Here is a 72,089-nt window from a genome sequence, read left to right as displayed (position 1 = left end):
TCTGACCAAATTTCGACCTAAAACAACTCTTATGTATAGTTCAGGTCTTCGTAAGTCTTTTGACACCATTTTTGGACATCCGAAAATTTTGGCCAAATTACTCAAACATTTGGTACTAATGTCGGTATGCCGACATGTCGGCAAATTTTCAACATTGTCGGATATCTTAACTATGTGAGATATGGACCTAAAAATCAATTTTGCACACGTTTCAGACCATTCCGCGTCGATTGATACCATTGCCGACATGCCGACATTTGGGTCGTCGACATCGTCGGAAATCGTAACTATAGCAGATTTTGCTGTAAAAGTTGGTTTGCATACGTTTTATCCTCCTCCGCAACGATTGGCACTAATGTCGGCATGCCGACATGTCGGCAAATTTTCAACCTCGTCGGAAATCTTAACTATGTGAGATATGGACCTAAGAATCAATTTTGCACACGTTTCAGACCATTCCGCGTCGATTGATACCATTGCCGACATGCCGACATTTGGGTCGTCGACATCGTCGGAAATCGTAACCATTGCAGATTTTGCTGTAAAGGTTGGTTTGTATACGTTTTATCCTCCTCCGCAACGATTGGCACTAATGTCGGCATGCCGACATGTCGGCAAATTTTCAACCTCTTCGGAAATCTTAATTATGTGAGATATGGACCTAAAAATCAATTTTGCACACGTTTCAGACCATTCCGCGTCGATTGATACCATTGCCGACATGCCGACATTTGGGTCGTCGACATCGTCGGAAATCGTAACCATAGCAGATTTTGCTGTAAAAGTTGGTTTGTATACGTTTTATCCTCCTCCGCAACGATTGGCACTAATGTCGGCATGCCGACATGTCGGCAAATTTTCAACCTCGTCGGAAATCTTAACTATGTGAGATATGGACTTAAAAATCAATTTTGCACACGTTTCAGACCATTCCGCGTCGATTGATACCATTGCCGACATGCCGACATTTGGGTCGTCGACATCGTCGGAAATCGTAACCATTGCAGATTTTGCTGTAAAGGTTGGTTTGTATACGTTTTATCCTCCTCCGCAACGATTGGCACTAATGTCGGCATGCCGACATGTCGGCAAATTTTCAACCTCGTCGGAAATCTTAATTATGTGAGATATGGACCTAAAAATCAATTTTGCACACGTTTCAGACCATTCCGCGTCGATTGATACCATTGCCGACATGCCGACATTTGGGTCGTCGACATCGTCGGAAATCGTAACCATAGCAGATTTTGCTGTAAAAGTTGGTTTGTATACGTTTTATCCTCCTCCGCAACGATTGGCACTAATGTCGGCATGCCGACATGTCGGCAAATTTTCAACCTCGTCGGAAATCTTAACTATGTGAGATATGGACCTAAAAATTAATTTTGCACACGTTTCAGACCACCCCGCGTCGATTGATACCATTGCCGACATGCCGACATTTGGACTGTCGACATCGTCGGAAATCGTAACCATAGCAGATTTTACTCTAAAAGTTGGTTTGTATACGTTTTATCCTCCTCCGCAGCGATTGGCACTAATGTCGGTATGCCGACATGTCGGCAAATTTTCAACATTGTCGGATATCTTAACTATGTGAGATATGGACCTAAAAATCAATTTTGCACACGTTTCAGACCATTCCGCGTCGATTGATACCATTGCCGACATGCCGACATTTGGGTCGTCGACATCGTCGGAAATCGTAACTATAGCAGATTTTGCTGTAAAAGTTGGTTTGCATACGTTTTATCCTCCTCCGCAACGATTGGCACTAATGTCGGCATGCCGACATGTCGGCAAATTTTCAACCTCGTCGGAAATCTTAACTATGTGAGATATGGACCTAAAAATCAATTTTGCACACGTTTCAGACCATTCCGCGTCGATTGATACCATTGCCGACATGCCGACATTTGGGTCGTCGACATCGTCGGAAATCGTAACCATTGCAGATTTTGCTGTAAAGGTTGGTTTGTATACGTTTTATCCTCCTCCGCAACGATTGGCACTAATGTCGGCATGCCGACATGTCGGCAAATTTTCAACCTCTTCGGAAATCTTAATTATGTGAGATATGGACTTAAAAATCAATTTTGCACACGTTTCAGACCATTCCGCGTCGATTGATACCATTGCCGACATGCCGACATTTGGGTCGTCGACATCGTCGGAAATCGTAACCATAGCAGATTTTGCTGTAAAAGTTGGTTTGTATACGTTTTATCCTCCTCCGCAACGATTGGCACTAATGTCGGCATGCCGACATGTCGGCAAATTTTCAACCTCGTCGGAAATCTTAACTATGTGAGATATGGACTTAAAATCAATTTTGCACGTTTCAGACCATTCCGCGTCGATTGATACCATTGCCGACATGCCGACATTTGGGTCGTCGACATCGTTGAAATAACCATATTTTGCTGCCATACATGCATACAATTGGTTGAATGTCGAGTTGGTTTGTATACGTTTTATCCTCCTCCGCAACGATGAACTAATGTCGGCATGCCGACATGTCGAAATTTTACAACCTCGTCGGAAATCTTAACTATGAATGGACTAAAAATCAATTTTGCAACGTTTCAGAAATTCCGCGGCAGATTGATTACCATTGCCGACATGCCGACGCTGTGGGGCGTCGACATCGTCGGAAATCGTAACCATAAGGGGCGGCTTTTGCTCTAAAGTTGGTTTTGTAACGTTTTATCCTTCTCCGCAGCGACTGGAACTAATGTCGACACAAACGGCTTTCCGTACACGGAAAGCCGTTTAGAACCCCCCGCCCCCAACCGAAATTCCTCACTGAAAATAATTGCCGACCCGTATAATTTTTTTTCACATACAATGCGACTTTTAGCCGCCCCTTAACGATTAATTGCCGACCTGACTTTATGACTGCCGCCCCCATTAGCGATGAATCAAGGCATTGGTAAATTTTGCCGCCCCAATTCCCCCCTCAATTTCATGCGCCCCCCCCCATTCATCCCCCATATTGTCAAATGCATTGCGGTGGTCGATTTTATTTAGTATTCATTACTATGATTATTTTAATGGATGTAATTAGTTCGGCAATCACTAAAATGCACGTAACAAAGTCTGATGTAAGAAGTAATGTGTAGGGTCATTTATTGTTAAATGATAATTTCACTAACGAAACTAATCGCATTAAAAAAATTGCCGCCATGTCGACGTGTCGACATTAGTTCCAGTCGCTGCGGAGAAGGATAAAACGTATAAAAACCAACTTTTAGAGCAAAATCTGCTATGGTTACGATTTCCGACGATGTCGACGACCCAAATGTCGGCAATGGTATCAATCGACGCGGAATGGTCTGAAACGTGTGCAGAATTGATTTTTAAGTCCATATCTCACATAGTTAAGATTTCCGACGAGGTTGAAAATTTGCCGACATGTCGGCATGCCGACATTAGTGCCAATTGCTGCGGAGGAGGATAAAACGTATACAAACCAACTTTTAGAGTAAAATCTGCTATGGTTACGATTTCCGACGATGTCGACGACCCAAATGTCGGCATGTCGGCAATGGTATCAATCGACGCGGAATGGTCTGAAACGTGTGCAAAATTGATTTTTAGGTCCATATCTCACACAGTTAAGATTTCCGACGAGGTTGAAAATTTGCCGACATGTCGGCATGCCGACATTAGTGCCAATCGCTGCGGAGGAGGATAAAACGTATAGGGGAGAGCGGGGAGTGTTCGCCCTAGGGGCAGGTTCGCCCACCCCTTGTTTCTCAGCACTACGGCTATCAGGGAATTTGGTGATGGCAAAATTAGGTGACATAGGTCATTATAAACTTCTCATATTAGCTACACGACATATAGGGACGTGTTCATCGAACTGCAGCCAAAACAAAAAAATTACACCAAAACGTAATTTTTTCTTGCATTCATAATGTTGTATTATCATTGATACATAAATACAGATGGTTTTAATGGAAATCTGTATTGGGAACATATGGGATTTGTCAAAGATTTAATGCAGTTATAAACTCCTTATTCGATTTGTGTTTTGCATACCCCGAAGAAAATACAAAAAAATGTGCACAAGGGGCTCGTTCGCCCTTTTGAGGATGGGGCATGTTCGCCCTATATCTTCCCCGGGCGGACTTACCCCAAACTGGAGGGCGGACCTGCCCCATCAGCGTATTATGCAAAATATTGATAATTAAACCATTAAACAAGGTAAAACTACTGAAAACATGTTTTTTTTAAAGTTATTTGATATCGGTATTACTCATACCACCGTTTATGTCCTAATCCATTTCTCCCCGAAGTTGTAAACATGATACGTTTCAGTTCACTTTGGACCCCTACATTTTACCCTGACCCGACCCCTGCAACAAATTTAGTGACTCCCCAGAAGAGAATGAATGCCCTGTATACTCTTGCTAAATGTTTGCATTAAATATGTTATTGTTATGCAATGTTTAAACCTTTTTTGTGATTAGGGTGAACTTACCCCACCATATGGGCGAACCTGCCCCAATATGGGGCAAGTTCGCCACTTTGCAAAACTTTTTTGTTTGCTCTATCCTGTTGCTATTGCAAGGCCTATAGTTCTGGGATTGTGGCCGTATATAGCTAAGACATAGGGCTTTCACATGGGCTAATCAGGTCATCCCTAACCTTAAAATTGACATCGCTAGGCTGGTCAGAAAAAATAGGGCGAACACTCCCCGCTCTCCCCTACAAACCAACTTTTAGAGCAAAATCTGCTATGGTTACGGTTTCCGACGATGTCGACGACCCAAATGTCGGCATGTCGGCAATGGTATCAATCGACGCGGAATGGTCTGAAACGTGTGTAAAATTGATATTTAGGTCCATATCTCACATAGTTAAGATTTCCGACGAGATTGAAAATTTGCCGACATGTCGGCATGCCGACATTAGTGCCAATCGCTGCGGAGGAGGATAAAACGTATACAAACCAACTTTTAGAGCAAAATCTGCTATGGTTACGGTTTCCGACGATGTCGACGTCCCAAATGTCGGCATGTCGGCAATGGTATCAATCGAAGCGGAATGGTTTGAAACGTGTGCAAAATTGATTTCTAGGTCCATATCTCACATAGTTAAGATTTCCGACGAGGTTGAAAATTTGCCGACATGTCGGCATGCCGACATTAGTGCCAATAGCTGCGGAGGAGGATAAAACGTATACAAACCAACTTTTAGAGCAAAATCTGCTATGGTTACGGTTTCCGACGATGTCGACGTCCCAAATGTCGGCATGTCGGCAATGGTATCAATCGACGCGGAATGGTCTGAAACGTGTGCAAAATTGATTTTTAGGTCCATATCTCACATATTTACGATTATCCGACGAGGTCGAAAATTTGCCGACATGTCGGCATGCCGACATTAGTGCCAATCGCTGCGGAGGAGGATAAAACGTATACAAACTAAATTTTAGAGCAAAATCTGCTATGGTTACGATTTCCGACGATGTCGACGACCCAAATGTCGGCATGTCGGCAACGGTATCAATCGACGCGGAATGGTCTGAAACGTGTGCAAAATTGATTTTTAGGTCCATATCTCACATATTTACGATTTCCGACGAGGTCGAAAATTTGCCGACATGTCGGCATGCCGACATTAGTGCCAATCGCTGCGGAGGAGGATAAAACGTATACAAACTAAATTTTAGAGCAAAATCTGCTATGGTTACGATTTCCGACGATGTCGACGACCCAAATGTCGGCATGTCGGCAACGGTATCAATCGACGCGGAATGGTCTGAAACGTGTGCAAAATTGATTTTTAGGTCCATATCTCACATACTTACGATTTCCGACGAGGTCGAAAATTTGCCGACATTAGGGGGGCGGCAAAATTTACCAATGCCGCCCCCCAGTCATTTGCACCCGGTCGGCAAATAATCGGCGTAGGGGCGTTAGCATATAGGTAAAAATGCGACCGCGTCAGTATGAAAAATGAAGGGGGCGGTTGAGAAAAAATAGGTTCGGAAAAAAATTGTTCGGGGCGGCATAATCCCGCCCCGGTATCTTAAATGCCGACTTTCCCTATTGATTTGTATGCAAAAAAATATGGGGGGCGGGGGTTCCAAGCGGCTTTACGGAAAGCCGTTTAGAACCCCCGCCCCCCAACCGAAATTCCCGCCCCACTGAAAATAATTGCCGACCCGTATAATTTTTTTCACATACAATGCGACTTTTAGCCGCCCCTTAACGATTAATTGCCGACCCGACTCTTATGACTGCCGCCCCACAGCGATGAATTGGGGGGCGGCATTGGTAAATTTTGCCGCCCCTAATTCCCCCTCAATTTCATGCGCCCCCCCATTCATCCCCCCCATATTGTCAAATGCATTGCGGTGGTCGATTTTATTTAGTATTCATTACTATGATTATTTTAATGGATGTAATTAGTTCGGCAATCACTAAAATGCACGTAACAAAGTCTGATGTAGGAAGTAATGTGTAGGGTCATTTATTGTTAAATGATAATTTCACTAACGAAACTAATCGCATTAAAAAATTTGCCGCCATGTCGACGTGTCGACATTAGTTCCAGTCGCTGCGGAGAAGGATAAAACGTATAAAAACCAACTTTTAGAGCAAAATCTGCTATGGTTACGATTTCCGACGATGTCGACGACCCAAATGTCGGCAATGGTATCAATCGACGCGGAATGGTCTGAAACGTGTGCAGAATTGATTTTTAAGTCCATATCTCACATAGTTAAGATTTCCGACGAGGTTGAAAATTTGCCGACATGTCGGCATGCCGACATTAGTGCCAATTGCTGCGGAGGAGGATAAAACGTATACAAACCAACTTTTAGAGTAAAATCTGCTATGGTTACGATTTCCGACGATGTCGACGACCCAAATGTCGGCATGTCGGCAATGGTATCAATCGACGCGGAATGGTCTGAAACGTGTGCAAAATTGATTTTTAGGTCCATATCTCACACAGTTAAGATTTCCGACGAGGTTGAAAATTTGCCGACATGTCGGCATGCCGACATTAGTGCCAATCGAGTTGTCACGATAATTGACATGATAATTTCGAGTTGTCGAGTTGTCACGATAAATGACGACATAATTGACGACATAATTGCGAGTTGTCACGATAATTGACATGATAATTTCGACTTGTCGAGTTGTCATGATAAATGACGACATAATTGACGACATAATTGCGAGTTGTCACGATAAATGATGACATAATTGACGACATAATTGCGAGTTGTCACGATAATTGACATGATAATTTCGACTTGTCGAGTTGTCATGATAAATGACGACATAATTGACGACATAATTGCGAGTTGTCACGATAAATGATGACATAATTGACGACATAATTGCGAGTTGTCACGATAATTGACATGATAATTTCGAGTTGTTGAGTTGTCACGATAAATGACGACATAATTGACGACATAATTGCGAGTTGTCACGATAATTGACATGATAATTTCGAGTTGTCGAGTTGTCACGATAAATGACGACATAATTGACAACATAATTGCAAGTTGTCACGATAAATGATGACATAATTGACGATATAATTGCGAGTTGTCACGATAATTGACATGATAATTTCGAGTTGTCGAGTTGTCACGATAAATGACGACATAATTGACGACATAATTGCAAGTTGTCACGATAATTGACATGATAATTTCGAGTTGTCGAGTTGTCACGATAAATGACGACATAATTGACGACATAATTGCGAGTTGTCACGATAAATGATGACATAATTGACGACATAATTGCGAGTTGTCACGATAATTGACATGATAATTTCGAGTTGTCGAGTTGTCATGATAAATGACGACATAATTGACGACATAATTGCGAGTTGTCACGATAAATGATGACATAATTGACGACATAATTGCGAGTTGTCACGATAATTGACATGATAATTTCGAGTTGTCAAGTTGTCACGATAAATGACGACATAATTGACGACATAATTGCGAGTTGTCACGATAATTGACATGATAATTTCGAGTTGTCGAGTTGTCATGATAAATGACGACATAATTGACGACATAATTGCGAGTTGTCACGATAAATGATGACATAATTGACGACATAATTGCGAGTTGTCACGATAATTGACATGATAATTTCGAGTTGTCGAGTTGTCACGATAAATGACGACATAATTGACGACATAATTGCGAGTTGTCACGATAATTGACATGATAATTTCGACTTGTCGAGTTGTCATGATAAATGACGACATAATTGACGACATAATTGCGAGTTGTCACGATAAATGATGACATAATTGACGACATAATTGCGAGTTGTCACGATAATTGACATGATAATTTCGAGTTGTCAAGTTGTCACGATAAATGACGACATAATTGACGACATAATTGCGAGTTGTCACGATAAATGATGACATAATTGACGACATAATTGCGAGTTGTCACGATAATTGACATGATAATTTCGAGTTGTCGAGTTGTCACGATACTTGACGATATAATTGCGAGTTGTATGACGAGTTGTCATGATAATTGACGACATAAAGTCATGATAATTTCGTGTTGTCACGATAATTGACATGATAATTTCGAGTTGTCGAGTTGTCACGATACTTGACGATATAATTGCGAGTTGTATGACGAGTTGTCATGATAATTGACGACATAAAGTCATGATAATTTCGTGTTGTCACGATAATTGACATGATAATTTCGAGTTGTCGAGTTGTCACGATACTTGACGATATAATTGCGAGTTGTATGACGTGTTGTCATGATAATTGTCATGATAATTGCGAGTTGTATGACGTGTTGTCATGATACTTGACGACATAAAGTCATGATAATTGACGACATACGCATGATTTATACTACATCGCGAGCGATTTGTATGACCAATGAGGTGGCGCGTTCTTCCCAACGCAACAAAAGGCACTATATCCCATTGGTAACAAGCTAAACACAAATCGCTTTTGCTCAGCGTAGATAAGTATAAGATTTAGATGTATTCAGTGCTATGTTTAGACGACGAACAACGACGAGCTGGAGCTGGTCCATACATTCGATCAGGCTACGGTTTTATGAAATTGCACAATTTAATATTCAAAATATGCTACTGTTTTCAAACTGCTTGAATGAAAACTGCAATCAGAAGAAATATTGATAGCAAATGATAAGTTGAATGTATGCAGTTTGTAAAACAGCGCGACATAAGTAGGTCTACGTGTACGTAGAAGTGCCTTGCCCTTGGTGTATGGGTGCACTACACCAAATCCTTCCGCATTTGGTGTAACCCTTCATAGTTCCGGTAAAAAATAGCACCTATGCGAAATATATCGGCGTCCCGAGGGAACCAAATTTGAGTGACTCTTGGTTGTTTTGATAAAAAGATAGAATAGGAGCTCAACATTACATATCTGTTCAGAACATTTTCTGAATCGAATGTGCATGGGTAATAGGCCCTCGGAACAATATCATGGCCGGAACTGGTAAGGAGGCGAGCGTGTCGGCTGAAATTCGGGATGGCGCTGTTCAGGAGTGCGTATCTTTTAAGTTTGTCTTAACTTGTCCCAAAAAATTAAATTTAAATAAAAGTTTAATCTTTATTTAAGACACTGGTTTGATCAAAATATTAAAAATGTTGTTACATGGGGTAGAAAAACAAACTTACTTTCTTGTATTTTCCCGTGTATTTCAATGGGACGATTATTTAGTGGTGTGTGCCCGTATGCACTGAGAATTCGACAGGTCAGACGCCATGATTAATCAACATGATGATATGCCACCATGGTAAGTTGTTGATATTTACGTCGCATTACACATGTACATGGCCTTCTATTATATTGAAATGACATTTTATTTTAAGATAAAATGTAGGCCCTAAGTCAGTGTTCTTTGCATGTACGTACGCTCAAGTTCAACATACATTACAGACAGTGTGAACAGAACGAATTCCCAGGGCCAGGCTATACCGTAGTATAGAGTCTATAGACCTAAGGCTGTACTACTACACCATTCAGCAAATTACTACAGCGGTGTTTGTCTGCTCTGTCTGATTATCGCGTAAAAGAACTAGGTCATGCGTTTCTACACAGCTTGACCAGCAAATGCCCGATGTGATGATGACGTGATTCAATAAAGCCAATCAGAACCACACATCCGTATGTACGCCATAAACTCGGGCATAAACTGCGCCAAATTGGCAGACTGCTGAAGTTCTATGGTGAAAACCGGGGGGCACTCAACACAAATGACCATACGGATATGCTCCCCGGAAAGACCCCGTTTTGGGGTTTCGCGCAGCTCGAAAGACCCCTATATTTGACCAAAATACAGCTCCGAAAGACCCTTGATTTTGATAATTTCAGCTCTAAAAGACCCAAAATTGCTCATTCCTCATATTTCTTGTTTTTTCAGGCGATTTTCAACCAAAACGCCAAGATAGACCCTTGATTTTGACTTTTCGCATCTCCAAAAGACCCCATTTTACTTGTTCACAGCCGGTTCGCAGCTCCGAAGACCCCTTTTACCGATGCGCCGTCAGCTCCCAAAGACCCACCACCTCAAAATTCGGGGAGCATACTCACCAAAAGTTTTTGATGTGCCCCCCCCCCCCCCCAGGGTGAAAACTATAGATATGATCGATATATGTAGGCCTGTAGTCCGGGGGCTGGCACTAACACAAATGACCATACGGGTATGCTCCCCGGAAAGACCCTCCATTTTGGATTTTGCAGCTCCAAAAGACAGGCCTATAATATTTGACCAAAATAGAGATCTGAAAGACCCTTGATTTTGACATTTCAGCTCTAAAAGACTGGATTTTCGGGCGATTTTCAACCAAAAAGCCAAGAAAGACCCTTGATTTTGACTGTTCGCAGCTCCAAAAGGCCACATTTTACTTGTTCGCAGCCCGGTTCGCAGCTCCAAAACCCCCTTTTACCAGTCGCCGTCAGCTCCCAAAGACCCACCGCCTCAAAATTCGGGAACATACCCACCAAAATTTTTGATGTGCCCCCCACGCGGGTATAGTCCATTTAGCAAGCTGGAGGCAGCAGTGTCTACATGTGTAGTGTACACAGTACACGCACAATTAAAGGCGATGTATTTCTCACGGCACGTTCACTTGTGAAGCGCATGCTACAGATGCGTACCTTTGACGCATATATCACACGCAGGACGCTACTGTCTTGAGGAAATCAAATGGACTTTATTAATATTATAATATGCACAACACGATGCACTCAACTGAAGTCGTACTGATATTAATAAGGGACCGTTCACAAACACTTGTTGGGGGTCTGATGCAAAAAGGGTCCTCAACAGTTTTGAACCTCCTAAGTGGGGGGTGGCTGAAAATAATGACCACAAATTTTCCTGGGAAAATTGAGTTTATACTTTACTATGGGGTTGACCCATAATTTTCATGTCAAAAAGAGGGGGCCCTGAAATTTTGAGGTCTGAAAAGGAGGGCCCAAAAATTTTTCGGGATAAAATTTTTTTGCATTAGGCCCCGGCCCCTCTAACAAGTGTTTGTGAACGGTCCCTAATGCGCTCCACTTGCCAAAAGTCATGTGTTACAGTGTGGCAGTGTGTGAGCAGGAATGTTCACTCAGCATTTGTGCACCTTAATTTGCTTGTAAAAATACACTTTCTGGCAGAGAGGAACGGCACTTGTTTACATTTTTACACACAGCGTAATCACAGAAGTGGGGTTGTGATTGGTATTCAATCATCTGATATTTCATAAAACAGACCAGTAAGGTGATTGGCCGATTACGTGTCAAAGAAACAATCAGTGGAGACCAATTTTTTTGTCAAAAGGGCACCTGAAAGGACCCATTTAAAATTTGAGTGCATTTTGGGTGTTTTTATGGAAATTCGGTATAGTCTCGTGGCAAATCCCTGTAGAAATTTGTTCAAAGAACCCTCGTGGAGTGCTTTACTTCTCTGGAAGCTAGTGTAAATAGCCAAATTTCCTCATAGACATTTTGTATTTGATACTGATACTGGGCAAGAGAGGAACCAATTGGAAATCCATACACCCCATATATGGAAGACATATGACCTTAATCTTCCACACAGGGAATGTGAATTTCAAATGGAGTTACCTGAATGGGTGACTCCATTTGATATATCTACACCCCTGTGTGCGAGATTGAGGTCAGACCTCCATCTAGGGGTGTATGGATTTTAACTGAATAGCCCACTGGCTGCAGGACCGTGGCAGTCAAAATTCACACATCAGCATAATAGGCTATATGTAATCACATTGAATGCACAGTACACTGTGGAGTAACTGCAATTTCGATTTAAATTTGCTGCTTTTTTTTCCAGGGGTTGAAAATATGGGCAATTTTGAACATTTCAATTTTTTCACCCACCCCCTCAACAATTTATTTTCACAAGTTGCACTTACAGCTACCTACTTGCACTGGATTGTACTTAGGTCTAAAATTCATAAATCAAATGTGTACATTTCAACATAGTCCTATGCATAAATCAAAATGTGCGAATTTCAACTTTACTGGATGATACATTTTGAATCATAAAAGCATTCAAATTTCATCATTCTTTTTTACCACAGGTTCTTACAGAGCCCCAGAAGTGACATGGAAAGAAAAAATAATCCCAGGAAACTCAGGGCCTTGACTTACATGTACATGTACGGTAATAACTTTAGGCCTCGATTTAGTAACATAGGGCCCTGACTTAGTTACACAGGCCCTGGCTTAGTAATTTGGGGCACCGACTTAGTAACTCAATGCCCAAATTTAGTAACACAGGTCCCAACTTAGTAACTCTTGGCCCCTAATTACTTAGTCGGGAGCCCGTGCTACTCTATTAAGTCAGGGGCCTGTGCTACTCTACTAAATTGGGGCCCAAGTTACTATCTCGGGCCCGAGGTACTAAGTCAGGGCCCAAACTACTAAGTCAGGACCGAAGTATATTTCTTTCTTTCCATGCACTTTGTGGGCTCTGTAGGTTGTTCAATTTAATCTTGGTAAGAAAAATGTATTAAATTTAAATATTTTTAATTGATATTTTGGTTTATTTTACAGATGAAATTTGAACTTGTACTGGAACTGGAAGGAACCACCTGCAGCAACAAGCTAAAAGCAAGATAAAGATCGAGATGATGATAGTGATGACGATGTGTAAATCAAGTTTGAATTTGAGGGAAAAGCAATTGATAGAAAAAGGCAACTTGTCAACAACATGGCAAGTAGGGCCTACATGTGGGCCTACCTTATACCTATCAATTAGGTTTGGAACACTAGTAGACAATAGACATCACCTGCAGAATTTGATCTTTTATCCCGGCTGGGATTCTTGAAACATTTTGTACAGGGATGTGCCACTGCCAGTGCCACAGACTTGGATGCTGACTTTCTCTATAGTCTACTTTTTTTTTTTTCTTTATTTTTCACAAAAATCACCCAAATTTGCCTAAATTAGGTGTTTTTAAGACATTTTAGCCTAAATGCGCCAATTGTGCACATTTGTCTCCATTAAAAACTACCGTGGTACATCCATGTATACCTTCAATCAGGAAGAACCCCCCTCCCACAGATATTACCACAAAATAAAGTCAACAAATACTCCACACCTGTGCCACACCCTTACCCTTATTAACTATATACATGTATGTACCTATTACAAACTCTAATTATACCCTCTATTATAGCTCTAGCAGAGATGTAAGTGTTATTGGTCAGGTATGATGTGCCTATTATGAAGAGTGTACACCATAGGCGTAGATCCCGGGATGTGGGTATTTGCCAGTGGGGATGGTACATACAATCATCCCCCCAATGTTTACTGGCTGGTGTATGTGGGTTTCTGACCAAATTAACCTCATTTGTGGCCATTTTAGGCCCGAACGTGCAAATATTGGGCGTTCTGCGCAAATTTCGTCCCCTTTTGCACCATATTTCAACAGTTTAGCTTCAAAATGGCAAATTTTTTCATACACATTTGTAACATACACTTATTCTGTTGCTAAAAGTGCTGGATTCACTATACTTCAAGAAATGTTTTCAAACCCCCTCCCCCCAATGTCAAAAAGAAATCTACGCCACTGGTGTACACTGTTAATGGTAAATCAGCACGGTATTGGGCAATTTAATGAAAATGTGCTCAGAATTGTAGATTGTGAAAATGAAATCAAAATTTATAGTAATTGGAAATTAAGAACACACTTTTTAAGAAATAGGTTTTAAACTAGTACCAATGCTTTTCACCTTTGTATAGTGGTCAAAAAATTAATATGGTTTAATTTTTTAAATCTTCATTTGTTCCTTTAGTCCTTGAAATTAAAGGAGGATGGTATGATCAACAGCATCATCTCCACTTTTCTCCATCAAAATGGAGATTTATTTATCAGTAGCATCAGTGGAAAGTCCATATTTTTCTTACTGACCCTGTCAAATATTAGTCAAGAAAAATAATAAATTTTGTTTAGAATTTATATTTCCTAAATTGGCTAGTAATAGGTTTGTCTACCTTTGCTGAATTTAAGAATGTGAAATGTACTTGGCATATTCCATTTGTGAGTGGTCCAATAATTTGGGACATGCATTTTGTGGGTCTTTTGGGCCTGATTTCATAAATTGTCTTTACTGTTTAAACTATATTTATTTGAGCTCAATTTAGATGCTTATTTTCAAACTCTTTACATTTTGAAACTTTTAACACAAAAAATAACTACACACATATGCAAAATATTGTGAATATTGCTATATTTAATTTAAAAAGCAGTTTTAAGTCAATTTTATTATTTCAGGTGACCAGGCCACTTTCTCATCTAGATACCCAAATAAATCATGAATCAGTTGTTTCAACTGAATTTTATTCTAAGAAAGTTATATTTACTGTGTGAACAACGTAAAGGGGACACCAAGCTCATTTTGTGCATTTTCTCAAATTCTGAAAGAACTTGACCAAATTTTATAAAGTAACTGTTACAACCCCTGCTCCAGCAATACAGTGAGCTTTAATTTGGAAATATATACATTTGTTTTCACAATGTAAATATTTTTTTGGGACACCAAAGCACTTCAACAATTTTCAAACCAATGCATTTTTTAATTCTTCACATTTTTGTAATCTATTTTATTTTCCTTTAAATCATGCAAAGCCCAAACATATTAACAAACAAATAACAATAAAACAACCAATTTTATAGAAAATATATTCAATTGAAATTTCACATGGTAAATGAAAATGGGGGACACCAAAGTTGACAGGTGAAACCTATTTTTGATGAAGTCGGTATGAAGGGAACATACAATTTGAATGTAAGAAGTAAGTTTATTATGGAAGATCTATCTTTAGTACACATGAAAATTGAGGCAAAAAACAAGTACATAATGAAAATGTTGGAGGAATGAGCATTTATTTTTTTATAAACACATATTTTATATGTCTTAAAAAGCGCCTGAAAATTATGATTTTTTACTCATTTTGTGCAAAATTCATAATATTGCAAGGTCATGAACCAAATTTCAGGTATTTTAATTTGTTTATAGTAATGTTAGTCAGAGATTTAAACAATATAATTGGTAGTTTATTATAGAAAATTGCCAAAATGGCACATGAACGCACTTTTACACTGCTGTAATTTGCCATTGGACCCCTCAAAAATGATGCCACATGTGCAATTCTTTGAATGTTGCCATTTCCTGCTTTAGCTGGCTGCTTTATTATAATTCTTGTAATTTGAAAGACAGCAGGGGCGTGGCAATACAATCCATAGCAAATCCATGGGCCCTGGGGGTTCAGGGGCCCAAGCAAATGTGAAAATGTTTTACTAGGTTGGTGTTACTGTGACATACAACTTATTGTATTTTTTGTTTGAATCATATGCTGACCACATGTTGGAATACACTGTGTGTGTTTTGACACCCTGTCATGTGTTAGAAAAATAAAATGACAATGAATAAAAATACAAATTTACATATAATCTATGTGTTTGTTTTTGTGATGACTGGTGCATCATGTCATCAGCCATGTGTTAGAAAAAATAAAGTGGTAATGAATAAGAATTAAAATGTATCTATACGTTTGTTTTTATGGTGACTGGTGTAAGGACTGATCAAAATTAATGGGTGAGCTTTTTTAATTGAAAGGGTTGAGCGAGCATGTTTTTGAGCTAAAAACAATTGAATTAATAAATTGCCTCCAAAATTTAATTGGTTCCTTTTGTGATGTTTTTTTTATCTTTCACATTCACCCAGCCCTTGCACTAACAATGGGTGTAAAATTTAGCATAAAAATAGTTTGGTTTTCAGTGAAAGTTTTGTTCAAGTTCTGATGAGGGGAGGGGCAAGTTGTTGGAAAAAATGTCCAAATCTATGAATGCCTGCTGAATTATCAATTTTTAAATAAGACTCATCCACAATGATATACCGACTTGGGTATGGGGTGGCGTGGACCCTGAGTGATATCATGCATCAGTATAGCTGCTAAGCTGAATCATTGTGCTCTTTGTGATAAAAGCATGAGAGTGTCCACACATGGAAGTACATGGCCCAAAGTTTATTTTAAGATGTATAGTCATTTCAGATTTGGCACCTAGTGACCTCTAGAGGTCACATAGGGGTAAAAATATGAAACTGCTCCAATTTTGTCAACATCACCAAATTATTCGCCTGATCACATTTTTGAGTAAAAATGTCACGTTTTGGATGTATATAGAGGTAAAAATAAAATTTCAACTTGCTCCGATTTTGACAGAAATGGCAAATTGTCCATGTAGCTGACATGAATCATAAAAATAATAGTTTTGCATATCGTACTGTGTTAACCTACTGCGATAGAGGTTAAAAATGTCAAATGCCATTGCCAAGGGCCCTGTTGATTGTTGAATTCCATTGCAAATAACAAGTTAAGAGTACATTTTAGATGGTTTCAAGTACTATACTGTTTAGTACTTACCATCTAAAATGAACTGAAATGGCTCCACATCTTAAAATAAACTTTGGACCATGTACTTCATGTGTGGAAACTCCCATGCTTTTATCACAAAGTGCACAATTGTACCAAATTTGGGAGCTTGGCAGTTAAACTATATGGACAAATGTGATAATAATTAATAAATGCACAGGCCCATTTCATACTGAATTTATTATACATTTCCCCCAATCTTCTCCTTTGCTTTCCATGCCACCCAGTCAAATGATAAAATTCAAACTTTTTAGGCCCAACTGAGATTTAGGACATCTCGACCCTGAGCAGGTTGTACTGAGCAGGTTGTACTGGATACAGGTTTCCAGTAGCAGGTTTCCAGACCTGACCTGACAGACGGAGCACCCATTGGGAAAAATACCCATGGGAAACCCAGCACCAAAAGGTGCTGGTAAGGGTAACTTTCAGCTCCTCGGCAGTGCTAGGCACTGCCTTCCCCATTTTTTGGCTATTGGGCTATTTTCCTACAAAAATGAGAAAATCTTGAACTCACAAGACTCATCCAAATAATACCGAAATTGGCTTTGAAAAAAGGGGTCATTGATATACTAAAAGGCCTAAAATGCTACCCAAGGTTAATAACATTCAGAAAACTTGATGAAAAACATTCTAACATAACATTGTTAAGTGATTAAACTATTTTGCCATTTATATTTTCAATTATTTTCACCAAATTTTTCAAATGTTGTAGTGTTTTTATCATATTGTAAAACATTTTAAAAAATGAAATGTTTTCATGAGCTCTGTATAACCCGACAATTAAATGTTATTTTAATAACATTTAAAGGAGTATTTCGTGATCCTAGGATTTTTCAGTACATATCGACCAAAAAAGCATATTCCCAAAATTTAAGTTGATTCCGATTTTGCGTTTGCGAGTTATGCATGATTATGTGTATTACACTGCTCCATAGACAATACTTTGCTAAACGAATTAATCTGCAAGAAATATATCATACATAAACATTATGTAGCAAGAGTATTCCAGTGATATAAAAATCTCAACTTTTTTGAGAAAAGTGGAGGGATGAGGCTGTGGATCACGAAATGCCCTTTTAATTGTCGGGTTATACAGAGCTCATGAAAACATTATTTTTTTTTAAAAACGTTAAAACGCGTTTACATCTTTTAATAAAAATTCCTTTAAAAAGGAATGTGGCGCCCAATGTGAACTTGGACGTGATATAATGGCGAATTCCATGGTGTGTAGATTTGGTATTATAATGATTTTTCTAGGGAAGAGTAGAAGATGATCAAATGCAAGAGAAATGTGTTTGATTGGGGAAGGTGTTCTGACAATCCAAATATAAACTTAGTCCACCTCAAATGACCTGTAACAATTTGTGATTGACATTACTTAATTCACCTCGGATGACTTTGATCTGACATTCAACATTTTCGCGCTTACACCAATCATATCCATAACAATTTAACTCTTACAACTTCCTGTCAACTCTCTAGTTTAAAACTCTAAATTTCTGTCTGTTTGCCTTTTCTGTCTTATACCATTTAGTACAATACAGTTTGTTACAATTATTAAGATAAGCAAACATTGCTGGGTAGATAACAGGATTTAGTTATTTACTTAATCCAATCATGGAAGTAAAAGCTAGTCAATTTTGGTCTTCAGTGTTTTAAAATACAACAATGCAGAACATGTATAATTAATATGCCGTGTTGTTTGCATACAGTTTGCCGCCCAATTGTGCCACCATATTGCAACCTTGGCAATAACCGCTATATAGATTCTATCGTATAATTAGCAAACAAAAGCCATCAGTTTAAGAGGCCTCGTTAATTGATCTTATCACTATGGACCACAAGAGTCTCATCCCAATGGCACAGTCCAATAACCTCAATTACATAATCATAGTGCAAAATTTGACCTCAAGTTGCAGAGTATGAGTTTGTGTATCCAAATTTTCAAAGGATGAATGTACAAATGTATTAGGCTTTAAGAACTGTTCCCATGATAGATGAGCATGTTGTGGATCCTAGTGTATGGTCAAATGTCACCGTCTATCGGGTTCTAAGGCACACGGTAAACTGGTTGAACGCATACAAAGGTCAGGATTTATTTGGTGTTTTTATAAATCCTAATTTTGTATTTTAAACAAAACACCATTTTATCGCGTGCATATCAGAAAACAATAATAAAATAAAATCCAAGCAAATTGTGGTTTTATTTCTGAGCTGGGCATAATTTTAGCAAAACAATTGCGAAGTCAATCTAGCAAGAGTGAAATTAGAAGCTTTTCACAAAGTCATGCCTATAATGTGGCGCGCCTCCGTAGAGGGCGCCACAAAAACATTTTTGTGTTGCTAGGTAGGCCTACTCATAATTTGAACAAGGTCACAGTCTTTCCTTTATGTTTTATTTTATTTTGACATGACCTTCATCACACATCACAATAAGGTGGCTCAATGAGGGCTCGGGTAGCGACGTTTTCACCCGTTTTCACGTGTTTTTGTGGGACTAACCTGAGAGCACATCAGACATTGTGAATAGCATTCTTAATACGAAGAATGTCCTGATATAAAATAATTATTCGCGATATAATACAAATTTTATGACAAATTATTAAAATTTATATTTTTAAAATTTTTGATATATAACAGTCGGGTATTAGTATTATAGCCGAGTAAAATCTGGTGGGGCAAAATGGGACATTAGGTGGACTAATTTGCCCCATTTCACCCTACTGTGTTATGCTTGACGAATGAGGGCAGCAGTCTAGTGAACACCAGGGTGAACACGGGGGTGAACACCACTCCTCGCTCGTCACTCCATACATAAATTCTCCCAGCCACATTTTCCTAATATGAAATTTTAAAAAAAGAAAAATTAAGTTTGGCAGAGGTGGGGTTCGAACTCACGGCGCGCCGCTATCAATGGATACTCTATGAGCCTAGCGCCCTAGACCGCTCGGCTATACCTGTATAAACCTGACTTGTTGGTCCCGGTTGTTGGTATCCATCTTGACACTTATTTGAACATATAGGCCTATCATCGCAACTTCAACATAGGCCTACCACATAACAAGCAAAGACAGAAAACGTACCATATTTTGGAATTTTATTTGTTTAAAAACATTAATGTGTGGGGTTAATAGCGCTCAATTGTTGTTAACAGCGTGTTCTACATACAGATATCCGACAATAAATGTTAATGCCGGGCTCTACATGGACAATACATTATATCGATTTTGACTCGGCAGGCTGCACTGACGTGCTCGTATATGTATGTGGCCATGTGAGTCAGTGTAATAGTGGAGCCTTCCAATTTTTCTTGTATAAATGTTCGATGTTTTTATCATTTATATGAAAAATCCACATTAGACCTCAATTATTTTTCCAGGAAAAAAAAGATAAGATCGGAGATAAGATTATCATAAAAACGAAACAGTAATCTTTGGCGGGGTCTAATGTATTTTTTACATAGAATTTTCAATGTTTTTTCTATCCTTATTCTCGCTCAATTAAAAAAATATTTTGGCGTATATAAAATTGAAATAAAATTCTCTGCCTCGTTAAATGACATCAAATGTGTCACAATTGGGTATCACGAATCGTTGTAGGCCTAGGCCCTATATGATGTGCAGTAAATATTAATATATATTATTTGTACATAGGATGCTTCAATTTTGACACAAAAAATATTTCATTGAAAAACCTCTCACTCAGCTATTTAAAAAAAGGTAGGCCTACCGGTAACCACGCTTCCCTAGAATGTGCAATAAATTAGCATTAAAATTTTTCTTATTTTAGCAGCATTCCAGAAACACTTGGCGTTTGGCGAAAAGAGGAGTAGGTGAACACGTGGTGAAACCCAGGCCTGGTGAAACCCTATAGTGAAACCCCGCGAAACCCTTACAACTTTTATAGTCGCAGCAGGGAATATAATAGATTGGGAAATGTCACTCTATATAAAAGTGGTAAAACTGTGGAAGCCGCCATTTATCTTGTGATCTCGCAGGCTTGGAACACCGCGCCGCGACTACCCGGCATCGCGTCCGTGCCCGTGCTCCGCGTTCAAGTAAGGGGTGGTGCAATAATTATATGTGTACCCACGGGGTGGTGAATTATAGGGGAGAGATTTATTATTTGGCAGGTCAAAAGGGGCGGGGGCAAACAATTTTTGGCAGGTCGAGACAGATATTTTGGGCACCGTTTCTATATTATGCCCTAAAAAGGTAGGTCCTATATAGGAACACGTATGCAAAATTCCCTGCTTGCTGCGCTCGCATTATATGATGAGACAATTTCAGGTTTTAAATTCATGTTCCTAAGGAGTGTAAGGGGGGGGCAAAGATTTTTGGCACATCAAAAAAAAAGGGGGGCAAAGGTTTTTGGCACGTCAAGTGGTGGGGGGGGGGGGCAATTTTTTTGTACGGCCAAAGGGGGGGCAATTTTCAGTGGCAGACTATTTTGATTTTGAAAATTCACCACCCCGGGGGAGGCCTACATATAATTATTGCACCCTAATAAAATTACCCGTATAAATCACGGCTTGCTGCATCCAAGGTTAGACTTTTTCAAGCCTACTAGGCTACTTCTAGGCCTATAGTACCTTTATAGTGACCTGACACCTTATTGTTTTCGGTCATTCCATACATAGTTTGTGAGCCTGCCTATGGGGTGTTTGGTACCGGTATCAGTTGGGGTAGGGGGCGAATCTGCTCTCAGCTCAGGCTATACCAGCAAAAAACAAACAAAAAACAAAACAAAAAATATATATATACATAAATATAGGCCTACATTATCTGTTATTCAGATTTTGTTTTATTTTCTGCTGCTTATGCTCCAGTCAATGCAGCTTTTTATCTTCTTTTTTTGATCAGAGCTGGTCTCCACTACGGATTGAGAGCATCAGGTCCCGGCATCAGGTCTCTTTAACCCTTGAGAAAGAAAAGTTTTGTCAGTTTTCGAAACGTCGGGTTTTTAACTTTGTTTATATGTCTTGTGTTATTCCCCCATTGGATGTTGTGTCATATCCTGTTTTTAATTTTACCAGAGATGTTGACATCATGTGTTATACACTAAAATGCCTGAGAGCAGAGTAGCTTTTGGCGGGAAAAGGTCATCGAACTTTACACAGGGCTAAATTTCAAAGTTGCTCAAATTGTGTTAAAAACCATTCCAATGTATTCCTCTTGTCACATAGGCCTAAGGATTCAGAAAAATAAATTGATAAAACAATCAGGATAGGACTAATTGCATCATTTAGGATGTTTCGTTACCTAGGTAGGCCCTAACACATCAAAATAGTTTAAGTCCCATAGGCCCATTGCGTGACCTTTGACCTTTTCGGTTATAGGCCTAAAGGTACGGCACGATATAGGCCTACGTCCTAGATACATGTAGGTCAAACTATAGGCTACATTTTTGAATCCTTGTGTGCCTTGTGACTATATTATGTGGTTAACATGCTTTAGGCCTACACAGTTAACATATGCCTACTTAATACAGCAGTAGGCCTATCACTGAATCATCAAAACTTGAAATCACTGATCAAAAAATTAACGGTCTAATCTATAGATACAAAATTTATACTAAACCATGTATTAAAAGTTAAATAATATCAGTAGGCCTAATCTTGGTATGTTTGATGTGAACTACTGATGCATCTCATCAGCACACCAATTGGTGGTGCGTCTGAATGAAAAGGCGGAATAATCCTCAACTGAACTGAACTGAACTGAACATGGCGGCCTCCATCTATGGGCGGCCGTGAGGGCCAAAAGGGTCTCAAAACCACACAAGGGTCTCAAAAGTACAATAAGGTCTCAAAAATACTCGAAAGGTCTCAGAAATAAACACACAATAAGGTCTCAAAAGTATAATAAGGTCTCAAAAACACAGAAAGCTCTCAGAAACAAACACACAGTAATGTCTCAATAGCACAATACAGTCTCAAAAACAGAGAAAGGTCTCAGAAACAAACACACAACAATGTTTCAATAGTATAATAAGGTCTCAAAAACAGGGAAAGGTCTCAAAAACAGAGAAATGTCTCAAAAACAGAGAAAGGTCTCAAAAACAGAGAAAGGTCCCAAACACAGAGAACGGGTCTCAAATACAGAGAAAGGTCTCAAAAACAGAGAAAGGTCTCAAAAGCAGAAAAAGGTCTCAAAAACACAGAGACGTTGACCCTTTCGATCCCGGCGGCTGCGTCGTTTGGATCAAAAGGGTGTCAAAAACACGTTATGGTCTCAAAAACACGTTATGGTGTCAAAAACACGTTATGGTGTCAAAAACACGTTATGGTGTCAAAAACACGTTATGGTGTCAAAAACACGTTATAGTGTCAAAAACACGTTATGGTCTCAAAAACACGTTATGGTCTCAAAAACACATTATGGTCTCAAAAAAAAGGTTATGGTCTCAAACCAGGTATTACAACCGACCGTTATATGTGCTTGCAGTTTCGTATGCGAAACTACACATTCCGTCACGCACTTCCGTATGACGAACTACATATCCCAACTTGCATTTCCGCATGCGGTGATGGTCGGGATGTGCAGTTCCGCATGGGGAACTGCGATATTTTTGGTGCATTTCCGCATGAGGAATTGTAATATTTTTGGTGTATTTCCGCGCATGGTGAACTGCAATATTTTTGGTGTATTTCCGCATGTGGAACTGGAATATTTTTGGTGTATTTTCGCATGGGGAACCGTACAATATTTTTGGTGTATTTCCGTATGGGGAACTGCAATTTGTTTGTGGCACTTCCGCATGCAAAATTAGCTATGCGCATACTTAATATTGCAAATATATGATTGAAAATGCAAAAACTAAAACAGTAAATACTATGTAGGTGGTAGGGTTGAGGAGAAATGACATCCCAAAAATGTCTAATTTTCGCCCTTCCGGCGGCCATATTGGATACCTAAATTACATAATTGAGTGAAATCGCTTAATTTTTGTCAGTCATCTAATTTGGGCCAAGAAAGAAAATAACCAGACTTAAAGCCATATTATAATATTCATAACATTTGCTGAGGAGAACGCCCTCATTTTTTTTCAAATTCTGGTTTTACACGATTGTAAGGGTGGTGCAATAATTATGTGTACCCCGGGGGTGAATTATAGGGGGGCAAAGATTTTTGGCAGGCCAGAAGGGGGGCAAGCATTTTTTGGCAGGTCAAAGGGGGGTCAAGCGATTTTTGGCAGGTCGAAAGGGGGGGCAAGCAATTTTTGGCACAGATATTTTGGGTACCGTTTCTATATTATGCCCTAAAAAGGCGTAGGAAAACGTTAGGAACACATTATGCAAAATTTCCTGCTCGCTGCGCTCGCATTATATGATAAGACAATTTAAGCATTTAAATTTGGGTTCCCCAAAATCTTGCATGTGTAAGGGGGGGGCAAAGATTTTTGGCACGTCAAAGGGGGGGCAAAGGTTTTTGGCACGTCGAAAGGGGGGGCAAATATTTTTGGCATGGCCAAAGGGGGGGCAAGCGTTTTTGGCAGACCATTTTGAGAATTCACCCCCAGGGTACACATAATTATTGCACCACCCCTAATGTACTTTAGTCAATAAAGATTATCTGCAAAAATCAAGACTTTAGGTGCTGTAGTTTTGTCAAAATGCGAGATTTTGAATAAAACGATGGAACCGGCGTTTTATTATTACGATGGAAATATTAGTCGAGCACGTGTAGGCCTACACAGTACGTACACGGCGTGCGGGATACACATACACACAACTCCGAGGATCGTACCGTATTACAACCGCCGGAGTAACATGCATGGGCGCTAGTAGTAAATTCCAATTTTCTATGCTTTACCTCACTTGTTCGGCTCAAAATTAAAAGGGGACAGATCTGACAGTAAAAGCTAACATTTTATGGAAAATAAATACTAATCTATTTTTACAGAAATGTTATAATATGGCTTTAAGATAAAGAAAAAAGTTTTTCAGGTTTTTTTTTTATTACCGGTACTCGTCATAATATATATCATACTTATTGGTTTAGATGGTTTGTTTATTATATTTATAATATGAAGACCGGTGGCTATTGAGATATGCTGACGATTACCACTGATTACCGTAACATCGACCCTTTTCTGATCTCACCGGTGCTATTGATGTGCATCATTTGAGATCTGCGTGAATTGGTAATCGATAATCGTTTGAAATATAATAGAATGTGGTCACAATGTCAAGTAGACAATGCCATAGTCATAGTCATGATGAACCCATTTCGTTGAACTCAAAATTATACTGATGTTTATTAAAATTAAAGTATTCAATAGTAAAATGGTCATAAAGAATTAAGAATATCAGATGATTAGTGACAATAAAAGTAATTGAATGCAACATTATCTTGCATAATTATAATGGCTCACTTTAATACTGAACAATTCTGATTTTGGAATCTACCATGCAGTTTATTGATAGCGAACCACGAAAATCCGACTATGGACTTTGAATTTTAAGCAGAACTTTGCCCCGGGACTTTGCTCTCTAAAAACACACTGTCAAGCATACTTGTTTATCAGTCCATTAACCACAAGTACTAAGCATGGTATCACAGACGCGCTAGATGTTTGATGAGAGATTAACTTTCGCGTCAACACAAAAGCGCCGCAAATACCACAGATAGTTGTGTACGGTGTAGTTAATGGTAATGGCGCTGGCCCGGAAGATTTAAACCATAGCGAGATATGGGCGACCAATCACAAGGCAGATCCATTTAAAGATGCATTACACTATGGTCAATTTTAGTTAGGCCAGAAATTGGCCTAACTCTCCACAGAGTCCCGTGTTAAAAATCTTAACTGCAAGGCAGGTGGTGGCCGCATTGCTTTCTCTAAATTCAGTAAATTTTCATCGTCAACCGTGTAATTGAATGGGATTATTTTGAAATTTTAAAACGCAATAGGCCTATGTTGATAAATAATATAAATACAAGCTAAAACCGTTGGGGTTCGATAATGAACCCCACAAAACTAACCGACTATATTGGAAAATGCCATACGGCCGGGCGGTTTCACAAGTTGCCGGCTCGCGCTCGATCATGTCATCCGCCGCCTGCTGCAAGGCAAAGTCAGTAGTCCACTTGGGAAGCTAACAAACAGAGGGAGTGCGATGACTGAAAAGATCAGATACACAGTGGCGGCGCCACGGGGGGGCATGGTGGGGGGGCAAATTCCCCAGTCAGAACTCTTGCCCCCTGTTGCCCCCAGAAAAAACCCAAAATTACGAAAATTTCCGCTTTTTACGGTAATTTTGCGCAATTGTTGATTTTGCCCCCCCTGAAATTCACTTTCCCCCCTAATGCCCCCCGAAAAAATTTCTGGCGCCGCCACTGCAGATACAGATGTGAAAATCTATCAGTTGCACACAAATCAATATAAATCAGAGTTTTATGCTTAAATGTAATAGCCAGAGTATGCAAAATGGGCAAGTGGACAAATTCTCTGCCTCTTAAACGACATCAAATGCGCCATAATTGGGTATCACGAATCGTTATAGGCCTATATGATCTGCAGTTAATATTCATATTTTCTTTTATACAGAGGATGCTTCAGTTTTGACAGGAAAAATATTTTCTTGAAAACCCTCTCACTAGGTTATTTAAAAAAGGTAACCACGCTTCCCTAGAATGTGCAATAAATTAGCATTAAAATTTTTCTTATTCTAACAGCAAGCGTTTCTAGAATGTATTATGGCGATATGTGTTGTAAATAATAATAGGCTTAATAATAATAATAACACTAATAATAACACTAATAATAATAATAATAATAATAATAATAATAATAATAATAATAATAATAATAATAATAATAATAATAATAATAATAACTCTTTTCTTTGAAAATTATAAGAAAAATTTTCCTTTAGAAATGGGCCAAATTGTGGTAAAATTGATTTAGGCCTACTGTGTGCTAGGCTCGCACTGTCCCATCTGGCCCCAACAAAAAAATCCCATAGGCCTAGTAGGGCCTAAATCAATGGCGTCCCAATTTACCCCAGCTGTCCCATTTTACCCCAGCCTCTTTACAGCAACAATATCGCAGTGGGGTAAAATGGGACGCCTTAAAGACTCCTTGATAAATTAAAGAAGCTGGAGGCCGACGGGCACCATTTTTTTGTGAAACGTAAGTCTACCAGACTCTTGGTGATGTACATTTTGTTTTGTAGTGGTCACTTGTCGCAAGTTGTCGGGTATTAGTATTATAGCGGAGTAAAATCTGCTGGGGCAAAATGGGACATTATTAGGTGGACTAATTTGCCCCACTTCACCCTACTGTGTTATGCTTGACGAATGAGGGCAGCAGTCTAGTGAACACCAGGGTGAACACCACTCCTCGTCACTCCATACATAAATTCTCCCAGCCACATTTCCCTAATATGAAATTTAAAAAAAGAAAAATTAAGTTTGGCAGTGATGGGGTTCGAACTCACGGCGCGCCACTATCAATGGATACTCTATGAGCCTAGCGCCCTAGACCGCTCGGCTACCTGTAACCTGACTTGTTGGAATCCATCTTGAAACTTATTTGAACATATATCATCGCAATTTCAACATAGGCCTACCACATAACAAGCAAAGACAGAAAACGTACCATATTTTGGAATTTTATTTGTTTAAAAACATTAATGTGTGTTAATAGCGCTCAATTGTTGTTAACTACGTATTCTACATACAGAAATCCGACAATAAATCCCGGGCAATAAATGGGCTCTACATTGACAATGCATTATATCGTAGAAAAGCTGCTCTATCATGAGCCTATATGCGATTTGTTTTGCAATTGATGCTTCTAATGTTGGCTGAATGTTTTTGACCCGGGTTTTTGATGATCATGAAAGTCAATCTTTGACAAGATGTAATTTTGCTACGGAAAGTGCTATGACAAAACGGTTTTCAGTTTTGGCTTTCTTTCCAAGGGGTTTAATTTGATATAAAATGATGCGGTGTTTGATGGCAAATTTCAATTCACCTTTTAGGGGGGATGTCATTTTCTTCAGCAGGGGGATCATGAATATGTCGGTGACCGCAGTCAATTTTTTATGACCCCCCCATCGCGGGCTTAAATATTTTACGACCCCCCAATCGTGGGTCAAAAACTTTTATGACCCCCTTCCATCAAAATTTTAGAGCGGAGTGCACGAAACGCGTTAAAAATTTTGACCGTAAGCGTAAAGAAGGCGCACGGAGAGCGCACAAATCTTGCATTGTATAACTAAAGATTGTGTGCACATTTTGTTTAAAAAAAGTGTAAGAAAAGTTTAAAATTTTGAGTCGCCAGCCCTTAATAATTCTATAACCCCCCTTTTTTGATTGTTACAAAATTATAACCCCCCCTATTTTTGGTCTCAAAATTCTATGACCCCCCCCCCCAGTATATTCATGACCCCCTTCCGAAGAAAATGATAGCCCCCTTATACCTATAAGGGGGCTCAGCTGTACAATAATTATGAGCCCTGGAAGGAGGGTAAAATTGGGGGCCGAGGCAAGCAATTTTTGCGAGCCGAGCGGGGGGAGCCAGGAATTTTTGGCACACATATATGGGACGCTCTAAAAAGGCTTAGGAAAACAGTTACGGAAACGCTTTAATATGCAAATTTTCATGCTTGCTGTGCTCGCAACATATCTAGACCTTTTAAGGTTTGCAAATTGGGATCTCCAAAAAGTTGGCATGTGTAGGGGGCAAAGATTTTTGGCAAGCCAAAAGGGAGGAAAGTGATTTTTTTTGCAGGCTGAGGGGGGAGGGGCAAGCGATTTTTGGTGGGTCGTTCGGACATTTTACTACCCCCCCGGCTCATAATTATTGCATAGCCCCACATATGGCATATAAATGAAGCCTGTGGTGTGCGACGGATGGGGGGGCTTGGGGCACCAGTGGCAAAACTAGACTTGCAATCAAGGGAACAGCTAGCTGGGGGTAAATCTGCCACCACTGCCAAGGGAGGGGGGGGGGGTGCTGAGGGGAATACAGATGCATGTGCTCATTTGTGAGAAGGGGGGGTGGGCCAAGAATTTGAAACCAAGCCACTGTAACAGCCCCATGGTGGGGGATTGTGCCACTGTCCCAGCTGTACCCTGACAAATTTTCTAAAATCCTCTTTTTCTTTTTCAGGCCTACTAAAAGATCAGAGCTACACTGTACAAGTAACAACCATCTGCCAGTCACCATTAACCAATGCCACTGTGAGCCAGTTCATGTCACATTTTGCAGCAGAGGCAGATGAAACAAATGAAATAAAAGGACTGAAATAATGACGGGATTAAGAAACACACTTCAACATCACTAATTGAACAATACTTGTGTTGAAAGTCAGGACTTATAAATTAGGTGTAACAGAATGTGTAAAAATTTATTAAGATCTATTAGAAATATTCAATCTAATAGATTAGAATTGAATCTAATTCAATTTTAATATTTAAGGGATTAAAATTGCTTAGATTGATTTTTAAACCCTTCAAATTACCGGTAGATGTGTTTGAATTAGATTTTTTTAAATCCATCCAAGTGTTTTTAGATTAAAATCAAATTAGATTGAATTCTAGATTGAATATTTCTAATAGATTAGAATTCAATCTAATTTGATTAAATGTTTTAATCCAATTTTGGATTTGTCCCAGATCACAATCACTCATTTTTTAATCTTAAAGGAATTTAGAGGGAATATGCTGAATTGTATTTTAAAAATAAAGACTGCACAAAAAGTAACGCAGCTGTTATAAATACGCCTGTAGCGTTTGAACTAATAATTGTGTTCACAAAATTTCAACATAGAAAGACGGCTGATTTATTTGAACGCGCCTTTTGATACCCCATTAGTCCAATCTCGTTCAATAATAACAACACAGCAGTGTTTTTAAAGAAAAATACCCAAATTGAAAAGTTGCAGTTATTTGTATTGATTTGAAGTCAGTGCAAAGATAAATGGACGGTTTTACGTGTCACAGTGCTTGCGTAATAACCATTGATTGCTGTAAATTGCAACTTTTAAATTTGGGGTTTTTTTTCTTTAAAAACACTACTGTGTTATCAGTATTGAACGACATTTGACAAATGGGGTATTCAAATGAGCGTAAATAAATCTTCCTTCTTTCTATGTAGAAATATTGTGGAAACGATTATTAGTTCTGAACCTATAGGCGTATTTAAAACAGCTGCTTATTTTTGTACAGACTTTATATTGGGTATCTTCCATCACACAATAGAGGATACATACATAGTAAAAAAAAATCTCCATCATTTATTCTCTATTAAGTAGGTGTGTTCAACTGTTTTGGTTTGTTGGACTTCCTTCTTCATACTTTTTTAATGAAAAAAATAGTGCTTTTATTTTTTCACTTCCTTACAGATCTCAAAATAAAATAAAACAATGATCAAAGCTACATATTCACCATGCATTCTTGTTTATTTCATGAACTCTTGTCTTTCTAATAATTATGTACCACAGAAATAGGTGTAAAAATACATTTAGTAATGAAGTATGAGATAATGAGTGCAAAAAGACCATTTATTTAGTCTATTGGCAGCCACTAGTCTTTTGAGAAGGCTTTTGTGCAGACCTTCATTTTTTTTTGGGGGGGGCACCCTTTGTCAAGGCCATTGGGGACCACTTGTAAAGGAATGAAGAATACCTTGTATGAAGTTAACAAAGATCAGGGGCACAACGGGCAAAACTGAAAAACTGCAGGCAATGGCCCTGACTGAAATTCGAGCCCAGGTTGTGTGAAAATATGGTGCCTTCACAAAAGACTAGCATTAATAATAAATAAGCATTGACTGACATCGGCTAGTCTTTCCTGAAGGCTTTGAGTGTGAATGCATTGATGCACAGCCACAGCCTTAATGAAAGAAACAGTGTCTGCCAATAATAAACTATGAACACTTACTCCTTTTAGGTTATTAATTATTTTAAACTGTTGTGATTTGGTAGTTCACAGCATCTTACGAATGGTAGTGAGCTTTGGCAAAAACTGCATTGCTCAATTCATAGCGGCGTGTAGAAGAATTAAAATATCACAGATATACTTTTATAGGTGCTGCAGTTCTTGAGTTACGTTGTAAAGAGGGCTGAAACAACAACACTTTTGTAAAACGTATATAACTAATCAACAGCAATAAATTAAGCAAGTTTGCAAAGTATACGATTTGTAGAATGAACTTTTGCAAAACATCAAGGTGTTAATTTTCAATAATATATTGACCTAGATAATGAAAATCGATTTTTAGGTTGCTTCGACCAACAATACCTCATCTACCCTTAAAAGCATTTATAAGTCAAGGGTTTACATGTAGGACCTTTTATTTTAGTTTTATGTCAAGGGTTTACATGTATATAGGACCTTTTATTTATTTATTTAATAAATAACAGACATTAACGGGGCCTTATCTGCAATAGCTGCCAGGTGACATTTTTTTAAATCTTCATGAGATGTGTACACTACATAATGCATAAATTATCAAGATGTCTATGGGACAGCTATTGCAGTTAGGGCCTTTTGGTTCTAAACCCTTGGTTAGTGGATACTCATCATATTTACGGGGATGAAGGTAAACCAGTAGCGTAGCCAGCGGGAGGGATGGAGAAGTGGAAAAATGGGGACGAGAAGAAGCCTGGGAGAAAAGAAAGAAAGAAGGAGAGGGAGAGGAAGGGGAGGGGAAAAATAGATGGGGACGATACTGACGTTTGCCCCCCGGACTGACATGCTGGCTACGGGCCTGAGGTACACCCCCCTTGTGCCCCTGACACTATGGATCAGCTACTGAACAATTTGGTCTACAATTACTCTACAACCTGCATCCGCTAATCCTAACATGCGCTAGTCATAAATGTCACTAGTCCAAGATAAAAAAGGGTCGCTAGTCCTAATGGCTGCAGATTTTCCTTTGCTAAGGTCTTGTAAACCTTATTTATTTTTGGACTTGTGAACCATTTCCTATTTTTTCGGACTAGCGATCCGTATTTTTGGACTAGGGAACCTTGGCCATACATTGGTTCCCCTCAAGTTCAGTAGTGACGTAGGTGCATATTTTAGTGGGCGCCGTGTTGAATCGTGTGCGTATAGTTAATTGTGTAGCAAAAAGGGTGGTTAGTGTATGCAGCCATGAAAAAGACATTGACGTCACTGCTGAATTTGAGGCAAACCAAAGAAAAGTGCCTAGAACATGTCCAATACTTCCATGCTACTTTTTACAGCCTGTAAGGAACTATGCATTACGATTACATCACATGTCAGTGTCACTTGTTGAGGTCCTTATTGTTTAGATAATTGAAGCAAACATTTACTAGTACACCATGCATGTAGTTAGTTTATGCACCACATAAATTAATATGCAAGTATTTAAGTTCTCATAAAATGTTCACCCTCCAGAAAAGATTTTTCTTCAAAAAATTTAATTGTTGACATTTTCGGTCCGGCAGCATGTTTGGGAAAGTTTTCAATGCATGCGAGTGATAGCCCTACTACATGCAGTATAGGGCCTTTTGACTGTGGTGGTCCAAAACCATGCTATATCAGAAAACCTGGCTATATCCAGAGAACTGCTAAACCCAGACTGCTAATTCCCCCTTTCGGGTGGAGCGGTTAGTGGTTAGTGGGTTTTAGCGGTTCTCGGATATAGTAGGGCTAGCGAGTGATGCGACAGATAACAGATGCCAGCTGTTGACTTCCAAACCATCATCCTCTTTGTCTGTCAAGAATTGCGCCATAAAACCAGTATCCTCAGTAGTACTGCTGCACCTGGAAATTGAAATAAAATAAAATAATAGCCAATGATTAATTATTACACATTATTATCAGGAGGTATCTAGGCTGTTTGTTTGCCTTAAAGCCTTGATGTACAATCTTTTTAAATTTTAGATTTTTCTTCCAAAATGATAAATTATTGTAGCAGAGTCATGATTTGCTATTTCAATAGGTGTGAGGTCAAAGGTCATAAAGTCAAAAGTAGTCACTTGCAATCATTTTGAAATTTAAACAAAAAATGTTTACGAACTGTGAGAGCGGGGACACATTTAAAGCACTAATCTGTAATTTACTAAGTCTACTTGTCGTGCATAGTTTCATGGGCGTATCCATCTTTTTTAGTAAGTAGGGCAAAATAAAACTTACAGTTGCATCATACAATACATAGAGATTGTATGTCTTTCAGGGATGTATCGTTCGAGTCCAGACTCGAGTCCACTTTTTCTCGGACTCGGACTCGGACATAAAAAGACTTCGGCTCTGCTCGGACACAAAGGACTCGGACTCGAAGCCAAGTCCGGTCCGAGTCCATGCAATTAAATCCATGTTAAATGTGAACTGATTATACCTAAAAATGTCAAAATAGATCTAAAATTTGATTTAAAATTTGTTGACTTCACTTTATTTGCCCTTTTTCCTAAAATTGGGGGCTGTCAAATAAGTCATCTGTCATGTATCCTACATATCCACCATACTAATTAAGTTAATATCTGTGAATTAGCATAGTCATACTATTGTTAGCATTGATGAAATAAACAGGTTAGGTCTTGATAATTAATTATGCATAATTTTAATAAATACTGTATAAAAATATCTGAAACTTCTTTCATGAAACTTTCTAATTCATGAAACTCAGTGAAAAAGAGAAAAAGTGCACACTGGACCATACAGTATGCATGGCAGCTCATCCTAGTGTATAGTAACTTTGTGCTCCTTACATGCATGTATGGGTATGGTTATTATAGGGTATTTTACATACTGTTGGTCGCTCGCGATAGATTTGGCTGTTCCATCTTGCGCCCTCAGACACAGGGGACACTTATCGTTGTACTCAATGGGGGAAATCACAAAACATGTCATATGATAAATATACCTCTTTGTGAAATAATTTAAAAAGTTTGATTTATTATCGGGGGAATACGCTCCCAATAAATTACAAAAGGAAAATTAATGCACATTGATGTGTTCTATGCTGAGAAAATTGACTGGAAATCAAAGGCCCTGTACAATCCAGTAGGGATGTCGTAAGGGTGTCCCCTTTGCCAGATGTGAGAAATGGGTAAGTGCACTAAATGGAACGTAACCCTGACCGAGAGAATACATGTATGTGTACGTAGTTTGTATGTGTTCACTATTCACTGCACATTTGTTCAGTTTTAAAAAGATATTTGAAATTAATATCACAGGTACAAAGCATACCACATACTTGAACTTTTGTTTGGTAACAGCATAATCCCCCACTGCCTGACTGAAGTCAGACTAAAAGTGGGGGATATGGACCCCACCCCTAACTGATTTGTATACATGTGTAGTTATTCCAGGCCTGCTTTAATGAATGTGGTAAAAAGTAAAGCTGTTTGCATACTGGTATCAAAATGGCAAACTGGGAAAACATTTCAACACATTAATTTTCTTCTTGATATTTCTGAAGGGTGAATTTCTATTATTATGATTATTATTATCATTTATTTTATTATTTTATTATTTATATTGTTATCATTATAATATTTTTCTATAATTTATCTCACCCCCATTGAATACATTGCTCTCCATGTACATTTAAATGCTGCACACAGCCTGGTGCCCTTCCCTATTCCCTGTGGCCTGTGTACATCTGTGAGTTACATGTCACTAATGTGACACACACATGCCAACATCTCCACATTTACTGCTCTCTGATACATGTAGTTTCTAGAGAACTTTTAATACCTGTGACCCCCATCATTTAAAATGTAAATGACCCCAACCCAGTGTTCTTACTCGACGCTCTACTGATCTTGCCGGTTAATTAACGTTAATTAACCGGTAAGATTGGTTAATTATGGCTGGAAGATATATAAATCCGAGCTCGAATTCAATATGCCATCATACTGAAGAACACTGCATAAGCATTTAACATGAGCAGATGAAGTTTTCTTGTCCACCTTTAGCTTTAAAACATTCCATTTTAAAATTTTAAAATTAAAAATTATTTTCATATATAAACTTATAATGTCAATTCAACCTGTTTAAAATTTTTTACACTCATTGACACAGATGCACAATGATACCGCAAGTCTGTGACAATACAATTAGAATTTTATCAACTTTGTCTTTTTAGTTATTGATTGAAGCAATCCTGGGCAAAAATGGTATAATCTGCTCACTCTGCTGTGGATTTTTGGGTACTTGTACAACAGGTGGTGGGCATTCTGCCTGGTTGAAGGTATACAGGGATGTGCCACGGTTTTGGGGTACCTTTTCAGCAATTTTGGGGAAAAGCGCCAACATTTGCACATTTTTGGTCATATCAATTTGTAGGCACTCTTTAGCAATGTCATATCATTGAATTTACAACCGTATGATGACAAAACAGACAAAAATAGTAACTTTTTGCACAAGATTTGAAATTTAAAGAGAATTGGCAATTACTCATTAAAATGAGGCTAGTAGGCCTATATACATGTATGGACAATATAGTGTGCTCTTCATTTAAAATGGCATAAAAATTGAAAAATATTATAAGGAACACATGAGGTTTTGACTTCAAGGATAGGTAGTTTTCAACATATTACCAGTAATTACCACATTCACCTGCTACAATGTATAACATTGAATTGCATTATAAATCTGTTGACCTACTGTAATGGGGAAAAGTGTATAGGGAGTAAAAGTGTTAGCTTTCAGTATGATATACATTGTAAAACAAATTCTGATTAGAAGTAGGTACATGTATAGAGGAAGTCAGCATCCAAAAGTCTGCGGGCACATCCCATTACAAATTTTTTCAAAGAACCCCCTCCACAGATTTTTACATATAGACCATGATATAGTCTGCACATATGGTCTATGATGTGGTGCATGACACTCTAGACTAGAGAGCAAGAAGAAGAATACTATTTTAATATTTCCAGTGAACACTGAAGTGATATTAAAGTGTTAAAACTTAAAAAACGTCAGAATAATTCAAGATTCATAATTAACCTATTTTACCACCGGTTAAATATGATGCTGTGGTTAATTAACCGGTTAATTAACCGGTAAGATTGAGGTTAATTAACCGACTAAGAACACTGCCCCAACCCCCACTTTTTAGGCCCCTACTTCACTGATAGAAACATACATGTTAGATATAAAGTTCAGTGCCCCACCCCAGGCATGGACTCTGACCGAGTCCGGACTAGGGTCATATTTTTGTTTGACTCGGACTTTGCTCGGACTCGGCTCGGCTCGGACTCGGACGAGCTGGACTCGAGTACAAGTCTAAAGTCTTTGAGCTTCTAAAAAGGCTTTATTGGGACGTAGCACGCAAAAATTTGTTATTTTACACTATTTTCGGTCATGATCAGGCTGAATAAGGTATTGGCATTTTGTGTGGTGTGCTGCACCCATTTGGCTACAACTTTGTAAATGAAATTACTTACATCCTCCTCACTAAGGAAAGCCGTGCTGTTCGGTTGCAGGTGCTTTGCTTCAGCGCATGTTAGTCTAGATTTTTGGAAGATATGCCTTGCAGAATGGACCTTTTCCTGCTAGATCCTGTGCCAGTTTCTGGAAAGACAAAACAATATGACATTGTAATTAAAGCCATATATTGTAACATTTGCTAAGGAGAAAGCCCTGAATATTTTTCAAAATTCTGTTTTTACACGATTTCAATGTACATGTACTTTGTAAACATAGTACATAGGCCTACTCAGCAAAAATCAAAACTTTATGTTTAATGCTCACTTGCTGTGGGTTGGGATTGAGACTGAAGATGAAGTGAAAATGTGACACAATCTGGTCCATCGGGGCCAAAGGAGGCATTTTTGAAAATTAAGTTACTGTAATCATTACATTATACATACAATAGGCTATCATTACTGAAATAAACAAAGGTCTAGCATGCTTGGTTCTAAAGTTTTTTGATGTCAATTTTCTTATGTATTTTCTTATTTTTTTACTCCATATTTTTACCTATCTCAGTTTCAAATTTACCGCCTTTGGTCCACATGGACCAGATCATGTCACAAATCATGTTTTCCTATACTATTCTCTCGGTCGGGGCCACGTCACATCCATTTATCACATGCATTGGAGTGAAAACAACTTATCGCATATTTGTATTTGCAGATCGAGAGTCGAACCTGGCACAATAGTGTGATAGCTTGTGATACACTCCGGCTGTCTCCGAGTTCAGTGAATGCGAATTAGGGGTTCATTCATATATTTTCATGACTAAACGATTGTTTATGCCCGAGGGCTTTATATATGAAAATATATGAATGACCCCCGTTCATACATACGCAACATTCTGCTTGCTGTTATTTCCCTCCAAAACTAAAAATACCATCATTTTAAACTAAAACTACCAGTTCCTTATCATTTTTTAACAGTTTCTCCAACGCTAATTGTAAGAAAACGTTTTCTTGCTTAGTCCATCGTGCTTGGATGCGCGCGAACATCGCGTACATCACTCGCGCTTTGCGTAAATAGCTCGCGAACATAGACGCGTAATATCCTACTCGCGAGCGTCCATCAGTTCTCGCGCGCAACTCGCGCGGCTTGTTTATGACCGGAACGTCGGGCATAAACGTTGTTTATGCCCCGCCAGTTGTGATTCAGCCCTGTACAAGTTGACAGGCTTCAATAGTGTTGTTGGGAGACAGGCTCCTTCTAGCTACTGTTGCTACCTGCTATTCTCCATTCTGCAAGTTGCTCTGCATGGCAAGGTTAGTGCATGATTGTCGTGACATAATTACCACACAGTAACTATAGTGGCGTGGTGGCAGCACTGGAAAAGGATTCCACGCACCTGTGAAACCTACTCTACTGCATCCTAGCACCCTGTGACACTGTCTGGAACTATCTGATTTTAAGCTTACCTAAATTTAAGCTTAAGCATACTTTCTACAGTTAAGCTTACATCACATGTCAAGTCACACACTTCCCAGTGGACAATCAGTCAGTTAGTATTGAACTGTCATAACACTGCCTTGGTTTATTGCAGAGCCCTCACCAGTCTCACAATATGGCTACTAATCGTGCCCCCAAACAGTGGAGTCTCACGAAGATTGAGACAGTAAACTCTTTTGAGAATTGGAAACAGAACTTACTGTACACATTGTCCCTAGATCAAAGCTTCACCCCCTACCTTACTGAAGGACTACAGTGGGGCAACAAGACTAAAACAGCCCCCAACGTGGCATGATAGATGATGGAGAAGATGTTGACGCACCGTTACGGAAAACAGCGCAACAGAAGTGTGCCACCCTGGATCTCATGCTAGGACAAATCGCTAATTATTGCCCAATCATCGCGCGTAACACCATCATCAAAAACTCCAAATCATTAAACAATATTTGGCAGACAATTAGATTGCACTACGGTTTTCAAAGCACCGGGGGTCACTTTCTTGACTTCAGCACCATACAGCTAGAACCAAATGAGCGTCATGAAGATCTCTATCAGCGGCTCATGGCCTTTGTGGAGGACAACCTACTTGTACCAGATGGAGGGATAACACACCATGGTCAGGCTATTGACGAGGATGAAGAGCTTACCCCATCCTTGGAGAACTTTATTGTGCTTACATGGCTACGTTTAATCCACAATGATCTACCTCGTTTGGTGAAACAACGATACGGTACCGAACTCCGTTCAAGAACTTTGGCCTCAATCAAACCAGAGATATCTCAAGCCCTGGACTCCCTTCTTGACGAATTACAGACATCAGAGAATGCAAGATCAATGCGTGCTACAGTACCCCGTCCTCAACAGTTTCCCCGCCAGGGCGCCTTTGGCGGAAGATCACGCACAGCACCCCAACGACCAAGACCAACTAAGACATGCCCCATATGCAAACAGGTTGGACGCTCGGAGTACCAACACTTCCTTAGCGAGTGCTCTTATCTACCTGACAAAGATAAAAAGTTTATCTTACGTGCCCGCCAAGTAGCCAACATTTTTGAAGATGATGATGAAGAAGAAGCCTCTGATGTCACATGTGCGTACGTGGAACAAAACATCCAAGATCAACCACTCTCAGAAATACCAACTACACATCGTGTCCAAGTTCGCCAGTCGCCATACTTTAATGCCTTCCACAAGCATCATTCAGTCAGAGTTACTCTCGATAGTGGAGCAGAAGGCAACCTCATTCGTGAAAGTACAACAAAATCCTTGAACGCCAACATTCGTAAAAGCACTCAATCAGCACACCAAGCAGATGGCTCGTCACCGTTAACTGTTGTTGGTGAAACTACCGTGACCTTCACTCGGGATGGACATGACTTCCATTTTGAGGGTTTGGTAGTTGAGAACTTAGATGTTGATGTATTGGCTGGCATTCCTTTCATGGAGGTTAATGACATCACAATCAGACCTGCTAAACACGAGATCATTCTCGCCGATGGAACTACATGGTTATATGGATCTCAGCTCACTACTGACAAGCCTAATCACCAGAGTGTGCGACGTGCCCATGTGTTACTGAGCCCCTTCAGGAACCACAACCATTTGGCCAGGCGACTTTGTTGAGATTGAGCTACCACAAGAAGTGTCACCTCATGACGGTACCTATGCCCTGGAGCCACGCACCGACACCCACATTGCCAAGACCCTCGCAGCAAACCGGATATGGCCCAATCCTACTATAGTGCAAAGCATTGCAGGGAAAATCCGTGTCCCTAATCTCACCAATGAGCCCCTAACCCTCAAACGCCAAGAACACTTTGGTCAAATCCGTTCCGTTTACATCCCAGAAGCCAGAGAAACCCGACCTGTAAGACAAAGTGGTGCTACAAAGATCCAACCAACTCAGCCCTTTTCTGTATCTGTCTCGGTGGATCCGGACAACACACTCAGTTCCGAAGATCAGATGAAGTTCCGCACCCTTTTAGAGGAGTATGATGAGGTCTTCAATCCTTTATTTCCTGGCTACAATGGCTCAGCAGGTCCCTTCAAAGCTGTTGTCAATATGGGGCCGGTCCAGCCACCACAGCGAAAGGGTAGACTCCCACAGTATGCACCGGACAAGCTCCAAGCACTCCAACACAAATTTGACGACCTGGAGAAACAAGGTGTGTTTGCTCGTCCAGAGGACATCGGCGTAACGGTGGAGTACCTCAACCCCTCATTCTTAATAAAGAAACCCAGCGGCGGTTTTCGGCTGGTAACCGCTTTTGCAGAGGTTGGCTGTTATAGCAAGCCGCAGCCATCTCTCATGCCAGACGTCGACTCTACTCTCCGCAACATTGCGAGATGGAGGTATCTCATTGCAACTGACCTCACAAGTGCATTCTATCAGATCCCTTTGTCACGGGCATCAATGAAGTACTGCGGGGTAGCTACACCCTACCGCGGAATACGTGTGTACACCAGATCAGCTATGGGAATGCCTGGTTCGGAAACGGCACTGGAAGAGCTCATGTGTCGTGTACTTGGTGATCTTCTTGAAAAGGGAGTTGTTACCAAGCTCGCCGACGACCTGTACTGTGGAGGCAACACAGTCGAAGAGCTACTCCATAACTGGCGGTTAGTACTCCATGCCCTGTACAAATGCAGCCTCCGTCTTTCTGCCTCCAAGACTATCATTTGTCCTAAAAGTACGATGATCCTGGGGTGGATATGGTCCAGTGGCACTCTTCGGGCTAGTCCCCACAAAGTGGCGACCCTCAGCACATGTTCCACTCCAAGCAATGTACGTGGTCTTCGATCCTTCATAGGTGCTTTTAAAGTACTGGCTCGCGTGATCCCCAACTGTACCCAGCTCCTCAGCCCACTTGATAATGCCATTGCTGGTCTCCAGTCAAAGGACAAGATACCATGGACAGATGAACTCAATACAGCTTTCAGAACTGCCCAGACAGCTCTCACCTCATCCCATACCATCACCCTTCCACGCCCAGATGACCAATTGTGGATTGTTACAGATGGTTCTGTCAAGAAACACAGTATTGGATCAACTCTGTATGTTACTCGCAATGATAAACCACTCCTCGCTGGATTCTTCAGTGCCAAGCTTCGTGGTCGTCAACCTACATGGCTACCCTGTGAAGTTGAAGCCCTTTCAATAGCAGCCTCTACCAAGCACTTCAGCCCTTTGCTCATTCAGTCTCATCACCATGCGTGTATCCTCACAGACAGCAAACCATGTGTTCAAGCCTACGGGAAGCTTTGTCGTGGAGAATTCTCCACAAGCCCACGGGTTTCAACCTTTCTGTCTACCGTCAGTCGCTATCAAGCATCTGTACGCCACCTTGCTGGGTCTGCCAACATTCCCTCCGATTTTGCAAGCCGCAATGCCCCTGATTGCACCGAACCAGTGTGTCAGATCAGTGTAACTTTGTGAAACGAGAGGAAGAATCCACAGTTCTCCGTATATCTACCCAAGACATTATGTCTGGGCATGCCCGCCTCCCGTTTACCAGTAGACCAGCCTGGACAAGTATCCAGCAGGAGTGCTCCGATATGCGACGATGTCATGCACATCTCACACAGGGCACAAGACCGTCTAAGAAAGCAACCAATGTGAAAGACGTTAAACGATATCTTCAGGTAGCTTCAGTCGCCAAGGATGGTTTGCTAGTTGTTCACCGTGATCAGCCATTGTCACCTACGCGTGAGTGCATCATTGTCCCCCGCCAAGTTCTCAGTGGCTTATTAACAGCACTTCATATTCAACTTGATCATCCCACACGACACCAACTTCGCTCAGTCACACAGCGCCACTTTTATGCCCTGGATCTGGATAAAACCATTGACCAAGTCACATCAGGCTGTCACCATTGTGCATCCCTCAGCAACATACCCCAGTCACTCCTGACCCAGTCGACAGGTGACCCTCCAGAAACTGTTGGTGTATCCTTCGCTGCTGATGTCATACGACGCAGTCGTCAGTGCATCCTTGTACTCCGTGAAACCTCCACATCTTTCACCACGTCTTGTATTATTGATAATGAACGTCATGACACTCTCCGGGATGCTTTAATTCGCTTGTGCATTGAACTGCGCCCACTAGATGGTCCCCCAGCTGTTATTCGCACAGATCCAGCCCCTGGCTTTGTACGCCTTGCTCAGGACAAGCTCCTCAAACAGCACCGACTGACCATTGAGATAGGCCGCATCAAGAATGTCAATAAAAACCCAGTTGCTGAGAAGGCTATTCGGGAACTAGAAGATGAGTTGATTCGCCTCGACCCATTGGGTGGCCCCATAACGGACCTCACCCTTTCAATCGCCATTGCCAACTTAAATGCCCGCATTAGGTCACGTGGTCTTTCTGCACGAGAGATGTGGTACCAACGTGATCAGTTCAGCAATCAACAAATCCCCATTTGTGACCAGCAGCTCATTCAGTCACAACATCAGCTCCGCAAGTCTAATCACCCATACAGCGAGCGCTCGAAGACTCCCCACAAACAGCCTGTCGTTTCCTCACCAATCGATGTTGGTGATCTTGTGTACCTTAAAACTGACCATGATAAATCACGTGCCAGAAATCGGTATTTGGTTACTTCAGTTGACAGTACCTGGTGTAATGTGCGCAAGTTCATAGGCTCACAGTTAAGGAATGCCTCATATCGCGTTAAGAAGTCTGAATGCTACACAGTTCCATATCAGCAAGAGCACACACCACATCCTCGACCAGGTCGCCTTTATTCATATGGTACTGGTAGCGATGATGATGACCCTGTGGACAAGAGTCCACAGCCACCGGTTCCTCCTCTCATCCCACTTGAGCTTTCTACCCCTGCATCTAATGATATAAACAGCGAGCAGAGCATTCAGCCTGCAGAGTCTAGCACAGACATGCATGAGCTTCATTCCCAGAGTCCTCCCATAGCATCAGCAGATAGTCCTTCAACAACTTTAGCAGATGCTGATCCTCCTTCAACGCCAACAGATACCGGTCTTGCAATCAATGGCCCCAGACGTTCTGAGCGTCACCGCAAGCCACCACCACACCTCCGGGACTTTGTGGTGGATTAGTAAAGCAGTCCACAGCAATTATTTGAACTCTATGAGTATGAGAGTCATCTTGTAAATATTTTACCCTTTGAAGTGTTCCAGTACTTTACACACAGTTGTGTTCTGCTGATTGCGTTATTTTTGACTTTTGAATTTGATAATTGGAAGTTTTCATCGTGTTATGAACTATTCTGAACTGTTATCGCGTTAGTTCTTCATTAACTTTTATCATGGTCACCATGATGAACTCAAGACAAGACAAGGGAAGAAGAAATCAAGAAGAAAAGTGGCCACGCCAGTTGTGATTCAGCCCTGTACAAGTTGACAGGCTTCAATAGTGTTGTTGGGAGACAGGCTCCTTCTAGCTACTGTTGCTACCTGCTATTCTCCATTCTGCAAGTTGCTCTGCATGGCAAGGTTAGTGCATGATTGTCGTGACATAATTACCACACAGTAACTATAGTGGCGCCCGCCTATCGACCAATCAAGCATGCTGTTTATAGCGAGTACGTATGAATGTTGTTTCAGTCCAGTGCTAAAATAAATTGTCAGCCGGTTCATGCCCGGATGTCCGATCGACAGAATAACAAATCCTCACTGCCAGTTAAAATTAATGTTGTGTCGTTTAGTTTTACTTTTGCATAAAAAAAATAATGGTTATAAAAAGAAACTCACCTTGCAGAGTCGTGTACGTACAGACAACACACCCAACTCAGCCTGGAGGACGGTGTACACACGGAAAACACTGCACGGTATTGCAATGATCAATGCACAGTCATGTGTGATGCACGGGTGAATGGGACAAATCTCGTCATGTTTTCGTGGTGTATTCGATGTCCGTGGACATAATTGTCCTCAATCCATCATGTCATTTGCTTCTCTAAATATTAAGTGAATTGAATACTTATATTACTATTGCAAACTAATCCAAGCACGCCGTTAAAATGAGGCAAATAATTCGATTTTCGCAACTGGACACTACTGTCATGACTGTCGCAAACACAGCTGATCGAGGTCAGAGGTGAAATCTGTCGTGCAATGGGATAGAGCGGGATTTTTGCGTTGGGAAGAACGCGCCACCTCATTGGTCAAACAAATCGCTCGCGATGTAGTATAAATCATGCGTATGTCGTCAATTATCATGACTTTATGTCGTCAAGTATCATGACAACACGTCATACAACTCGCAATTATCATGACAATTATCATGACAACACGTCATACAACTCGCAATTATATCGTCAAGTATCGTGACAACTCGACAACTCGAAATTATCATGTCAATTATCGTGACAACACGAAATTATCATGACTTTATGTCGTCAATTATCATGACAACTCGTCATACAACTCGCAATTATATCGTCAAGTATCGTGACAACTCGACAACTCGAAATTATCATGTCAATTATCGTGACAACACGAAATTATCATGACTTTATGTCGTCAATTATGACAACTCGTCATACAACTCGCAATTATATCGTCAAGTATCGTGACAACTCGACAACTCGAAATTATCATGTCAATTATCGTGACAACACGAAATTATCATGACTTTATGTCGTCAATTATCATGACAACTCGTCATACAACTCGCAATTATATCGTCAAGTATCGTGACAACTCGACAACTCGAAATTATCATGTCAATTATCGTGACAACACGAAATTATCATGACTTTATGTCGTCAATTATCATGACAACTCGTCATACAACTCGCAATTATATCGTCAAGTATCGTGACAACTCGACAACTCGAAATTATCATGTCAATTATCGTGACAACACAAAATTATCATGACTTTATGTCGTCAATTATCATGACAACTCGTCATACAACTCGCAATTATATCATCAAGTATCGTGACAACTCGACAACTCGAAATTATCATGTCAATTATCGTGACAACTCGCAATTATGTCGTCAATTATGTCATCATTTATCGTGACAACTCGCAATTATGTCGTCAATTATGTCGTCATTTATCGTGACAACTTGACAACTCGAAATTATCATGTCAATTATCGTGACAACTCGCAATTATGTCGTCAATTATGTCATCATTTATCGTGACAACTCGCAATTATGTCGTCAATTATGTCGTCATTTATCATGACAACTCGACAACTCGAAATTATCATGTCAATTATCGTGACAACTCGCAATTATGTCGTCAATTATGTCGTCATTTATCGTGACAACTCGACAACTCGAAATTATCATGTCAATTATCGTGACAACTCGCAATTATGTCGTCAATTATGTCATCATTTATCATGACAACTCGCAATTATGTCGTCAATTATGTCGTCATTTATCGTGACAACTTGACAAGTCGAAATTATCATGTCAATTATCGTGACAACTCGCAATTATGTCGTCAATTATGTCGTCATTTATCGTGACAACTTGACAAGTCGAAATTATCATGTCAATTATCGTGACAACTCGCAATTATGTCGTCAATTATGTCGTCATTTATCGTGACAACTTGACAAGTCGAAATTATCATGTCAATTATCGTGACAACTCGCAATTATGTCGTCAATTATGTCATCATTTATCATGACAACTCGCAATTATGTCGTCAATTATGTCGTCATTTATCGTGACAACTCGACAACTCGAAATTATCATGTCAATTATCGTGACAACTCGCAATTATGTCGTCAATTATGTCATCATTTATCGTGACAACTTGACAAGTCGAAATTATCATGTCAATTATCGTGACAACTCGCAATTATGTCGTCAATTATGTCATCATTTATCATGACAACTCGCAATTATGTCGTCAATTATGTCGTCATTTATCGTGACAACTTGACAAGTCGAAATTATCATGTCAATTATCGTGACAACTCGCAATTATGTCGTCAATTATGTCGTCATTTATCGTGACAACTTGACAAGTCGAAATTATCATGTCAATTATCGTGACAACTCGCAATTATGTCGTCAATTATGTCATCATTTATCATGACAACTCGCAATTATGTCGTCAATTATGTCGTCATTTATCGTGACAACTCGACAACTCGAAATTATCATGTCAATTATCGTGACAACTCGCAATTATGTCGTCAATTATGTCATCATTTATCGTGACAACTTGACAAGTCGAAATTATCATGTCAATTATCGTGACAACTCGCAATTATGTCGTCAATTATGTCATCATTTATCATGACAACTCGCAATTATGTCGTCAATTATGTCGTCATTTATCGTGACAACTTGACAACTCGAAATTATCATGTCAATTATCGTGACAACTCGCAATTATGTCGTCAATTATGTCGTCATTTATCGTGACAACTTGACAACTCGAAATTATCATGTCAATTATCGTGACAACTCGCAATTATGTCGTCAATTATGTCATCATTTATCGTGACAACTCGCAATTATGTCGTCAATTATGTCGTCATTTATCGTGACAACTTGACAACTCGAAATTATCATGTCAATTATCGTGACAACTCGCAATTATGTCGTCAATTATGTCGTCATTTATCGTGACAACTTGACAACTCGAAATTATCATGTCAATTATCGTGACAACTCGCAATTATGTCGTCAATTATGTCATCATTTATCGTGACAACTCGCAATTATGTCGTCAATTATGTCGTCATTTATCATGACAACTCGACAACTCGAAATTATCATGTCAATTATCGTGACAACTCGCAATTATGTCGTCAATTATGTCATCATTTATCGTGACAACTCGCAATTATGTCGTCAATTATGTCGTCATTTATCGTGACAACTTGACAACTCGAAATTATCATGTCAATTATCGTGACAACTCGCAATTATGTCGTCAATTATGTCATCATTTATCGTGACAACTCGCAATTATGTCGTCAATTATGTCGTCATTTATCATGACAACTCGACAACTCGAAATTATCATGTCAATTATCGTGACAACTCGCAATTATGTCGTCAATTATGTCATCATTTATCGTGACAACTCGCAATTATGTCGTCAATTATGTCGTCATTTATCGTGACAACTTGACAACTCGAAATTATCATGTCAATTATCGTGACAACTCGCAATTATGTCGTCAATTATGTCATCATTTATCGTGACAACTCGCAATTATGTCGTCAATTATGTCGTCATTTATCATGACAACTCGACAACTCGAAATTATCATGTCAATTATCGTGACAACTCGCAATTATGTCGTCAATTATGTCGTCAATTATGTCGTCATTTATCATGACAACTCGACAACTCGAAATTATCATGTCAATTATCGTGACAACTCGCAATTATGTCGTCAATTATGTCGTCATTTATCGTGACAACTCGACAACTCGAAATTATCATGTCAATTATCGTGACAACTCGCAATTATATCGTCAATTATGTCATCATTTATCGTGACAACTTGCAATTATGTGGTCAATTATGTCGTCATTTATGTCATCATCATGTCATCATGACAACATGACATGTCCCTTCAGTGCTTCCGTAGTACGGGCACATCCCCCTCAGACCCCCTGTGAAGTGGCTAAACAAGTAGCCATTGTCACTTCTGCTTTCCACATTTGCCAATTTATGTCATTTATAGGCATAGGGAAAATTTTCCACAAAAGGCTTTGTGGACTGTCATTTCACAAATTTTTGGCTTTTTTAAACTAAAATTTTACACACTAATAGTGCCAAAATGGGCCACCAAATCGCTTCAATTAGGTATTCATTTTGCAAAAGTTTCTTACTTCTGAGGGGGGAACAGACCTCAGACACCCCCTGCGACGCGATGGCCGCTTTGCGCCCATTTTTTTTATGTATTTATTGATTTCCCCCACTGTCAGTGTGTCCCCCCCACTTTCAAAAATGGATTTACGCCCCTGAACTTATAGTAATCAAATGTTGTATATAAATTTCGGACCCCTTTTTATAATAGTGGCACCTCCCTGATCAGTGGTATCAGAGGAAAAGTGGCTAAGTGAGTTGCAAAAAAAATATGTCTAGTACTAAATTTCCAAACATACTGTTTTAAACTAAAGAACTTTTGGTTCGTTCTAAAAATAAAGTAAAGTAAACTTCGACCTTGCAATAAGACTACCAACTTACATTGTGTTACTACTATGCTTCATTGATTAAATTAGTCACAGGCATACAGGCATGACTTGTTGTTCAACACGATTCGGGTGAATTTACTGCATGCATATAATATGACTGACTTCATTAGAAAGCAATTTTAAGGATTCAGTGATATAATAATGGTATTAGTGATTGCAACACGTGTTTGTGGGAATTTCCAGCATTCTACAAAGTACTCGTGGTGTTGAACTACATGGTTTGTCATTTCGCTTCAACCATCCATCTTGGTCGGTAAGTTACTATAAAGTACTTTTTTAAAGTTCTGTGCAATATTTAAAGTGTAGTAAGAGTAGTAGTATTTTCAATGCAGCCATTGTTTACATAAAGTGTGTAATTGAAGTTGGATTTCAATTACTGGAATCAAGTAAAGTGTACAATGCGTGTCACACGTACGTAGGCTTATTTAGTACAATGAGTATTCATATGCATGGCATGCGTGTTGAGGGTGACTTAGTGAAATTATGGCTCTCTGAAAGAGGAAACACTTATTTATTTATTTTTCTAAATTTATTTATTCATTTGTTTATTTATTTATTTATTTATTTATTTATTTATTTATTTATTTATTTATTTATTTATTTATTTATTTATTTATTTTCTTTCTTTCTTTATTTTTTTTATATTTATTTATTTCAAAATACAGGCAATGATATGCACTAACAATAATATTTATTAATAATAACAAATTAAGTAAGGTGCCAACTGCCAAGGGTCACGGTCAAGTGAAAGCAAAATGCATAACGACAAAATACAGTTTCTAATAAAGTAATGCCTGCCCGTTGCCAACAGAGAATATTGATTAAATACATATATATAAATAAATAAATACCAAAATATACATTGAAAAGAAAACGATTTAATATCTTAAATTAAACAAGGCACACCATGTGAGCGGATCATGTGAAATACCCAAATTCCACAGTAACGTCCCATTTTCATTCCACATTAACGTCCCATTTTATAGAAAAATAGGAAAATGGTGATGTTATTTGCATTATGTAAAATGAAAGAGAATAAAACACTTCGGTGGTTACAAATTAGTAATAGTGGTGACAACTGTTTAACACTTAATTTTCTTGAAAACACTTTTGGTGAAAATTTTCAACTTCTTGGTGGAATAGTATGCACCTTTGTGTAGTAGAATAGGGGCAAATGTAAAGAGCGTTCTTTACTCAAGAAGATTTTACAAGATATATATGTTAATATCCGCAAATTTGGTGTCATGTCCGTCACAAAACAACTGCCCTGTCCGTCACACTTTCAAATATAAGGTCTAATAAATAGATAATTGATGCCTCATTTTGGCATGCATTCTTGTTAGTATAATACAACATCTGCGGTTAATGTGGTTCATTCAGAAACGGGTAGCATTTAGCAAGCATTCACTTACAGCCAAAATATACGATCTTTTAAAATGAGTTTGGTAATTTTTTCAAACCTGATTTTTCCCATATTTGTAATCATGGTAATGTATACACATGCCCCAATCTGATGGATTCAGCCAAATTCATTATAATTTATGACAACAGAACAAATTCTGTATCGCGTATAATAGTTTTCAAAAAAATATATTTAATGTTCGTTTTTTCCCCTTTTATAACCAGACATTTAAGTGATTTTTTCACTGAAAAATATTTTGCAAAAAGTGTTTGTCCAAGACATTTGCAATAACGTTTAAAAACGTTGTTATGACCTTTATATAACCCGACATTTAATTGTTATTAAAACGTTAAAAAAACAATTTAAGAACATTTCTGTGTTTGCTGGGTGCAAATATTTTAACATAATGTTATTTAAGTTTGACAAAATATTTGGCAAAAAATGTTTGCAAAAAAAGTTTACCATAGCATTTTGAACACATTTTAAAAATATTGTTGTAGTGTGTTTTCATACAAAACGTTTTAATGAACTTTATATAACCCCACATTTTAATATTATTAAAACGTTTTTACCTACACCAAAAGCCAAAGAAAGAACTTTGGGAGGCTAGGAAAACGATTCGAAAAAGTTTTTAAATTGTTCAAATCGACGAAATATATGTCAAGTTATGCAAAAAAATGTTTTGTAATTTTAGGGGGGATTTTTTTAACCCTTTAGCTAGGAACACATTATCACTTCAACATCTTCAAGTCACGTGGTTAGCTTTGACATGTCTGCCATTGTTATACATGACGAGTATACCCATCCTTTCATATATTCGTTTATTCATATGATGCTTTAGTTTTTACACAAAAAATGTTTCATTGAAAACCCTCACACTATTTCTAAAAGGTAATCAGGCTTCCCAAGTCAGTGCATTAAATTGGCGTTATTCTATTTTATTCTAAAAACACTTTCTGGAAACATTTTAGTTTGACGCAGACTGCTGTGGTAAATTATCTTGGTATTAAACACAGCGAAGCTATTTTATTTTTTTTTTAAAGATATTTTTGGCACTTTTTGATTTTACTACAAGATTTTGCCTTTCACATCAGATCACTTCATCAGATAAAGAGTTCCAAGTTTTCCCCAATCCTTTTGAATAAACAAGCCACAACTTTTACATTTGTTTCAAATTTCTTTAAAAAATATTTTGTTTTACACACCTTCTCTAATTACCATGTCATACATTGTTGCGTTCTGCCACAATGAAATGACTCATTTTTTAAGAATGCAATTTTGAAAAATTGTACTTCAACTCCCACAATGCATGCATAAAATAGATGAGTACTACCTGTTGATTGGTTACAAGAAGCCTATTATGATTTATTGAGCCAATCAGCAGCATGGTAAGAATGGTGGTAGGGTTGAAGAGGCTTAATTTTTGAATACTAGCAGCTGATTGGTTGCAAGATGATTTATTGAGCAAACCAGCAGCATGGTAAGAACGGTGGTGATTGAGATATGGTAAAGACAATTTAGATTAAATATCTAGAAGCTGTTTTTGATTTATAGTCATGCAGATGGGATGGTAAACGTGGTAAAGGTAATTGGTAAACTTGTGCAAAGTAATCACACAAGCCGACATAATGCAGTATTATAGATTATTTAATACCACGACAGAAGAGTATAAATTTAGCTTCCACAGCGATAATATCATATATTGCCTGTATTTTTTTGTTTTAGCTTTTGATATTTATATTTATTTCACAAAGCTGTGCAATCGTCTATGAAATATCATACCATCAGCCTGTCACTGGAGAATCCATATCTTTCCCGTGGTATTTTATTATTGTACACTTGGTGTGGTTTACCGCTTATACCGTAATACTTATTGCTTTCAAATACGTGAACAAAAATGAGCAGCGTGCCACACTGGTTTTAACCAAAGGCAAATACCTTTTAAGGGATGGGTATGAACGTTTGGACAGTATTTATTGTGGGACATTAGAGCACATCAGACATATCGAATTGCATTCTGCATTGCATCCTGTCCCACAAAAAATACTGTCGAAACGCTCATTCCAGATCCCTTAAACGATATCTGTAAAATGATTTGTGCTTGCTGGGTTGATTATCATTATATAAACTTAATCCCATCTTAATACCTTGTATTTATTTGCAGATTATCATCTATATAATGCTGAAACAATGATGAGGTATTTACAAACTTCACCAGATCCGCGGCGATAAAAGATGTAAAAGGAAAAAAATTACATGGTTACACCGCAGTTCCCATATTGCGATTAAAATATGAATAACTGCGTAAATGTATCGGTACTCTCTGTCCTCTTACTCCACTTCTTCATTTCTAAAACTAATGGATGTGGTATGACCTACTCACAACCAGGGGACATTATCTTAGGAGGCCTCGTCCCTCTCCACACATACAATGAAGCGACTCAAGACTGCGATAAACTCAGGGATATAGACTCTCTAAAGAGAGTGGAAGCCATGGTATTTGCCATACAAGAGATTAATGATAACACGACCTTGTTACCAAATATCACGCTTGGGTTTGATATCCATGACACGTGCTCTTACGATTCTAGAACTCTTCAAGAATGTTTAGATTTTTTACCCATCTCCGATGACACCTGTAGGCCAAGCGCCTTGTCATGTTCCAATAATGCTGATTGGAAGGCGCCTGTTGTAGGAGTGGTAGGAGCACAACGAAGCGCCTCTAGCGTCCTAGCTACCACCTTGCTAGGCCAATATCATATACCACTGGTGTCTTATCTTTCCACAAGTGATGAACTAAGCAACAATCTGAGATATCCATACTTTCTTAGAGCAGTTGGTCCAGATAGTTACCAAGTTAAGACCATAGTTGATATCCTTCTTCGCTTTCAATGGACCTATGTTGCTTTTATTAACTCAGATGATACTTATGGGAGAAGTGCAAGAACTGAATTTGATACATTGGCTGATATTAATGGCATCTGCGTAGGGTATTCCAAAATAATCTCTCAGAGTTATTCTGCTAAAATGTATGATAATCTTATACAAGAACTTGTCGACTTTCAGGATGGGTCACATGCTTCAGTTGTGATCTTATTCGCCCATCAGGAGAATGCACGAATGATGTTTTCTGCAACAACAAGAATGCGAGCAACTAGAAGGTTTATTTGGATTGGAAGTGATGGCTGGGGGAATTATGGCAAAGACGCTGTCAATGAAGGGGATGAAGAAGCAGCACTTGGTAAGTTTAATGTGTTTTTTTTGTTTTTTTTGCTGGAGGTGTTGTGTGGGGTGGGGTATATGGCCAATTGCAGCAAATTACCACAGTTCGATGATGGAGATATTTCAGTCTTACGCTTCTTTGGGTCGACATTACAAATAAGCACTATTGGCTCTACTACCGCCTTTGGCCTATTGTATTCTCTTATTAGACAAGAACCCATTACTCTGCATAAAAATATAATTCTAAATATCCCAGCAAACACAAAATTAAACATTTATAAAAACGTTTTAAACAAGGTATATTTTGGGTTTTGGTTTAGGTAAAAATGTTTTAATAACATTTAAATGTCGGGTTATATAAAGGTCATGAAATCGTTTTAAAACGTTTTGTATGAATACACACTGCAACAATATTTTTTAAATGTTTTCGAAATGTCGTTGTAAACATTTTTGCCAAATATTGTGTCAATACTTAAATAACATTATGTTCAAATATTTGCACCCAGCAAACACAGAAATGTTTTAAAAATGTTTTTTACAAAATGTTTTAATAACATTTAAATGTCGGGTTATACAAAGGTCATGAAAACATTTTAAAAACGTTATTGTAAATATTTTGGGTAAACATTTTTGGCAAAATATTTTTTCAACCCCAAAATAATTTCAATGGGTGTTCACATATTGTCAATAATTAAGGGGGTACTACACCCCTGCCCAATTTTGTGCCTATTTTTACATTTTTCTCAAAAATTATAGCGCATTGGTGACAAGTAAGATATGTACATTATAGGGGCAAGGACTACAACTACTGCGCTGAAACTTTCATTTCAGCACAGACAACAGTTGTGGAGTTACAGTCAAAAATGAGAGAAAACCAATATTTGATCAATAAATCAATAACTACTTGTCTTGAGTCACTGAAATTCCAGTGTAGTAACTGGATTCCTTGCCCCTATAATATACATAACTTTTGTTATCAGTGTTTTATTAGTTTTTGAGAAAATGCAAAAATAGTCACAAATTTATCAAGGGGTGTAGTACCACCTTAACAGTATTATTGTTAACAGGTATTTGGCATTGTCACTTTAAGTTAAAAGCATTTGATGAATTAAAGACAGCAAACGATCAATTATTTAAATTGGTATTCCTGCTTAGCTATTAGATTTATTCGACAACATAATTGTCTTAACCTAATTGTTTGATCTCTTTCACAGGTGCTTTCACAATTGCCCCCGAATCTGAATCACTCGCTGACTTCAACATCTACTTCCAGTCGCTGAACCCAGACAGCTCCAATAATCCATGGCTACCTAAATTCAACACTACCAAATTTAACGAACAGTCGTCTCACGAAACGCTTGTTATGGATAGTGTTTTCGCATTTGCACACGCATTGGAGAATATGAGAGTTGATTTGTGTCCAACTGAATCGACTGGTTTGTGTGCAGAGATGCAGCCTATTAATGGGGAGGTATTACTTACGCATTTGCTGAATACAAGCTTCACCAGCCTTGTCAATGGAGATATCAGTTTTATGCCGAATGGTGATGTATTGGGACGATATTCCATTCGGTATTTGAATTTCACCGACAATGCCTATAACTTTGTAAAAGTTGGCAAATGGCAGAATGATGTCACTCTTGAAGAAAATATCACTTGGTACACACGCAACGAAATGGGATCGGATGCACCCATATCAGTGTGTAGCAAACCATGTCAGACAGGTGAAATCAAGATTAGTTTCGACCATGCATGTTGCTGGACCTGCAGTGAGTGCGAAAAACACGAGTATGTTTTAGACAAAAGACATTGTCAATCATGCATAGATCACGACAGTAAAACATTTGGATGGCCTGATGAAAATCGTACATCGTGTGTTAAAATACCAGCTGGTTATAATGGCTGGAAGGCTCCCGTTGTTTGCCTTGCTTCCTTGGGGCTGATATTCACATGTATTATTGTTGGTCTTTATGCTTACAAGCGAGAGAACAAGCTCATCAAAGCATCTAGTCGTGAAATTTCCTACATAATGTTCATTGGTAAGTTTCAAAAGTAAGACTTTATAGTGTTTCTACGAGTACGCCGTCGGTTTATCGCAGTACAGGTGCAGTCGGTCTCGGTGTGAGTGAGTGATCTTTCGTCAGGTGTGTCTCCTTCATCAGAACTGGTTAGAGACACATCTGACGAAAGCTCGATCACTTACACTTGGACCGGCTACACCGGTACTTTGATAACCGACGGCATACTCGAAGAAATACTTATTTATATGAATTCCCGTCGAAAAAGCTTATTATATTTATCAGTAAGCAAGTTAAGGGTGCCAGAGTATGAACATTTGCACAGTATTTTTGTGGGACATAAGAACACATTAGACATAACAAATTGCATTCTGAATACGAGAAATGTCCTTCTGATATTTAACAGTCCTCGAAGTAAAACTTTCTAAATCTACATGTAATGATATGTACTTAAAGTAATGTAGCTGGGATGAAAAGCCGACGATCAATTGAAAATTTTGACCTTTCATATTAAGGATATACATTTTTTTCCAAAAAATCTGATTTTTATTTGGTGTTTGGGGAAATCCATATCTTCAATACGAAAGGTCAAAATTTTCAATAATGGTCGTCGGCCTTTCATCCCAGCTACATACACTTTAAGTACATTTCATTAGATTTATAAAGTTTACAAGTTTAAAATTTCAAGCTTTAATCATTAACATATAGTACATAAAACGTGTATTATATCGCGGATTAAACAAAATAAAAATTATTTGATATCAGAAGGACATTCTTTGTATTCATAATGCAATTCGATATACCCCACCCCTTAACACATGATTAATGATTTCCACTTCATAAACATTTCAGGTATCTTCTTGGCATACTTCAGCGCTCTTCTTCTCGTCATTCATCCAACCACAGGAGTGTGTTACCTACTACGTATCCTCTCACCAATCGCGACCTCTTTCATCTACGTATCTCTTGCGGTGAAAACCACTCGTCTGTTCCGTATCTTCAGAGCTAGTATGAAGTCAGCCAAACGACCACGGTTTATTCGTCCCAAGACACAAATAGCACTCATCGTAGGGCTTACAGCCATTCCGGTAATGTTACTTTTGTTTTGCACGATGTATAGTCCTATAGCCACTGCCACTATCAGTGTCCAAATAGGTGGCGATAGCTCGTCTATCGGGCTCTGGATATGTGATACATTGTGTATCGAGCATAAAAATAGTCCTATTGTGTTTAATTTCAATAATAATCGACAGCACTATACAAATGTTCAGAGCGAGATATAAAGGGTCACCGGTAGGGCCTACCTATCGTGACATTGATTGCGCTATAGGGCCTAACTGAACGGGGAGCCTTTATTAGTAGTTCATTTCTGACCAAAAACTGAAAGATCTTAATCGCTTGATATAATTTTTGTCTGATTACACGTATTTCTTTGTTTGATCCTTCCTTATGTTGTTTCGTTGTTTTGACCCATTCAGCCATTCAACTAACGATATTCTTTGAATGTGGACACTAAAATATAAACTGGAATAAACCTATTATTCATTTAATCCATTAAATATGTGAATACTAAATTATTTTGTAAATTCATTTTCTTTGTAATAAACTGTTTTATGATTTTTTATTTTCAATTTCACAGCTCATTTGGACCATCATTTGGATGGCTCTTAACGTACCGGAAGTGAGTGGAGCAATGCCTCAGGGGAATCAATACTATCTAGAAATCACGTGCTCACATAGCGACCAATGGACGTATGGCCTCATAGTGTGGAATATGTCTTGGGTTCTCGTGTGCACAATCTTTGCAGCACTTACTAGACAGCTTCCAGAAAATTATAACGAGTCCAAATTTATCACATTCTGTGCCTTTTGTTCCCTTGTTGTTTTCCTGGCGTTTTCGTCAACATTTCTGGCAATATCCCATGAGAATGCTTACAGCATTGCCGGATATTCAGCACTTGGGCTCATTGTAAATGCGACGGTAGTGCTGTTCTCATTGTTCGTTGTGAAACTTTACGCCGTCTATTTTGTCCAAATCGAGAAGTGGAACGTGCAAAGACGAGCATCTGCATCGGTATCTTCCATTTCAAAGCGACACTCCAATGGAATCAGCAACGGTGGGTTTGCTTCTGAGTCCCCCGATGGTGGCGCCCCTGAGGTATCTGGCAATGGAAGGGTGTCATCACGATCAGGGGATTATTCTATTCGTATGAATCAGGGTAACAACAATTCAGATTTAGCCGACGAAAATCCATCGGAACCAAGAGACAGTTTTGACTCGAGACCGGGAACTTCATCTAGGACAAGCAATGATTTTGATTCGAATCTAGGAGAATCAAGAATGGGTGAATCTAATTTAACCGATGATCACAATCGCAAGCATAAGTCACTAGAGCTTAAAAACGAACCCAGTTTAAGTAATGGTATGGAAGAAAGAAGACCCGCATCTTTAGTGATGTTGAATGATCTCGACATTAAGAATAGGAAGGAATTTCCATATAATAGATCAGATAGTGCTTTAAGCATTAACAGTATACATGAATTGCCTAGTGAAATCGAAATATCTGCAGCTGAAAGTGTATAAACTTGTTTACAACTTAAAAAGTGTGTAAATAATGAAATGTATACACTAAGGCAATGGAAACAAATTAGTTCGATCTTTCGATTGAACATCGATGCTTGGTCGATCCTTATTATTTATGAAATCAGTTAATTAACCATTGTTAATTGTTATAACTTATTAATATTTGACTGTATTGATACTAACCACTAAAAATTTAGCATTAATTTTGATTAATTAGTGGTTAGTTCATTAATAACAAGCATCGAAGCAGTATCGACGGTCGATCCAAAGATCGAACACATTTGTTTCTGGTGCCTAAATGAAAATAAATCAATGTTGAGTAAAACAAGCAACAAACTGAGTAAGACCTCAATGTTGATTAAATCTTACTCAAATTGGGTAAAAATTTAATGAATACTGATCCCTTTTTACTCAACATTGAGTAATATTTACTATTTTTATTTATTTAGAATGTATAGAGTGTATAATTCTGAGTACTTTTTACAGCGTTGGGTTAAAAGTGCCTGGAGTGCACTGGTTCAACTGTGAAAACTAAACTGTTTTTTAAAATCGTTAAAATTGTTATTGTCAAGGAAGTGTTCTGTATCCATTATTAGTTGATTTTTTTTTTTTTTTTTGGTCTTGGCATATTTTTATTTCTGAAAAGGATTCAAAACATTTATTAAACAATAGTAAAAATATAAGAAGAGTCCAACTGTAAAAAAATATTTATCATAGAAATAATACTATCAGACTCTCCTTTTACATACATGTGACAATCCAATCAAATAATGAAACACACAAAAACAAAAATCACACACAAAAAAAAACAAGAACAAAGCACAGCAACCATGATAGCAACAAATCACAACCACCTGAAAATGAATATACAGGTGAAGTGAAGCATAGCATTCATGAAGACATGTAAGGAGATATTATAAACACACAGGCTGATTACCTTTGTAGCATGAGATATGAATGGGAGTAATAAATTCAGAGGGGGGGGGGGGCAAAAATATATACAAATATTTTTTTAAAGATGGATAATGAATTATTAGTTGAGTTGTTCATAGTTGATGGGTCGTAGAATACAAAATACCGAGTATTTTAATAGTATACAAATTTTGAATGTTTATGGGTACAATGGTAAGAATATTTTCATAAGGTGAAATATGGACTGTTAAATTCAACGAGGCTTTGCCGAGTTGAATGGAACAGTTCATATTTCACCGAATGAAAATATTCTTTCAATTGAACAAAATATGCAAACATTCAATATTTGTTTTATATAACTCATATAAAAATTCTTTTTCTTCCACTTAATTTTAAAAACAAAAAACACCAGAAAAACAAAATAAATTAAAAAATATTACAAACTGTATTTATTTTAGCGATACCCATACCTATAAATGGCAAGTCGAGGTAGTCCCACGTGCGAGATATACTCTCGCGTCTGTCAGCGTTGCCATGGTAGCTGCGCGTCAGTACAATGGAAAATGGACTATTGCACTTTCGCGGAGTGTAATAGTCTTTTTTATATACTTCATTAATATATTGTTGTTCATTGATTGGTTAAAAGTGGAGCACATAACCAAAAATAGTTCTACCATCAGTACTCCTATCCGTAAATAGTGCCTCTAAGCCGTAAATAGCATTTGCAATGTCCCGAATGAGCAGTAAATAGTACCTCCAAGCCGTAAATAGTACTTTTGACAATGCCTTCCGCGTGCGCGCATTTGATGCGACGGAACAGTTCACGCACGCGGAACTGCCATAGCGTGATTTCGCGCTGCTGTAATTGGTTAGCCCGCTTTTTGCCTGTTCGAATTTTTTGAAGGGCAAAATATAGGTTGTGCTTAAATTGGTGGTGCTGTTCACTCAGGATAGAAGCCGGAGAGTCAAAACGTCAAATAATTTTCTTTTAACCAATCAATGAACAAAGAACATATTAATGAAGTATATAAAACAAATATATACTGCCTTTATTCGAAGTTCTGGTTAAAACTATGGGCCCGAGGTGAGATCAATAGTACTATTTTAGTATTAATTGATCTCAACCTCTCATGGCAGTATATATTTGTATACTATAAATAGCAAAAATAATCAATAGTAATTGACCAATCAAATGAAATTAAATGAAATGAAATCTTTGTATAGCTTATATTGTACAATATTATACAAATTCATTTATGAAATCACAACAAAACTTAGAATGGTGATGCGCAACTCAGGAATTTTGCAGGAGATTTGATATTATGTCAAATTTAAAAGGTGTCATATGAGGGATTGACAAAAATATATGAAGGGAATATTACATTAACTTCATATTAAGTCTATATGAGTATAATATAAAGACAAGCATTTTTCATCTTATTTGCATAATAAATTAGCTAATTTGCATAATTAATTAGCGTAGGTCAAACTTTCAAAAACTATAGCTCCACAACCGAATGTCCTATGAAGTTGATTGAGGTGTCAAAATTTAGTTCTTGAAAAGATCTAGTCAATTGACCTACTTTTGAGTCCTAAAGGGGATAAGGCAAAATTAAACACTTTGATATTTTTTACATGTGATCTCTAGTATTTTGTCTGGGCACCTGGTATGGAATTTGGTAAATATTAAGCTGTTTGATTGAGGTCCATTGTCTCGATCATAATATAATGCATATTTCTGCCAATTCTGTAGGGAGTGTATTTTAGAGCTACATTTTTTCAAAGTTCGAAATTTGACTGACAAATGAAATTGTTGAAATTAGATTTGGAACATTTAAATATATTTGCAGTCTATCTTCATTTTTTAAGCTACTTTGACTCTGTGGGCTTGCTCAGAGTCAACAATGGAGGGCATCATTCAATTCGGCAGCATGAGAACCCCCTAGCTTTTATAAGAATAAGGTATGATAAGGGGTCCAATGGCAATTTTTTGGTGCTGTTGCCATGGCAAACATGCATATTAATTACCATATAATTACCTTTTAACATGACTTTTTCCAACGATTTTTTCCTATGTTAATTAGAGCCTCAACACTTCTTAATTTTACAGACAAATCGTAAAAATTACCATTTTGGGATATCTAATCCCTCATATGACAAAAATGACAACATGAAACGGGCAGACAATATCATGGAATTTATTAGTTATAACACGTGCATGCATATTATGCAAAATACGTTGAAAGGTCAACTTTTTCAATGTTGACTTACCAGATCCTGGAACACCAGTTAGGGTATTCATTCGGATCGTGATAGTAATGGAGGGGTGGGTTGTATGTTTGTTTGTGGGATAATGATTTTAAAAAAAAATATTGTGCCTGGATGCATAACTTATGTGAAATCATATTATGAACAAATGGTTTTACATACTGTGTGTCAGGACTGTATTGATAACATATACGAGGGGGTGCACGTGTATATGTGTATATATTTAGGGGCATAAGCCCTCAACAAATTATATTTTGTATATTTTGGGTTTATATGTATATGGGGTGTGTTCATTCAATGGTATAATCGTATCATTTTCACTCTAATTCTATGATAACAAGTGAAATTTGAATAATTCGTCTCTGAAAAATAATATGCAACATGTTGATACATTATGTTATGCTTATAACCGTACATTTTACTTACAATTACTTACGTGTGTAAAGGGCGTGGGTATGCATCGTGTGTGTACATTTCTTCAGATAGGCCCTACATGTAAACGAAGATGCTGTAGATGATCTGCCCTTGCTCAGCAAAAGCAAAATTATTCAAACTTTTAAGAATATAATACATTTCCATATTCTTACATAATACATTTCCATGTTCTTACAGAAAGTTAATAAAGAACATTTTTTAGAACACACAGTTCCTGTGGCCGAAAATGTCTGTAACATACAGCTCTTTTTTGTGTACAGTGTATAATTACACCGCATGCTCAGTATAATAATGTTGATACCGCCCTCTTGTTTAAGTATCCGAAGATTGGTTTAAAAATGACAAACGATCCAGTGGGCAGCAATCCGCAGCATGTCCTATTTCACTATGCTAGATATGCTACACATTATAGAGAAAACGTACTAAATTTGCATAATTTTACTTGACTAACCTAGATTCAGCCCAGTTTCAATACATTTTTTTATTTAATTATCAACAATTGAATACATGAATACAAAAGCCACCTAAGTCCATGCGAAGTTATTTTGAGAGAAAAACCCGTGTATCATTTTAATTCCTTCAGTTAGATTTACCTGGTCAATATGGTAAGTTTTACGTGCAAATGAGTGGATTAACCTGTATTAGGTATGACGATTAGCATTTCAGGGACTTCGTGGGGTTCATTTTAAATTTTGGACTTTAGGTGGTTTTTTGAATCATATACAAAGACAACAATGTTAGAATGAGATTACCACTAGTAAGATAATACAAAATAAAGCACACAGGTATGTATAATGTTGATAAGCATTCTGCCATGTAATATAAACCACACACTTTCCTTTATTAAACCCATTTTTTGTTCAAAAGTCATTCTCTAGCAATGAATGTGTTACAAGTGGACTTTTATACATACTGGATTTCAATCAATGTGTTACAAGACTCAAATCATGGAATTGGGTGATTCTTTCATACATGCTATTTTTCACATGCCCAATAGACACAGAGAATGAATTTGAGTTGTTCTTTCATGCATATGACAGGCCTATGTATAGCAACAATTTCCCATGCTTAACTCAATTTGGCCAAAGTATGGACTTAGGTGGCTTTTGTATTCATATATTCAATTTGTTAGTATTTGTTTTGGGATGGTCTAGTCAGTGATGGTTTATGAATAATCATTTATATAGGATCAATTTATAACTCTTTCCTTGGGATAAATTTCTTTTCTTCTAATGTCATTCCAGTGTTCATTTCTGTAATATCATTATTATGCGAATTTGGTTCCTCTCCATGGTACTATGTGTAGGACTATTTGGATAAAATCATGATGCGAGCTTTAACCTTCCGTTTCTTGCAATACCGTCAAGGAAGATAAACGTAAAATTCGTTAAATGGAATAAGGCGAATAGTGTGTGGGTTCACGAAGTGTATGGGAATTTTGACCGTTCGAAGCTCCAAAAGACCCCATTTACCGGTACGCTGTCAGCTCACAAAGACCCACCACCTCAAAATTCTCGAGGAGCATACCCACCAAAATCTGATGATGTGCCCCCCAGCGAAATGTTGAACAAACGTACTAATTAATAAGTGATTAAGAGGGTGTTTTATATTTTTATACATAACCACCAAATTAATCGCTTGGTATAAGATCCTGTCAAAGCAGCCACTGAATATTTTTCAGAATTAACACAATTTTAATCTACATGATTGTTATTTATTCGACCCACCATACCCCATCTTCCCGATTGGCAATTTCTCTATGTCAACATACATGTGGCACAACTTGAGCGGTACAGCAAACTTGATGAGATGAACTCCTTAGCTGATTACTGTGAACATAAAACCATGGTATGTTTCGTGAATGTGAAACCGAAGCATGTTTCATGAAAGGGACACCAAATAATGTTTTCATGAACACGCATATCAATTAAACATGAAACTCTACATTGATTTTGTTTTCCTTTTGGGGTTGGTATAATTCAATCACGGTTTATGTTACGGCTCATTTTTCATTCTTTTGAATAACTTATACCAAAATTTGGCTGGTTCATCACAGACTTATATTCGTGTTATTATCAGATTTCTTGAATATTTGTCACAAAGCAGAAGTACTTTTATTTAAGTCAATTTGAGTGCAACAAACTGGAATTATTGTAAGTGGAACCAATACAACAATGAAGCCTCAATCAGTGAAACATCTGTTGCTAAAATCAGTTAAAAACATAGTTACTCTAATTAATCAGATTTATACCTCGAAGCACCAGATGGCCTTGTATTTTTTTCATTCTTTTAATCTTTAAAAAATCTAATTTTGATGTCTCTATTGGCTTGCATAAGTTCAGTTTTATTCATTCCATAATTTAGATGTATTTGTTATCTTATAATTATTTCGTGATTGCTTCAGGCCATCTTCATTTCTGAGCATTCTGTTAAAGAAAGGGTTGTTTTTGCTTTGTAATTTGTTTGAATGAAATCAAACTTGTTTGATTAAAACTTGAGACCTGTGACTGACAACCGTATTGTGATTTAAACATGACAAATCTGAGAAGACGGGAACTGATTTAATTATTTCCTACCAACAGTTATAATTGTATAAATGTACCGGTATATCTGAAACATGTGAACCTCAAAAATATTTATTTTTATTCTTAGAAACAATAAAACAGAATACACTTGCTCCAGTTGTCGAGATTTCTGACTATTTTTTTAAATCGTAACCCTTAGAAATACGGGAAAATATCTACGGTCTGGTGCCGCCTTCCAATCAGCATTCGGCTTCATGGAATACGGCACCAGACCGTAGATATTTTCCCCGGATATTTTCCTGTATTTCGTGAACAGACAGGGGGTACTAGTAACTAATATTAACCATAACTGTGTAAAATCTTACAAAATCTCATAACCACTGCGCATGCCTGTATTGCACGTGTCGCATACGACGCAATTAGCCTATATACCCAGGGAATTGCTGCCCGGGCCAGCCAACCCCCGTAGTTTAAAGTCGGTGATCTTGTGCGCGGCACAGAAGTAAAATATTTGTTCATCTTCTCTCCTTTTTTGTTCCTCCTTTCCTTTCCGATAGCCAAAACCCACGTTTAGCGTTAAGTTTAACGGTTAACCCTAGAACTACGGAGCCATATTTTGTAAGACGGACATATTTTTGTAACACGGACAAGTATTTAACGTTACGTCGTATACCGTTATATTTGGCACCAATGTATAGCTATGGTCAGTCTCTTCTATCCAGTGATACCAAATAAGTACAAAGTGAATGCGCCCATGCAAATGTGGGAGATTCAAGGATATGTACAAAAGTATAGCTAAAATTGATTTTCGGCTAAAAATTCTACGAACATGCGATTTTCACAAATTTTTCTCCTAAGTAGAAAAGGAAATTACTATTGCAACCTTACTGACAAGTAAAAGGTCATTAGCTCATGGAATAATAAAAAGAGAAATGAATTCGTGTATTTTACTGCAGAAACCAATGGTGGGCCTCTCCACCCAAAGCCCCTCCCTCCCCCTATGGTCGTTTTTGATAGCCGGTCCTGCCCCCGGGTAAGGTGCTGGGGTAAAACTTTTATCACTAAAACATGTAAAATGAGCGCAAAGGATGGCTCTACGATTAGCTTAGGTCGTTTGGTGGGAAACACACGCGTTTGTTTGTGACGGATAATAATCTTATGGGGGTTGGTACAACCCCTTCGTAGTTCTAGGGTTAATGAAAATGCCAGGGGTAAATACGGTAAGATCCCATGAAATAGAAGACAAATCTATACGAGATTCTCCGAGGTCCTATTTGTGTCTCTCAGATACGAGTCAATATCCGCATATCAGCTGCTAAAGATTGGAATATAAGGACTCGATGGATGCTGGTAGGAAACATGAGAAATGATGATGTCTTCGTCAGCTCGTAGGCACATAATATATGCCAGCAAACATCGAGCAGATCAAAGTATAGTACTCTTCTTTATCATTACGTTCTTTGTCTTGATTTGTCTTTTCATGACATGGTTATGTGTGGTTTGTTAAAGCTACCTTTTTTTTTACTTTGCTTAGAAATACTACACGATCATCGTCTTTCAGTCATCGTATCAAACTTGTATAGGCCTATATAAATAATAATCAAAACAGCTGAAGCATATGAGATTTGTGTCATTCGCAAAAATAATATAGGCAGATCATCAGATGTGAGGATTATTTAAGCCGAAAAGGGAGAACCACGCAACCTCCCTTCAGCTTAATAATATTCTCTATATGTTATATATCATATTGGGGAATCACATAACCTTTCCTTAAGCATACCCAGTGGGCACACCCGACGTTGAAATCACGTTGAAATCAGGTTGACGTTTCGACGTTGAAATCACGTTGTATTTGCAAATCGACCCTAACCTGATTTCAACCCGATTTCAACGTTGATTCAACGTCGAAATTTCAACCTAATTTCAACCTGAATCCCACGTTGTATTGACGTCGAAATTTCAACCTAATTTCAACCTGAATTCAATCCGATTTTAACCTGATATTTATTTAAATAATTATAATTATTATAGGCCTATAGTAATATATTTATACGTACCCGTGTAGAACCTCACCGCTGTGGTCCGTCTGGGAGAATATTATCATGAATTCATGATTATAGGCTAGGCCTGGTATCGCCCCTGGGTAACTGGTATCGCCGTCGTTGTCGGTGCAGAGGGCCGGTGCAGTCGGCACACATACGCGGCATGCAACCGGGTGTGGAGTCGTGGTGAGCCGCGCGCAGTGGTCACGCCGTCGTTGTCGGTGCAGAGGGACGGTACAGTCGGCATCCATACGCGGGATGCAACCGGGTGTGGAGTCGTGGTGAGCTGCGCAGTGGTCACGCCTCGTTGTCGGTGCAGAGGGCTGGTGCAGTCGGCATCCATACGCGGGAGTCAACCGGGTATGGAGTCGGAGGCCGTGAACGGCGGTCATGTTGTTGATCAAAATCACATTTTGACCAAAAATCACAATTTTGACCAAAATCACATTTTGACCAAAAATCACATTTTGACCAAAATCACATTTTGACCAAAAATCACATTTTGACCAAAAATCACATTTTGACCAAAATCACATTTTTGACCAAAAATCACATTTTTGACCAAAAATCACATTTTTGACCAAAAATCACATTTTTGACCAAAAATCAATCACATTTTTGACCGAAAATCACATTTTGGACCAAAAATCATATTTTTGACCAAAAATCACTTTTTTGACCAAAATTACATTTTTGACTAAAAATTACATTTTTGACCAAGATTCACATTTTTGACCATAAATCACATTTTTGACCCCTGACCAAAATAACATATTTTGAAATAAAAACACATTTTTGACCAAAATCACATTTATGACCAAAATCACATTATTACCTAAAACACATTTTGTCAAAATCTAATTTTTGACCAAAAATCACATTTTTGTTTCAAGATGGCCACCACTGAGTAAACATGCAACTTTTTGGAATCTTCTTGGTATCCGATTTTGCTAATTTCTCACCTTTTCATATCAGTTTATCGTAATAGCCTCAATTTGATGATTTGACCTATTTTTACCCTTCAAATCCTAAATAGCTTTCCATAGATTTTAGGTGCAAAGTAAGCGTCGCGTTTTAGGCCATAAGTCGAGTTACCTTGAACTTTGACATTTATATATCATCATCATATCAATTTTTCAACGTCGTCGTAGAGCCTTCAAGTTGAGTTGCCAAGCAAACACAAAACGTTTTACAGATAACGTGTTATTGTCGGTTTATATAAAGGTATAAAACGTTTTAATAACGTTCTAAAAACACTTTTGAAAAATAGATGCACGATTTTAACATGTTATTAAAGAGCTGACAAAGCATTTTGTTTACCTTTATAATGCGAGTAATACAGCAATAAAGACTAAACAATTCTGGTTTATTTTTTCAAGATGTGCCGCCATTTTTAAAATGGCCGCTGCCTTAACAACTGAATATATGAATACAAAAGCCACCTAAGTCCATACTTAAACCAAATTGAGTTAAGCATGGGAAAGTGTTCCTTTACATAGGCCTGTCATATGTATGAAAGAACAACTCAAATTCATCCTCTGTGTCTATTGAGCATGTGCAAAATAGCATGTATGAAAGAATCACCCAATTCCATGATTTGAGTCTTGTAACACATTGATTAAAATCCAGTATGTATAAAAGTCCACTTGTAACACATTCATTGCTAGAGAGTGACTTTTGAAAAAAATGGGTGTAATAAAGGAAAGTGTGTGGTTTATATTACATGGCAGAATGCTTATCAACATTATACATACCTGTGCGCTTTATTTTGTATTATCTTACTAGTGGTAATCTCATTCTAACATTGTTGTCTTTGTATATGATTCAAACAACCACCTAAGTCCAAAATTTAAAATGAACCCCACGAAGTCCCTGAAATGCTAATCGTCATACCTAATACAGGTTAATCCACTCATTTGCACGTAAAACTTACCATATTGACCAGGTAAATCTAACTGAAGGAATTAAAATGATACACAGGTTTTTCTCTCAAAATCACTTCCCATGGACTTAGGTGGCTTTTGTATTCATGTATTCAACTGCCTGAAAACAACAAACACATGTACATATACAGGACACCTCTTTCACCTATTATTGGTATAAAATCAACCAGAAATATTATAGTGCTCTAGCTGTAGAACAATTATTTTGGATATGAGGTAATCCATTATTTTTTTCAAGATGGTATAGCCAATTTCATAGTGGCTGCCGCCTTTATTTTTAGCTGGAAAACGCACAAAAAAAAAACTGCATATTTATGTTCTAAAGATTCAAAACAATTTTTGAATAATTAAAAATATGGGTTAAAAAAAAAAAAAAATTGGGATATTTTAAGGTCCTTATTCAAAAAAAAAATTCTGTCTTTAGAACATAGATATGCGATTTCAATAGATTTTGAAATTCAGTGTAAGTTGTTATGATTTCATATTATAAAACATATTATCATACACATCGCAAATCCAAAATAAAATCAGCTCCGTCCTTTTGATTTTCAAGTTACTTTACATGTGTCATACTTTGATACAATTTGTATCAAAACGCATCCTAAACACTTATACCCCGTCTTCAACACTCTAAATGCTAACGTTTAGCTATTAAAGCGACATGTTTAGATAAGTAACAACATCATAGGACTTCTTCTGATGACGATGTGTGTCACACATCGACAATTCAAGGTTACTTGGATATTTGTGCTGAAAGTCAGTTTAAACTTTTAGAAATTAGATATGTAAGCTTTTTATTTGTGATGTTTAGGAGTTGGTGTTGCCAAAAATACCAATCGTTTCGTGAAAATGTGGAAAACAATATTTTCTTTTATTCCTAAGCACTTTAATGAGGCTCCGGCAATCATAATATCATGCCTTATAAATGTTAGAAAGATAATAATCAAGCCCGAATCACATGGTCGCCATGAGTTTGTTTTAGATAAAACCACGTGATTCGTGCTTGATAATTATTTTTCTTACATAGGGCATATTGTTGTGATAGGCGGAGCCTTCCTTTAAAAAGTGTGTATTTGTTTAAAAAGTGTTACGAGCTGGACATTTAGAACATTAGATTTGTGATGGTTCTCAAAAGAACTCGTTAATTTTCAAGAAGTATTTTATGTTAAAGTGTGAGGGTTATCCATAGGCCTATGTACTAGGAGGACACTTTAGAACTTGACCCTTTTGGAACCTTTAAGAATGTGGTCCCATGTCACAAATAGGTCACCCAAAAATGGAGGAGCCGTAACATGAAAATGCTTTCTTCACACTTCAAGTTTGGTTTATTCTGAAAGTATAGTACCTATTGTGGAAAGTTTGGTGTCATTTTGTAGATAATTATGTTCTTTGTCAAATACAAAAAACCCAAGTCAATTGGACAACTACTTTGAGATTTATACTTCAATATGTAAGATGTGTCAATGGGGGAGCCGGGGCGGGGGAGCTGGGGCGGGGGAGCCCCATAGGGTTGTACACAAAATTGTGAAAATATGGCAAACTTCAAACCTTTGTATCTTAAAAAGTACAACTAGCATGGACCACAAATTGCACATATATCATCCTGGATTGTAGATCTACCTCATAGTAGATCAACTGTAACAAAAGATGTAACTAATTAATTGCCTAATTAAATGTTAATTAAGACAGTTTTTCCTATACGTTACTGTACAAAGTGTACACGTAATGCTCTGACATTTCTAAATGGTCCATCTTTGGCCCGAGTCATCCTGCTTATTCAAAAGTACACATATTTTTAAGGAAATTTGATGAGGAATTCAATTATGCTATTAGTTTTAGTGCCAGAAATGGAGGAAAAAAGTTTTGATTGATAAATGTCATAAAAATTGTTAAATAATTTTACAATTATTGACCACCCTGTATGTTTAAAACAAGGGATACCAAACTCTTTCTTCCTAATTTGTTTGAAGGGCCCATGAAATGTCTTTCTGAATCCATATTTATTTTGAGCTACATAGCTTTCAGAAAAGAAAAATATGGGGTTCACTGTGACAAGAAAGATGCTAATTTTGTTGATGTTCCACCCTGTATATTTCTTACCCACCCTGTATTATGATGTTATATTTTGTTGATTTGGCATCCTTGTAATATAAGCTTTCCAGAAATATATACTTATAATGGTCTAAAATGTATTTATTAAAAGTTGTGTTGAAGTGAATCACAATTGGTGATATTTTCCTCATTTTACATTATGTTACACAAAAGATGACCAATTCATGACATGCGACCATGTACTGGATGCAACGTGCCCATTATACTTAACTAGATTTCGCGGTTCTCGGGTCGGGCGCTTCTCGTGATAGACCTATTTCTAATTACCCAAACCCGTCACCCATATACCTGCCCTGACTTTTTAAACTACTATGAAATGCATCTCTCAATGATCAAGACCCAACTTTACACAACTTAATCAACTCTGTTTGTTTTTATAGGTGTGATGCTTACTTCGGTAGTTCGGTAGGCCTACCCATAATCTGGAAACCCATCATTCGCCTCTTCCAAGCCCTGCCCTGTTACCACATTTAGAGAAACCGAAATTAGTATCTGGACGTGGATACCCAGCAAACACAAAAACGTTTTAAAAATGTTTTAAATAAGTTATATTTTGGCTTTTGGTTTAAGTGAAAACGTTTTAATAACATTAAAATGTCGGGTTATATAAAGGTCATGATAACGTTTAAAACGTTTTGTATGAAAACACACTACAACAATATTTTTGTCAATACTTAAATAACATTATGTTAAAATATTTGAACCCAGCAAACACAGAAATGTTCTTGTTGAAAAAACACACATTTTAATAACATTTAAATGTCGGGTTACATGAAGGTCATAAAAACGTTTGAAAACGTTATTGCAAATATTTTGGGGAAAAATTTTTCCCAAAATAAGATTCTGTTTAGAATGTTTTGTATCAAGTTTTCAAGAATGTTTTTGGAATGTTATCAAAACGTTTTTATACCCTTTATATAACCCGACATTTAGGCCCTACACGTTTTCTGTAAAACATTTTTGTTTGCTGAGCAGTAGATTATCAAAAAAATTTTAAGGTTATGAAACCGTTTTATACTCTTAATATTCCTTTTATATAACCCGACATTTAAACGTTTTCTGACAACCTTTTGCGAATGATGTCGAAAACGTTTTGTGTTTGCTGGGTAGGGCGTTACTAAAGTAATGAAATCAATCGCGAGAAACGTGAACGCAAAAACGGTTCATATGCCTTCCGGAAATAGTCATGTTCTGCTGAAATAGGCCTATAATTATTGGTCCGATGAGATGCACGTGTTTGGTGTGTGCACGTGTTCGGTATTGAAATATGCAGGGCTGTCAACTCTCACGCATTGGCCGTGAGTCTCACGCATTGGGGCACTTTCTCACGGTCTCACGCCAAGGTAGTATAATCTCACGCCTAGGTAGTAAATCTCACGCAAAATGAGTAAAATCTCACGCATCGTCATGAATAATTTGTTACTCCTACCGTACCCCCACTGTCTCGAGCGCCGTGGCTCAAATAATCATGGTACAAAATGAACATTGGAGTCGGCAAATCCCGGTACGCCTCTGTCTCACGCCAAGCAATTCCAAAAAGTTGACAGCCCTGAATATGTGTTGAAAATAAGGCCTATACTTATTGGTCCGATGAGATGCACCTGTTAGTCACACTGCTTTTCCGATGCGCGTACTGTACTCCGCGCACACTCCCGTTGATACTCCGCGATAGCGCACATAGACATGGGATAGCGCACCGCGAGCACGCGATAGTGCATCGCGTGAACGCGAACCGCGCTGACGCGAACGCGATAGCGAGCGGACAGAGGGACGGACGGACGGACGGACACGCCGTAATTAGTATTAAGATGAAGTAAAAATCCTGAGTAAAAATGTCAAGTTTTTCTTCTTTTCACGTTACAACTAACTTAAAACTTCTGATACCATGTAAGGTATCTTTAACATAATTATGGTTTCTAAGTCCTGACTTTTGATACACTAACATATAACTAAACTGGAAATTGTTGATAGATTATATAACTGAATACTTCTATTTTTCTCATGGAAGAACTTCACAGAACTTTCTTAGACTGATATACAGATAGTGTGATCAATAGCTTTGGAATTGTTCTGCGTTTGCTTCTGCTTCTGCTTTGATACTCCTCAACGCTACATTTGTAACCAGACGAGGAGAACTCTGGAACCTAGAGTTAATGAGTGTATTTTTGAAGTACAGTCAACAGTACCGGGGTGATCCCCTGCAATCCACCCTTCAATGTATTTAAAGGATCCTTGTGCTCAGTTTTAGCTGAAGGAGATAAGCATCAAAAACGTCAACCCTACCAGTAGGCTTATATCGCATTGATGTCATCAATACCAATATTACTTGAAGAAAATCTAGACCAGAATCTGTATTTGCTTGCTTAGTTGTTCAACTTGTTTCTTTCTATGTCAAGACACATATCAAGGCAATAACAGCTGTTATCATGAAGCTGATGGGTTTGCACATTTTTGACCAAAAATCACATTTTTGACCAAAACACTTTTTGAAGTTGGTCCGTTTCACAGTTCCTGGAATGTGAGGCGTGAGTACATTCCATCTGCGGGCTATATGGAATGAATGATGACTAACAACTTGAGTTAGATCTGATGTACGTGGCAGCAACTGCTTTACGATGGACCCAAAGGCAGAATTTGAAGGAGGGTCGATCTGTGAT

At 38.2% G+C, this 72,089-nt stretch overlaps 1 protein-coding gene and 1 long non-coding RNA gene across 2 annotated transcripts; one reads left to right on the top strand and one right to left on the bottom strand.

Annotated features, from left to right (window-relative positions):
* Positions 1-32,074: 32,074 nt before the first annotated feature.
* On the bottom strand, positions 32,075-43,894 carry LOC140156613 (uncharacterized). Its single transcript, XR_011859569.1, has 3 exons — positions 43,534-43,894; positions 36,330-36,456; positions 32,075-32,700 (listed from the first exon to the last, which is right to left on the bottom strand). It is a non-coding gene; the product is annotated as an uncharacterized lncRNA (long non-coding RNA).
* Positions 43,895-48,125: 4,231 nt separating this feature from the next.
* On the top strand, positions 48,126-57,241 carry LOC140156620 (metabotropic glutamate receptor 2-like). The gene is made up of 5 exons (XM_072179556.1): positions 48,126-48,222; positions 51,536-52,612; positions 53,808-54,632; positions 55,464-55,699; positions 56,251-57,241. The coding sequence occupies exons 2-5, from the start codon at positions 51,664-51,666 to the stop codon at positions 57,193-57,195; spliced, it is 2,955 nt and encodes a 984-aa protein (XP_072035657.1). The 5' UTR covers positions 48,126-48,222; positions 51,536-51,663; the 3' UTR covers positions 57,196-57,241.
* The last annotated feature ends 14,848 nt before the right edge of the window (positions 57,242-72,089 follow it).

The sequence above is a fragment of the Amphiura filiformis genome, chromosome 7 (genome assembly GCF_039555335.1).
Source record: "Amphiura filiformis chromosome 7, Afil_fr2py, whole genome shotgun sequence".
NCBI classification, from domain to species: domain Eukaryota; kingdom Metazoa; phylum Echinodermata; class Ophiuroidea; order Amphilepidida; family Amphiuridae; genus Amphiura; species Amphiura filiformis.
This window is presented reverse-complemented; position numbering and strand designations above follow the sequence as displayed.

Bases quoted from the DNA above. Each gene is read 5' to 3' on its own strand.
- LOC140156620 (XM_072179556.1), top strand. From the start codon at position 51,664: ATGAATAACTGCGTAAATGTATCGGTACTCTCTGTCCTCTTACTCCAC. The intron at 52,613-53,807 runs GTAAGTTTAATG...TCTCTTTCACAG, and splicing joins GGATGAAGAAGCAGCACTTG to GTGCTTTCACAATTGCCCCC. The intron at 55,700-56,250 runs GTAATGTTACTT...TCAATTTCACAG, and splicing joins TAGGGCTTACAGCCATTCCG to CTCATTTGGACCATCATTTG.